We start from the raw sequence: 72,089 nt of genomic DNA on the forward strand, positions 1-72,089 counted from the left end.
AACACAGGCAGGTGTAGGCCCTTTTGTACAATTAACAGCTGCTTTTCTGAAATCCACACTGCTACTGTGCTTTGACAAATGCACAAGCTACCTTCATCTTCTTAGCCAGCTCTTCCTGACACCTCTTGCCACTTACCGTATCTCAGCGTTCTTCCTTCCAGCTTCAACATTTCAGGCCCAGCCTTGTTCAGCCCTATCTGTCTTCCAGGTGTCACTCACTGTCATATTTCCATCTTCTCCAGAAGGAAACTAATCCAATCCTACATACACTTTGCTCATCTTTAATTTTTACTGTTAGTTCTTCTGATTAATAAGTCTTTGCTTTCTGATTATATTAGGTCTGACAAGAGCCACAAGCCACGACTCGTAGCCCAGCATTTCCACAACATAAGTCCAAAGTACTCACAAGGCCAACTCCCCTCTCCTTCCACCACTCTGCCTGTAATCCCTGTCACCCACAATTCCATTTTTGTGTCCGATTGCTGTTTGAACTTTTTCCTCAGAAGACCCTAGGATCAGTAAGGAGTACCTATGCCGGGGTAGCAGGGGGGCTTTCCATTTTATTCCATAGGAAGAGAGAGATGACCAGCAAACAAGAATAAAAGATCAAGTTAAAACCCTCACCTGTGCCCCTCTTTCAGCCTTGCAAATGAAAGACCGCCTTACTCGCACTTACCATCACAACAGAATAGAAGCAAATCCAGGCTCCTCACAGCTCAGGGCTTCCCAAACCTGCCAGCTACGGCTGCAGCTGCAGGAACAGCCCGGCCCCCACGGCCTCCAGCTGCTGTCCTGTGCTCCCCTACTCCCGAGTTTACACCACAAGAGGGAGCATTTTGTTCAGTTTATTGGCAAAACCTGGTTTTCCCGGTATCCAGGCGAGAGAATAACCGCAGTTTCCCGTATGTAGAGATTTTCCCAAGCCCGTTTACCCCATAAGCACTTTCGTAATAATGGGGTTTTTTTTCTTTCACCATGCTATGCAAATTTTAAGCATTTCGTAAGATTATTGTTCATATAAAGTAAATTTTACAAAGAATATCTAAACTGTAGCTACAGTTTAATTCCTTGTTGATCTCTTGGTTATAGATTCATTTATTCTAGGGCAAATGCAAGATGTCAGTGTAAGACATATCTGGAAGTTTCTATTTGCAGTGGGTATAATTCTCCTCACCTATATAAATAACAGCTACATAAATTTCAAAAATTGGCTGCAATGGCATAGGCAGACATAAGGTATTATTTCATTTGCAGGCAAAGCGCATAAAATAAAGAGCTTTGATCAAATCCCAAAATAACAACTTCGATAAGTCACTACTGGAACACCTCAATCCAAATTTAAGTCCTGACATGAAGACAGATGCAAGCCTCTGATAACAGTTTAAATCTGGACAACCCAAAGTCATATGATACTAGGAATATCTGAGTCTAGTTTTACTAGACTGGTTCTTTTTATAGCAGAAGAAGTGGTGCTTCATGCCTATAGCCAGGTAGGGATATGTGGGTTGTGAACCCTGCTTTACCCCAACGCTCCTGGCTTCAGCTCAATCTATAACACAAAGCATATGTGCCTCCCAGGAGGTCCTGCACTAGCCATCGATTTTAAAAAGCTTCTCTACTCCCCTGAAGTCTGCATGCAAGTTTTTCCAAAGATGGATATATTTGCTGTTCTGACAGTACAATTATCTGGGTTATTTCTGTCTCTTACACCAGTTACCCTAAACTGTTAGAGTTACTTATGTACAAAAGAAGAAAATGTGCTCAACTACCATAAGCTTCCCTTATGACTTATGCATGCCAGGCTTCTCCATGACCATCTATAGGTTAGATCTCGGACTCTTTGCTCCATTTTCACTGGCAAGTTCCACTGAAGCAACAGCTGAATAAGGTATTCACTGTTCGGCTTTTATGGCCACAAAAATGTCTTTCACTTAACAGCTGGAGCGACCATATCAACATCTTGATAGTGAGCAGAATTGGCTTCTCTTGCAGTATTTTATTCTGTTCTCATTCAGCTACAAGAATGTCAGTAATGCAGGATCAAATGCACACCTGACTGGATGATCAAACTGATGTGACTATTGCAAGCTACCTAGGATGTACCTCCTAAAAGGCCACAGAAGCGAGTGCAAAGAAGAGTGTCTAGCCCTCAGAGAAGAAAAACATAATTCTTTGCTCCAGTGCTTGGTGTTCTGATCTCTGCAATGAAGGATGCTTATATACTTTACTTATTGTACTAAAAAATTATTCTGTCTGAAACACAAGTTTTTGGATTCCTACCTTGAGAGAGAGCTTCTGGTTGTGAACCCCTGAGGTTCACAACCCTGAGGGCACTGTTAGCCCTGACTGCCCCTGCTAAGTCTCCCCTGGGACTTCCCCCACCCCTGCCCATGACCCAGTACCCCATTCCACCTCAGCCCAAGCCAACAGTCCCTGTCCCAGCTACACCACCCTTTTCCTTGATCCCATCCCTGTCTCTGACCCAATCTTCTGACTGAAATTTCCGGATGGACCCTGGATCTGGTTTATCTCCTTATCTTGCCCCTCCCTCAGCTCCTGGCTCCTCCTCCCTTGTGGATTAGCCCTGTGCTTGCTGCTCTGCAATATTCAGTTTGTCACAGGGGCTGTGTAAAGACAGCACAATGTGCAGTTCCTTGGGGTAGCTCCAGCTTAAGCCATTTGGTTTACCTGGCACACTGCTCCTTGGTGAAGGCACTTGTGATATTGGTACTACAGCTCAGCTTTTGGATTCAAGCTGGGTCACATGGGACCACTTGAGGCTCACCTACATCTGTACTTTCGCAAACACAGTCTTAAAACTCTCCTAACAGTGCCAGTGTTACTCCAGAGTCAAAGCAGAGAAAGGACAAGGTAGACAAATTTTTATGACAGGGGCAAATATTCCTGAGACCTAGCTGTTGTTGCCACTGTTGGCACTACTCCCATCCTGGAAGCTGGCTGTGGGAAAGCCTGGGGACTCATTGCAGGAGATAAATTTACAGGATCATTTGGTTTTCTTTCTACTGTCTTTCTACTGTTTATAAACATACTTTTGTATACCTTGCCTGTCCTTTCCCACCCTCTCACAATGCAGGGTATCTCTAGATCAGGAACTGACTGAAATGAGGTGTTCTGAGGATCTATGGTGATTGAAGTGGGCTTGGAAAAGAGTTTAAATCTGCATGAATGACATGAGCCCTAGTCCTGTACCTATACAGCCACCTTTCTCAGTCCCCTTTATTCCTTCATCTTGGAGGCACTAGATTTAAAACTGTTTCTTTACTGCACTGTTTGTACTGAGAGCAAGCTGCAAATGACCTGTGAAGAGTCAAATTAAACAACTACAGTTGAGGAGACTAAAGCTAAAAATACTTGTAAATGCTGAGATTGAAGTGGCTCCCCCAGAAAAAGAGTCAGATTGTACTTATGCCTCAAACCCATTATTCCTCAACTAACAACGTCTGTAGAGCTGTTGAGAACACTCCTATGTGCAAAAACACTCCGCTGCTTCCAATCAAGAGCCAGTTCTGGAGATTTATCTGAAATCAAAATGTCAGCAGTAGATGGTCACACAAAAGACCCAGTGCTTCAGACTACCAAAGCAAGTGTGAGCAGCCCCATGGTAAGTTATGCACCTCACAGCTAGAGGATTTGTCTTTTCATGCCAGAGATGGGTAGATTCTTGCAGCATGGGCCATACATTCAGCCACAGGAGTCTCCACGTTGGAGCAAGACAGGCTGTCTGCTTCCTGAATGCTTCTTTGAAATGCTACACTACACTGATATTTTTATTTTCACATTTTTACGTGCCAAGTTTAGTTATAAGAGAGGATGGGTGAAAGTACTTGAGCTTTAAATAAGCCTTGTGCTGTGCACTACCAGCTGTTTGTAGCTGAATGACAGAGGGTCTGTAGCCAGGCTGTACCTTTTGCCTTTATTGGGTGAATCTTGTGGATGCTACAAATGAAAGAACATATGGGGATTCCTGACATATGGTAGGATCAAGGTTGTCACAGTACATAAATCTAACGCTTACTTACACACACAAAATGGTTCAAGCTTTACTGAAAAACTTCTGAAGGAAAAAGATAAAGGCCAGTGGGATCTGTGGAGATGCAGAAGCTGATAACTGACTGTACTGAGCACAGCAATATCAGACATTGCCTGCTTCATCAGCCACACTTCATTGACCAGTGTAACTGGACAACTTCATGTAGTAGAAGCAGATGCTGCTTTTGCTTCCCCAGCAGCTCCTTTTGTTTAGGGCCTGGTAACAGCCTTGGTGACAGGCACGGCTGCTGTTGCCACCACACTGCCATTCTGTCCTTCACTGAAGATCAGTTAAGTTCAGTAACAACCATTCAGACCATGCAAGCAGCATCTCCAGCTTCTACTTAGTGAGTTAAAAAGCTGATAACTTTCCAATGGAACAAGGAGGGCATCATCTTTTCTCATCAAAATCTCTAGAAGAGGCCTCACTGCTGGTAGATCTGACACAAAACTCAGACAACAAGCCACCTGTTGGAATGGAAAGTTTTAACTTTCTGCAAGTATTTTCCAAGTGTTGTTCCTGGAACACCATCATTTCCAAGATGACAGAAGTCCCAAGTGCCTTCCAGAAGAGCTGTGACCAGCAGTCCGTGTTGTGACCTTCCAGTCTAGACTTCCTCAACATAGGATTTTTGTGAAGATTAATACGGTTTTACTTCTGGTCAGTCAAGTTCACAGATGCTGGCTTGTATTGACCCCATCTGCTCTTTGGTCTCAAGCAAACTAGTGTGTTTTAATTCATCAGTCAGGATAACAAGGCTAGTCCCACACCTGGAGGTAAGTGCCAGTTTAGTAAATGTGTTCTGGGTTCCATGAGCTCCCTAAGCCTGAGGCTGAGCTGTTAATAAGAAAAGGTTACTGGTCAAATCATTTAAAGGGATTTTGCTCCAAATATGGTAGCCACTGCATTAGCAGGAAGTCTTTCAGGCAGCTATTTGTTTGAACTGAGAAAGTGAACTAGGAAATGAGAGAACAAAACAGTGGCCAGTGAACAATGAATTATTTAGAGATTAAGAGATGTTTTAGCTCTTCTTTGTACTCTCCCTCTCCACCCTCTCCCCTTCCTTCCCTTACAAACCAGCACTTTGGCTCCTTGGCAGAGGCAGGGGTTTATACCATTTTTCACCAATGCAAAGGGAATGTAAGGGAGCTACATGAACTCATAATGCAAGTAAAATCAAGTCAAAATTGACTGAAAATCAGGTCCCAGTAATCCTGCTTTTCAGTCTTCCATCTGCGCAGTCTGTCCTGTTGCAGTGTGGGGCCGTTTTCCCTGGTCATACACACCCGCGTGCTGCAGGTCCTAACCAAGGCCAGTCGAGCAGGAAGGCTGTGATGCTGGCTAGGCTGGTCTACGGTGTGAGGCTCATAAAAGCCTAAGCACGGGTTGTGGTGATGCGATGTTTTTATTGTGTTTTTATATGTTCTTCGTATATTCTTTGTACCCCAATGGTTCATCCCTACCTTCCCCACTTCTATTCCCACTTGGTTTGCCCCAGACCCAAGCTGCTCCTCCGGTGCTCCCAGTATGATTATCCCCTCCCCTTGTTCTGGCTCTTTCCCTATCAATCACCCAAACCCCTCCTGTTGGTCCCAAAAGTTCAGTGTCCATCACCTGAGCCCTCCCTAATTACCCTTATATGGTCCCCGTCAATCCCCCGAGACCCTGCCCCCTCGGATACCTCCCCTCTTGGAAATCCCCTAAACCTTGACGCCCCATTGGGGCATGTGATCCCTTTCCCTCCACCCCTCGAGGCTATTGGCCCATGTGAATGTCTATCCCTGTCCATATCCCTCCCCTAAAGATCCCTATTGGTTCCCTGTTAAGTCATCCCCATGGTAATGCCTCCTCTTATAAGGTGTTGCCCAGGGCTGCTTGGGTCTTGTTCTCTGGGGACACTGTCCAATAGACTTGGGTTACCTCCTGTGGCAAGCCTTCCCGCTGCTTTTTATCTTTCCCTTCCTCGAGGGCTGCTGGCTGCTGCAGTGCCTGGAGCCGGTGCTCCCCTGGGTAGAACAGAGGCTTCAGAAGAACAGCTTTAAAGCTCCGTGCCTCCGGCTGCTCCCCACTCCTGCCGCACACCGCTGGAGCCAGCCTGGGCAGTGGACAGCAGCGGTCACTGTGACAATGGGTGATACGCCTGTAGTGGGAATAAAAGAACCTAAGAGGCAGCAAGGCCAGATTTAGGGGGCTGTATCCCTCTGTTGTATTGGTAGCTAAAGGCGGTGATGTTGGCTCAGTCACCTCCTGCTGCTTGTCCCAACATAGCCAGATGACTGAAAGTATGCACCAGGGAGGAAATACTGTTGCCAGAACTGCACCTAGAGCAGATGATTTCCTCCTTGCAGAAGAGAAGAAGGGTATTGGAGGGGTTATCATATCAGTTCAGGAAGAAGCCAACCTACACGCAATTTTTGGTATGAAAGCCGCCAATACTAAGAATAAAAATGCTTACTGTTAACACGTAGAAAGAAAAGCTGACCAAGGCGTTTTGGGCCAGTCATATTCTGAGAGAATACTGGTTTTCTGGAACAGATGTAACAGGCTTACTTTTGAGGATTTCATGGTGAATTTGCAGTGATCTGTAAGGAATGCGTAGGCATGTGCATGGTCTGAAGCTCCAATCTTCTTCAGTCTACAATCTACATCTGGTTTTCTTGTTCTGCCTCTTCTACTCAATGTCTGTTTCTTTTTTTGCTGTAGTTGGTCACATAATTTAAAGCAAATCCTCTTGCCTTCTTTCTTTGCATATTATTTTCTTAAAATCCTGTTTTTAAGAAAAAGTATATTCTGGCCTGACTAATCAAGCCTCTGAGCACAGATGAAATTCAGTATTAGAGGACAAAATACAAGCTTTCCTATGTTGCTGTGTCCACTGCTTTCTTCTATCTATAGAAGCAAATACTTGCTAGCTTCTTCTATAGTATTTTGGACATTTTGAAATTATTTGCAAAAATTATCAGTTAGAGAGTAGGCCTTTCTTATGGAGGAACAAGCCTGTAGCCAGCAATTTATTTTACAGCCATGAAGCAGTTTAGTCACAAGAGCCGCAAGATGCCCCAACCAGGCAAAGAAATAGGAAGCTTGAAGGAAGGCTGTCTTCTCCTCCTGTTCCCTGTAACCACTGACATTTGTAAAGTTGCTTTCAGTTCAAAATGCAAAGGCACTTGAAGCTGGTACAGCTCATTCCCAATACCATGCAATGAATGAGAGATGTTGAAGGTTGGCCTCCACTTTCAGCCTTCTGCTGAAGACAGAACAAGATTTACTTTGGTTACTCAGTAAATAGCAGGAATGTTGCGCTCACCACAAGGTAGTTGGCCAGTAAGGATTCATGGGAAGAATATACTGCAAGCTCCTGCACTGTTATGATACAAAGGCTGAACCAGACCATTTTTACCACAGTATGCTAAAGTTAATTTTGTAATATTGTAAACAAAAATTACAGCAGTTTGACTACAGGTTGGTTTCCATTTGATTGCTTAATTATCAGTTTCTCGATTTATGTGCAATCCAATTTTGTTGATTACTGAGACCTTTCAAAATAAAGTGCCTGAATATAATATATCCTCTTCTCTCAACAAACAAACAACTCTAAAAAATACCTGCTTTGAGATAAAGGTGGGGGGAAAGCCATAAACTGAAATTACTTCCTTACCAAGAAGTTTTCCCTGATGATCTGAATTGTATATCATTCCCCGATACACAGCACAGGAGCAAAATAAACTCCTTGAAATGCCAGATTTCGAGACTACAGACACATCACAGCATATTACAGGAGCTGTTTTGAGGAGTTATATAATTCAGTTTTCTGCTTAAATCAGTGCAATCATTCATTAGGCCTGTCATGGCTTCATCTCTAAAGTTCAAGACTTTACAGCATCTCTCATAGCTTCTTCCAGTGCTGCATTACAATCTTGGTAAATAATGTTTTCCTAAAATCTTCTTTGAACCTCCCAAGTCACAAAATGTGTCCCTTACTCTTGTCTGCTTTGTGCTTGCTACTCTAAAAAGAACTCTGACTTTGTCGTCTTCATAACTTCACTTTGTGTAGTCATAGACTGTTCCATCTCCCTGTTGTCTCTTCCTTACAAGACTAAACAAGCCCAGCTCCTTAAGTTTTACTTCACAGCTTATGTGTTCTGTGTCCCTGGCCACCTTGGTAACTTTCTGCAAGACCATCTCCCTCTTGAAGTGTGTCCAACTGTGCCCTCCCAAGCAGCAGCTTAAAGCAAGGAATAACCCCCCTTGATCTGCTAGCCATGCTCCCCTAAGCTAATCCTTAGCCATTTGCTTTATTCATGATGGGAGCACACAAGGGCAATATGTTGTTGTCACATGTTCAGCCTGGCATCCACTGTCACACCAAGTAATGCCTGTAATCCCAGGTTTTTCCAGTGAGGCTGCTGTACTTCCAGGCAGTTCCCTGCTAGTACTGATACATTGTGTTGTTCTGCCCCAGGTGTACTTGTAGTTACTGAGTCCCATTTTCTCAGGTCACTGTGAACCTGTGAAGAACTGTAAAGTTCTGCCATTTGAGGTGCCAGTAGCTGCCCCCCTAATTTAGCATCATCCACAAATTTGTGGGGGGTGTGTGCATCATCAAGACTGTGGATGAAACGCTGGATAATATGGGTTCTCATGTTACCCTCTGAAGAACTGCATTAGTTAGCATTCAGACCTCAAGCCATTGATTTCTATCCTTTGAGCCCAAATTTCTACTCAAGTCCAAACTTCTTGAGCTGCTAGGTGACACTTGTAGGAGGTGATGTCGAATGCTTTACTAAAGTCAGATATATTGTACCCATCACTCTCCCCCTGCCTTCATAGTCAGTCATTTTGTCATTGAAGGTAATATGCTAGCAAAGGATGATTTGCTCTTTGGAACTGTTGACTAGCCCTCATTACCTTCTTGTCCTTGGGTTTGGAAATGTCCAGAGGACACAGTCCTCAGCTACCTCTCCTGATGGTCATTATTTTCCATGGACAGAGGCACCACAATCACATCATCTGTCTCTGTCAGCGTCCACCTCTTTCCACGAGCTGAATATTTCCTCTAATGCGTTGTGCCTCCCTACTTGCCACGTCTTTCCAAATATATGGAGTACACACAGGGCTCTGGGAACAGGTTTTGTCTGTCAAGCAAGAAGAATTTTATTACTTCAGTACTTCAGTCATTTTCATGTTTGTTACTAGACCATCTCCTCATTTATCTACTCATGTACCTTTTCTCTGAGCTTCCTTTTCCAGGTAATGTTCCTGTAACATTTCATGTTGCCCTTTCTGCCCATGGCTCCAGACATACCTTCTGTTTTGACCATCCTGATTTTGTCTCTATGACATTTGTCCTAATGCATTGCTCAGCAATATTATTACACACTTATTTCATTGCCTTTCTTTGTTCCTGCTTCTTGTGCACTCCTTTTTTGTGTGTTTTAGTTCATTGAGAAACTCCTGACTTAGCCAAACAGGCCTTCTGCCAGAATTCCCAATCTTCCTGTCCAACAGGATGGTTTGTTCCTGAGCTCTCAAGAAGTTTTCTTTAAAAATTAGCCAGCTTTCCTGGGCATCTTTCCTCTTCATGGCTGCTTCCCAGGGCACTCTGCCTAGCAATTCCCTAAAAATAAGCCCCAGTCTGCTCTCCTGAAATACAAAATCCTAACCCTGCTGCTTTCCTTCCCAGCTCTCCTTCAGATCCTGAGCTCAGTCATCCTGTGGCTACTGCAGCCCAAGCTGCCAACCATGACTGCATTTTCCACTAGCTCTAAACAGTCTGTGAGCAATAGGTCTGGTACGGCTCAACCTGTGGTTGAGCCTCTAACGCTTCTGTGTTGTGAAATTATCACCAATGGAATTTAGGGTTTTCCTGGAATGTTGCCATGTTGCTGGCATCTAGAGGGTCGGAAAACATGAGGATGAGAGCATAAAACCAAGAAGCCTTTACTAGTCATTTTAGAAAGATTCATCTGCTATGTCTCTTGGTCAGGTAGTTCTTACGGACTCAGCGTACCCTCCTCCTGGGCTCCTGACATAGGGTCATGCTCAGTGAGCGTGTCCTCCGGCTTTATGCTGAAACACTGGACAGTTTGACTCTAAATAAGCCTCCCTTCTCTTCTTCCTTGCTTGTCCCCTCTTTTCCCCTGCTCATCCTTCCAACAAGGTATGACTTTACTCCTGCCTGATCATGGCCTTCAGTTACTACTGTTCGGCAGTGATTTATGCTATACAAATGGAGAATATAGGATCCCCATTCAGGTTGTCTAGCCTTGAAGTGTGTTTCTACCTAGCTTATTGTTTACTTTCACAAGTTATGAAAAACCTGCTGTGTTACATTGTATTTTGGAGTGAATAGAAGTCTAGGACCTCTCCCTCTTACCCTTCTGCAGTCTGGGGTAGATGAAGTTGTGATCCAAAAGGGGACAACACAGTTCTTCCCTGTGACATGTCTCACAAGCTCAGACAAGGTGTGAAATGAGTCACCAGACAAGCCCCAGCACCCAGATTCAGTTTTCTACCCACACCTGCATTTGCACCCCTGAAAATGCAAGAATGGTTAAAATAACAATGACTTTGCTTACACTGTGATACTACAGTTATGCTGCACAGAAGAACATTCAGGCTGAGGAAGAGAAGAAAGAGAACATTGCTCTCAACTTCAAAGTAGTCAGCACATTCCTTTAACTCAGGAAACTCTCATAAAAATGTAAATATATCCTATTTCCTATTGTATTCAGTAGTGCCTATATACATACAGTGATACAGTTCACAGCAATCTTTTATAGAGCTCCAGCCAAGCTAAATGCTTTTGAAATGCTAATGAACACAGTGAAACAATTCTTTGTAACCCAAAACATTGCCATGTACTCAATAAAAGGAAAGCATCCTTAGGGGCTGTCTGTCCCCCTTCACATGGGAAACACTGTACAGGTTTGGTCTGTAGAACTTTTGAGTGAGAATCCAGAGCCACCTTCAAGTACCCATGTGGATTTTTTTATATGCCTGATTATTTATAAAGCAGCTATTTTTAACTGTGTTTCAGCTACAAATAAGGAGAATTATACTTGCAGTCCATGTAATAAGCTGTAAGTAAGACTGTATGTGGCTTGTATACGCCTCTTGAATTTGTGATGCCAAACAAATTTCCTTATCAATGGACATAGGAATGCAGCATCCTAATAGGAAAGGTACAAATACATGTGTGAATAAGGAGATACCCCCTGAAGCATTAAGAATCACTAATGTCAATGAAAAGGCGTTTCAGATTACTTTGGATTTGTTGTCTCAATCTTAGGGCGAATGCCAGTTGTGAAGAGTTCATGTTTTCTGCCTTTGCTATTTGCTGACAAGACAAAGAGCTTTCTGGACTCCAGGTTAGTGGACAGTGTTGACAGTGCCACTGTTGATGTTCTATACGAAAGAAGGTATGGTAAATAAAATGTTTGCAAACAAAATGAAAAATCTAAACTTCTTTACCCCCTCCCCTTCACAGCTTTGAACCTATCGGGCAGTTTTATCCAACAGTGACAACAGAGATCTCACATGAAAAGCTTGCATATGTTCATTTCTGGAGGGACTCCAGTTTTGCTCCACTTTAGGGAAAGGTTTTAATGTCAACTTGCACCTCAAGAACATCAGAAAGCATCCTGAATGCCTTGGGTTTAGGAAAAAGTTTGGACACTTCTTTAGACAGAGAATTGAGTCAGGAGGCAAAAAGTTATTAAAGGCACATTTAAAAACGTTTCTCTTAAGGCACATGTACATAGCAAGTCAGCATCTCATAAACGAGACCAGATGTGCTGTGCAGATGTTGGATGGTCTGATTTTACTGCACACGTGCTTTGCAGTTGCTGTGTGCACATGCAGCACAACATGTGTGTGTGTGTGGTAGACGCTGGACATCAGCCACAGGGATCTGGAAAACAATCTTCCACTTGTTACAGTAACTTCAATTGCCCACAGAGTTCCTTGTTGCCTTGCACAAAGATGTTTCTCTTGATACTTTAAATCTAGCAAGGCCAGCAGGAGGATCACTTCCTCCAAATGCTGTGAAGCTCCATAGTGCATAATTCTCATAGCTTCCCAATTGGCTCCTGCCTTTTTGAAGGGATCATAGAGCACCACAAACTTGTGTGCTACAAATATCACCCACTGCTGTCAAAGGAGTACAAGGCAATGTAGTTCTAAGTCCAGGATAGTGGGTGGTCTTCCTAGACTCTTGGCTTTCTGCAGTGTGTGAACACTCTCCAGTAGTGTCTTAAGCAAAATTAATTATTTGTCATGTGTCTGGTCTCTGCTTTGAAAAATCAGGCATAGCTTTCAGACTGCCTCCCTGGGAACAAGGGAGCACACTTTGGTGCACTAGGGTGTTCTGCTCCATTAGATACTGGAGATCTACCCAGCTGATTTAATGTTGGTGACAAGTACCCTTGGAGAGAGTAGATCAGCACCATTCTATGCAGCAGGCATTTCTAGAAGTGGAATTATCAGAAAGCTTCATGCTTCTGCACATTTATCAATCCAAAAATCAAGCAGAATCCCCTTAGGGCCAGTTTTGATCAGAGGGGAAAGACTCATTTCAACTATTCACAATTTGAATGAACTTTTGAAGGAATAGAATGTTTAATTTACCCTTCAGTTCTACAGAAACAGCAGATTTAATTAAAATCAGACTGTTGGAGCAAGAAATGGGCAATTTTTTAACAGTTAAAATTATTCAGTCTTTCCTAAAATGATTGCTGGCACTACTATTGGAAGTGCATTTTATGTTACAGGAACATGGTGTTCATAGTCAGTCCCTCAACATCATTATAATTTCAACCCAATTAATAGCCACCAGAACTAAACAAGATCTGAGCAAGGTCATAATAGTATTTCCATTAATAGTACATGAGTCTATTTGAGAAGTGTAAAATATCTGAGATTTCTCAATTGTATTTAAAAATTGGAACATAGAGTGTTATTTTTGTTGACACTTGTTGCACTTCTAGTGAACAAATGGGCTGGAAGGATACTAACAGGAAATTCTGCTCACAAGATAAGCAGATGCTAACCCCCAAAGCTTCAAAAGTTCATAAGAGCCAAAAAAATTTTCTTTCTGTGCCTGATTTAATGAATAGTCAGCATTCCACACCAGCCAAAGGAAATGCTTTGGGGACAGTTTTTACAGAGGCAATCAAATCTTGTGTTTGTGTGAAGAAGGACAGAGCTTGCCGTTTGTTTGTGAAATAAGTTTCAAAGGTTATGCTTTCACCACAAAAATCTTGAACTGTTGTTATTCCAAAATGTTTGAGAACCAGCCTATTCTGTAACTTATGTTTAGTTTCTGGAAACAGTCTTAGTGGAGAACGTCGTTGTTTTCATATTGGAAACCCTCATGATTTTAATGCACTTTTCTTGAAAAGTGTTTTGGTCTGGCTTATAATCATTCACAAAGCAGATAACAGAGAACTGCTTCAGTCTTTTGGTCTTCTGCTTGTAGACCACAGATGCTACAGCTTTCAAGTAAACCCATAAAGGAAAGGCTAAAAAAGTGCATGAGTAATAAATTGCATGATCCGTTAGTAAGGTCTTAAAATGGGTAAGGTCTTCAGCACATTTCTCAGGGCTGTGTAGTAAGACATCTTCAGCTGATGTAGATCACATAACCTCATTTATTGCTGCTCCGCTTATTTATGTCAGTCAAAGTTTCAGACCTCTTGAGTCACTGTTAACTCTGGGAAAATTCCATGTTTCTTTGGAAATATTTGCTCTTGGAAAAGTGGTGTTGGATTTTTATACATGAAATATGTTCAAGGACTGTCCTTGATAACAAAGAAGTGATAAATTTAACTTTAGACAGTATGATTTCGTATGAAATAATGAAATAAAGATGAAATGCAGCAAGTCAATGCAGGCCCTGTATGATCTATTTGTAGATGGGTGGTGACATTTTAGAACCCTGAATTCCTTCCAATGGAAAAAACGTGCTGCAAGGAGCTTGGCATTCATGAAATCTTAATCCAAAAGGTAGTAAGCCATGCTCATTGCAGGGAGATTGACATAATAACTTCAAACCTTTCACAAGCCCAATGACAGAAAACATGGTAGGCCTTCAGTCAAATTGCTCTTCAGTTCTTTTCAACATATAAGAAGATAAATTATAACATTTGTGTTCTGCTAAAATTTAGTAATCTGACAATGGGGTCTGACAGCCTAGACGATAAATAAATATGTACATAATGCAGCATTGATAGCTTTCACAAACACTATCATTGATAAACTGAGAATTTTCTCAAGGCTTATGGAACGAGGGAGCAGAGCCCCACACAGCTGCTCTGACCATGTTGCATTCAAGCTGCTTCTGGGCCATGGCCATTCCAAATTGACAGGCACTTAAGTATTCAGCTGGCTTGGACCAGAATGGATCTGGTAGGTCCAGCCATTTTCTCTGAAAGTAAGTAATAGATATTTTGAACCAAACCACTACACTTTCCTATCAGTAATGCAGCCTCAGACGGTGCAGGTGTAACTCATTTCGGAAATGACACTGTGAAACGGGAATAAGAAATTTTTCAGGACCATCTTGCTTTCAACATGACAAATTATACTTTTTTTTTCTCTGTATGTAACATTCTGTTTTCTTAATAATGCCCAAAGTGCACAGAAGTAGAAACGAGTTGAGACATTCATAGACATTTATTCCTGTCTGCACATTTGAAAATGTACTTTCTCTGGAAAAAGTTGAACATTTAGGTTTTATTTTCTTCTTCTCTGTTGCTTTTTTCTTTTTCTTAAATATAAAATGTTTTTTTCAAAACAGCAATAGATGTTTCAGTTTTGTTTGAGCTTGAAAGCTTGAATTTTATTGGAAGAGAGGATGTTCTTTGAATTTTGTTATGTTTATGTGCATATGCACTTCATTATTGTGTGTTTATATAGAAAAGCTTATATAAAATTTCACTAATTAAAATACACTGCATTGCTATAGAAATATATTTAAATGTCTAGTGTACAGGAAACTTGAATTTCACCTGAATCACATTTTAAATTAGTCATCTATATTTTTGAATAAGTACCCTTCAAGACTGAACCACTGCACTAGATCTTACCTCACCGAGCTTGGACAGAAATGACACCTTTTGCTTCATGCCTTGTTTCCCGACCTGGGATTTTGTGCTGCTTTCACTGCTTTCCTCAGAGTCAGTACTTGGGTAAACTGAAGTTCCTGCCTTCCCGTTGCTAAAAGCAGCCCTCTGGGTTTAGCTGAATGCTAGCGCACGGCACCTTCTTACAGCACTCTCACTGGATTTAGTCAGTAGGTGCTTGAGCTCTTATTTATAATGTCCTTTTCATTTGTGTCACTACATAAAACATGCTGAGGGGTTTTGTCTGTATTAGTGGAAAAGATGAACTTCCCAAAGGTTCCTGTGGAAGTGATAAGACTCCTGCTTTGTTCAATGGGAAAATCCAGTCTGGCCTCTCTGGGACCCAAACACAAAGCTGAGCATATCACACTTAGCCGAGGTTCTGTCTGAGGCTGCCTGTCAGTGCTGTTCCAGAAAATGCTCAAATTCAGCTTTCCAAGTTGCCCTTCAAATTCATCCAGACAACTGCCAAGAAGCTTTTTAAAGCAATGGCAAGTCTGAGATTTCCTGAGACAGAAGGGGAAGGCAGCTGGTTTTAGTCATCAGAGATCATTTGAATGTGACCAGGTTTTGCCTGCTAGGTATAGAGAGACAAACCATCACAGGAACAAGGAGCAGCAGCTTTCACAGAGACATTAGTGCTTGCTTTGCTGTCACTAGGCACAGTTACCTGTGTTCACGCCAACCTTCTTCACACAGGCAATCCAGAATATTTTGAAGTGGCATGCTTCAGCCTATGCTGAAATACTCAGAAAAAAGTTGGCTTTCCCTCCCACTTGGTCATTCCTTCTCAAAAATCCATATGGCATTTTGTAGGGTAAATTTTCACTTCAGTATGGCGTCATCCATGTCACTGTTCCACGGACAGTCACTGAGCTAACCCATGCCGTGCCAAATCCTCAACCCTTGTTCCTCAGCAGACTTGGTAAATACGGTTATCTAGAGCATACCACTTCCTCCAGCTCATGAATAAACTTTCTGCATATAAACTTTCTACATCCACTTGTTAAGTCAACCATGTCAAAAGATTTCTTTTTCTCCTTCCCTCCTCCTAAGTGATTGGTTGCACACAAGCAAAATGCTGTCCGATGTTTTGATGTTTCAGACTGCTTTCATTTGCGACTTTGAAAACTCCTTCCTATGTTACCTATACAAATATGTGGTGTCCATTCATGTGGAATTAGAACAGGAAAGCAGTTGTAGCTGTGAGGCTCTTTATGATGTAGTTAGAAATCCAGCTGCTCTCCTGCTTCCCTAAACCTTTTCCCATTGCTCATAATTCAAATTCCTTTTGGCTTCAATTTTCCACACTCAGCCTCAGCCCAAAAGTGATTACATTGGACATCTGAGTAAAATCTGTTGAGCTATTTTTGAATGATTCAAGTGTGAAAAACCTCTTCCAAACACTCTGACCAAATATAAATAGAGGGAAAATTTAGAGCCTTTTTTTAATAACTTGTAGAGGTCACTAAAGAAAGTTTCTCTAGCCTTTTCAGAAGGGGAAGTTTAGAATGGGAAATTTTGTCACCTTGTGTACAAAGCAGCAGCAGCTTCCTAACCCAGCCTCTTACCTCTTCTCCCCAGTTCTACAGCCACACAGCAACACTGTACCCATGAGTGCATATGGGCCTACAAGTAAAGGGCTTCATTCTATCTGTGCTGTCTGTGCTGACAGCAGCATAATTTAGGTTTCCTCTCTGCTTGATGGAAGTTTACCATTGTGCTAAAAAGGGAAACCCAAAGCAACATACTGCTTTGTGTTCCAACTGAACTTTGTTCATCCAAACAAAGTGTCTGAAGGGAACACAGGGCAAGGACACTACCTGGCAAAGCCTCCCTCTCAAGAACTATTTAGAGCTGTACCCCTGGAGATCAAGAGGAGATGCTTGATGTCTAAAGACAGGCAAAAGTCATATGTATCTTAAACACAAGAAAAGCCAAAAAGTCAACCCAAAGAACTACAGGCTAATCTGTCCCGCTTTCGTGGTCCCTGGGGGGATAATTAAGCATGGATTTTCTAAGTGTAAATTAGGTCTGGCCCACCTGATTGCCTGCTGTGATGAGGATCTCCATTTCTGGACGAAGGCAGAGCACTGCATGTCATTTATCTTGATTTCACCAAGGCTTTCAGCACAGTCTGGCATAATATTCTTGTATCCAAGTCAGAATGTTATGGTTTGGATGAATGGACAATCATCCATCTAAAAACTTATTCATGAGGCTCATAAGGGTAGGGGTCAGTGGGTCATGTTTTATCTGGAAGCCAGTAACAAATGGAGTACTCTGGGTCTTTTCTGGCAACCTGTCCCGCTTAACATCTTTATCAATGGCCTGACTGCACTTTCAGTCCAGAAATAACACCAAATTTGGGGGCAATTGTTGATACATTCAGGGTCTAGAATTTAGGGGTGTAATCCATAGGAACCTAGACAGGTTGGAGGAGTAGGACAGGAGGAACCAGCTGAATTTGTCAAGGACCAATACCAAGTGCTGCCCCTGGACAGGAAAGACAACCTGGTGCAAGGACACAGGGTGATGCCTGCCTGACTGCGAGCAGCTCTGCAAGAAGGGACCTGGGGCCTTAGCCGGCACAAGCTGGGTCTAAGCCAGCAGTGTGCCCTGGCTGCGTGGACAGCCAGCTTCCCCCTCGGCTGTGCCAAAGGCCAGGACATCGAGGGGAGGGTTTGTTCTTCTCTTCTCAGCATGGCTTAGAGTGCATCTCAAATACTGCACCCACTTTTGGCTTCCCAATACAAGAGCAACATTAACAAACTGGAGCAAGTTCAGCTGAGGACCCCAAGCTGCCCAGAGTCTTGCCTTGTGAGGGAAACTGAGGGTCCAGGGCTTGTTCAGCCTGGAGAAGAGATAGCTTTGGGGAAAAACCAGCAGTAGCCTGCCTGTACCTGCAAGGAGAGTATCAAGCAAGCTCTTCAAAGCAGAGTGTGAGAGGATACGGGCAATGAGCGTCATCTGAAACAAGAGATGTTCAGGATGAAAAAAGGAAAAAAGAACAGGACAAAGGATGAAAATTTTTTTTTTTCACTCTGAAGACAGTCAAGCACTGAAACAGGTTACCCAGAGAGGCTATACTGTCTCTGTTCATCCTTGGAGAATTTCAGGACCACACTGAATAAAGCCTTGTACAATTTGGTCTGATCTCACAGATGACCCTGCTTGTAACAGAAGATGGAAATATAGATCTCCTGAGATCCTCCCAGCCTGAATTATCCTATGATCCTGTGTTGCATTAAAGAGTAAATGTAGTCTGTTCTCCTAAGTCTGATGGTACAAATCTATTCTGCAGCCTGAGGGTACCAGTACTGTGGCCAATGTTGTGTCAGGAGGCAGAGAAAGAAACCATGAGAACACACTGTCTGCACTGTGGCATGTGCTGAACACCTGCCTTTGTCTTTAGTCCCTCCTACAATCCCACATGCAGGATTTGCAGCATTTTTCAATTTTATGTATGAAAATCATTAAAGAAAACTATTTTGTAATCTGCTAGCAAGCCCTGTTAATTCCATGTGTAGGAGTAAGATCCAGCTACTTGGAACTCGGGGTATACATATTGGTGTTTGTTTCAAGAAGAGTAATTTAAGTCAGAACTGCTTATTTCTAAGACCTCTTCCCCTCAAGATCAGGAGGCCCAAAGAAGATTAATCAAATTCTGTGATACCACTCTCCCTTTTTTTCCTGAAGTCAGCAGTAACTATGTTAGTCTAAGAATCAAAATGGGACTTCTAGGATATGAAACATTAAGTATCATACAACATGAGGGCCACTATTATTCTTATTTGAATAAAACAAATTTTAATATGTGAGCAAATGGTCATTTTCCAGACTCATTCAGAAGCTCAGTTAAGTAATTGGGTTTTCCCATCCACTGCCAGATGGTACTGAATCAAATGTGCAGTAGTGGAAGTAAGGCTGGTAGGTTTGAGTCATATTTCAGTCATGACAATAGGTCAGCTTGTATTAGAGAGAATTAGAGTGTATTAGAGAGAAGCAGTGGAAAGGTGAATTCCCAGGCATATAAAGTGGAAACATATAATGAAAGTGTAAAAATGAAGGGTTGTGAGAGAGTAAAAGCAAACTAAAGTTGCTGGAGGAGTGAGTGAATGCCATATCAGAGATAGTCGGAACCTAACGTGGATGAATGTCTGGAAACAGCAATGTAAGATGGAAAAGCTGTGATCACAAGGTAGCAGGACAAGATCTTTTCCAAGAACTTGAGTCCAAAACTGGAAACTAACTAAGAATTTAGGTGGCTAACCAGGAAGACTAAGTACTTCAGTATTTAAAAATAGTGTTGGATCAATAATGTCACCTTCAAAATGAGGTTTGCAAAACATTATTTCAGCAAGAGGTATATTTGCAAATAGAAGTAACAAAACTTTTGATGTAACACACTCAGCAGAAAGCCATATACATAAAGCATGCAGTAAGTTTTACTAGTTTCATGCAGTCCAAAACATTACTGCCTCATAATGGTGGTATGTGATGTAATGATTATGAGGTATTAGTCTCACCTACTTTTCCATAACTCAGAAGATCACAGGACAATTAATAGAGTGATAAAATCTCTGTGGCTGGGATAGCAGTTTGTTTTATCTTAGTTCTTTCTGAGTTATCCTGTATTTAAACATAAGACTTTTTTATTATAAAAACAAGAAAAGTGAAAAAAGAAATTATCCGAATGTACCAGCAAGTGAAATATATGCTTCATTTCTGCATCTGACTATTAAAAGAGGCTTACTCTTAAATGAACTTGCTTTGTCCTTTAGGTCCTCCTCATTATCAGTAGTCATGGTGTATTAACAATGAACACAAAGATATTACAAAATAGTACAACTGAGAGAGCAAAACCCTAACAGGTAATACTATCTTGCTTTGGAGTGTGTTCTTGCCAGACCTGTTTAAATACTTTTCAAGAAGGAATTTTGGCTTGGGAAGTGGGACCTACATGCATGATTTGAAGTCTGAAAACCATGACTAGGAATGAGAAGAGTAGATTCAGTCTGTTCAGTGAATTTAAGTCTACAGAACTTTATCACTGTCCTGTGATATATAAATGAACTCCTCCAGTGTAACAGGACTTGCAAACAAAATTGCAAGAAGAGTAATTGGATATGTTTTTCTTTGTGTCAGAATACATACTGATCATTTTCTGATGTTGTTCTTGACCCTGTTTTTGTTATGTTTTCTTCAGTTTTTTAGCAGGGGAATGAGGTTGAGCAAGGAAAAGCTGAACAGAAAATCAGTTTCACCCGAAATCAGCAAAAAACAGTCACTCAACTTGTCAATACATTAGCTTCAGGTACCCCAAAAGGGAACAAGAAGGGAATGAATGCTGCAGAGCTTCTGTACTTTATTGCTTAGCTTCATTTAAAGAATTTACTTATCACTCATATAACTGTGATATTAAAAGAAAGATGTTTTCTCCTGGGCATAAAGCCTTAAGGCATCTTACTGGCAAGGAGAACTAGAACTAAGCATATATTTTTGAAAGAAAAATGGCAAGTATTTGGGGAAAAAAAAAAGGAAAGACCTTGTGGACATTACTGGAAGTCATGCCACTCTATCTAGTTCATGTTAAGGCTAATACAGTAGGTATTGATAGATCCAGTGCATGAAAAGGTATGATTGATGGACAGAATTCCTTGTACAAATATTGTAAGGGAGAGGATGACAGTTCATCTCATCTGGATGGATGCGGCGTTCCCCAAAAGCTGAAGCATTCCTCTTTAAATTGCTTATGTCCCTTAGCTGTCCCTGCTTTTTTCTGCGTGGTGAAGTTGGTTTTGTCTCTAACACAGAAAGCTGAACTGCCTTGTTCACTAGGAAGGAAAAGTAGCTCACAGTTCTGACTGAGGAGAGTGGCCTACAGTATAGTCTGTGCAGAAAGTGGCTTCAGACAAGGATTTGAGCTTTCAGTTGCCCACAGGTTCTTCAGGAAAGTGATCTGTCAGTGTTTGAGACCCACAGTGATCTAACACAGTGCATTAGCAAGGTCGTTGGGATTGAGCTCATTCCTGTGCTCCTCACATCCTCTTACATCAGTTTGTTTCCAGATGCAGAGACAGAAGCACAGAGATGCTCAGCCAGGTAAATGTGGAGTTGTCTTAAGGCTAAAGCCATTTTATATGTGAAGGAGTAGGTATCTACGTCCTTATTCACATGGTTATTTACATGAGCAGTTTCTTCAAGTACAGACAAAAATAATGTAAACTTGACAGCAAGTAAGTATATAATTTTGAAGGCCATCAAATGAAAGGATAATTTATACTGAATAAGTGTTTTCCTAGAAAATATGTTTACTTGTCTAGAAGTGTTGTGGGTGCCAAAAACTCATTTTCAAAAGACAGATTACTTTGTAGGAAAGCAGAAGGACTGTGCAGGCCATGCACTTCCCTTAAGCTATTACAATGATTGACTCAAATGGTTTGTTAGTTTAAGAGACTTCTAGCAGGAACTGGAGCATGCTGTATACTGTTTATGTTTTAAGAAAACATGGACTATGTTGATTTACAGCTCTCTAGGTTTCTTTTTTAAGCAAAAATACAGACTGCAGATGAATTCCTCAGAAGGAAAAGAAAAAAAAAGAAACACAAAATAAAAGGACCCAGAAAAAATTCATCATTCTAGAGTTAGAGAACATTATACTCAGGCAAGTAGCAGCATTCAGTTTCCTAGTTTCACCATCTGCTTTTCAATTTCACTCCCTATGTGCAAAGCTAAAAGTTTTAGAAGGGCAGAGGGTCACCATTACTTCAAATAATTGGTATTTTAAATATGTCAGAAATACCATGAGGGCTGGCAGGAAGCCATTAGCTACAGACAAGGAAGCAAAATTTGTCTTCTCAGATTTATAATGAAAAGTCTCTGCATTACACTAAATCCCCACAAAGGAAGAATCTTTAGAGATCAATTCAATTCCTCAGAGTCTCACATTTTCATCAGACTATTCCTCTGCCTTGTGTATTTTAAAGAGCTGCTTGTGCAAAATAATTCATAACGTAGAGGAACAGAGCTCACACTGCATGAACTCTGGTTTCATGCTTCTGAGAACATGAACTTAAATCCCTGGTTTCAAATGGCAATTGCATTGGGTTTTCATTTTGTTTTTTCTTTAAATTGTGTTAATCTTGTCATTCTCCCAGTTAGTAGCACAAAAATTTCTTTAGGTTCATGAGCACAAAGGCTTCAATTTTGTTTCATTGTTAAGATACAATCTTAAAACCTTTAGCAACTGTATCAGAGTGTGACTAAGCCTCTGAAGTCGAATATGCCACACCAAGATACTTTTCCACAAAGAGCTTAGAATTCAAAGGGAAATCAAGCTAAGCCTTTCAGCATGCAGTGCAGCCCAAGAGAGTCCAGTTAAGGAGAGACATGCACAAGCAACCCAACAGCAGGTCTTGGCTGACAAACATATTTCTTCCCGTAGGCACTTCTGAGTGACAACTAGTATAGCTTGACTGAAGGAAATAGGAATTCCTGCACCCATTTAGTTTGAAGTGAAAATTCTGCACACATGAATGAGACTCATACCCTCTCCACCAAGTCACAAGTCAACGTCTATTTGTTTTACTCTGGGGAGATCCCACGAACTTTTTAAAATTCGACATGACTTCTACTAGTCATTTTTCATTCACTGCTTCTTTCATGAAAATGGTACTTATTAGGTAAAATTTCATTTACCCCATGCAATTAATTTGAACTAATAATGCTTGGACAGTTCTTAGAAATGTGATATTAGTGTTGGCAGAGTTTTCTCTATTGTCTGCCATGTTCTCTAAAATTATGCCAAGCCACAAGCTAGGTCATCACTGCTTATATAGAGTCAAGTAAAGCTAGCTAGCAATAGTATGCTTTTGGCAATTTTGGAGTTGCTATTTTAAAGCTCCTTTGCCTGGAGCTATCTAGTCTCAAGGGTTACAAAAGGAATCCTAGACTTTCCAACATAGCATCCCAGACAAGGATGTATCCTGACTTTTCAGTAATTGAAAATAGCCATAGGATTAGACCACCATTTGATACTGTGTTTGGATAAGACCCTCAGTTTAGATGTTATTCATATGAGATGTTTATTTTAAAGTGAGGCATATTTAGGGGTTTAGTAGCTCAAGCCAGATTCCACGTCAACTTTCTCCATGCTGTACATAGCCACCATCTGGCACAACTGCACCAGCACAATCCCCAAGGTTCCAAAGGGCAGCTCACTGTGACACCAGTAGAGCTTAGCACAGTTCCAGGCAGGTGCAAGTTCAACTAGAGCTGCACCTCAGCCTCTGCAGGACTAGCACTAGAGCAGATCAGAGGCTGCCAGTACCTGATGTGTGACACTGAGGCTTGCATTAGATGAAGCTCAGATATTTTTTCTCTGTTCACCTGAATTTGTCTAACTATGGACTGAAAAGCTTCAAATGGGCTACCATCTTACTTAAATGAGCCTGCTGGACCTTTTTTCTAACATCACAGTGCTGAGCCAGCTTACTCATGAGCCGGGACTTGCCCATCAGGTCTCTAGAGAAACAGCCTGGTGTGTATGAGAACTGTGTTACAAGAATCCAGATAAGGAGAACAAACTTCAGGTAGATGAAAATATTTCCTGGTCGGCAACTTAATCTGTATTCATTTTTTTTCACTACTGACATCTCAGATTGATTCAGTGTATTGGCTAAACCCTTTAGGTGAGGTTGTTGATACTTCAAAAGCTCCAACCTTCAGTTCTTAGTATCTTTAGACCACTCTTGAATACATCCAGCTGCAGCTCTGACGTGATACCAAATATCTTATGTAACCACTAAAGATTAACTGTATATGCAAAATACACAGCAGTCTGTGCAAATATGCTTGAACTATCATTATATTTCTTTGAAGAAGCCATGATGAACTGCCCTTAAAAAAGTATGCATAAACTGTTTCTATTTCACGCAGGGGAGCAACTTCTAGCCAAACTCCACAGAACGATGACTTAATTGGGCTGTTAGGTAGTCACCCCACATGACCATATTTACCACTTTTTCTTTCTCTGTTTGCAAGGATAACTAATTAGAAGCATCTCATCCAAACATATTAGGAAAGAGCTGAACACGACACCTGCTGTGCATAGTTTGTGTGCTGCATACACAAACAGCACAGAATTGCACCCTGGAGAAAGCCAACGTGTGGCTAATGAGTGACTCTGCCGCTGCAAGGCAACAAAGCTTTTGGCATTTCACATGTACTGAGGAAAGTGAAGGTTAAGGGTTTTCAAATTATCTATTTTATGGTAAAAGCTAAAACAGTAGCTTTCTTTTTGATTTGTGTTCTGCTCTGCATTGTGATACAAAACTGAAACGAAGGAATTAGAGTGGTAATCCTGTGTGATATCCTTAGAGAAATACTTCTAAGGGGCCAGGCTTCTGCCAGGGCAGAAGATGGTGTAAGAGCTCTGCAGGGTTATACCAAAGGTATGGCCAGCCTAACAGCTAATATCTGGAAAAGAGTGTGGCAGCGCACTCATGTTGTGATACATTCCCAGAATACTTTTCCATCCTCCAGCAATTTGCAGTTTGTTGGCTCCAGTGGCAGGTGTTGCAGGCTTTGTATGCAATGACCTTTGATGGATACTCTTCTGTGAATGCTTGGCTGCTTTCTGAATTTATGTACACCAGCAGTGTCCACACCACCCCTTGGCAAGGGATTTCTTGCAACCATTTAGCGTTACATTGGAGGAGAAGATACTTTATTTTCCTTTTATTTGAAGCCTTTCTATTTCTAATCTGGCATGCCGACCAATTCTTCTCTTGTGAGAACAGTCAAACAGCAAATACAACCTCACCATCTCCAGGGCACTCATGATTTTTAGGACTCAGTCTCTCTCCAGTTATCCCTTTTCCAAACTGAAGAGTCCTGGTCTTAGTGGGGAAGATCTTCCACACATTGATACCTTTCTTTAGACCTCTTCTAGTTTTGTTTCATCCTTTTTGAGTTGAAGGAGCAGAAGAGCACACCATGTCTATAAGGGGGCTGTGCCATGGAAGTATTCAGGGACACACTGATATAGTCTGTCTTCTACATCTTTGCTAGTAACTCTCAACATCATCCTTGCTTTCTGGTCACTACTAATGTATCCACACATTAATAGTAATTCTTATTTGTGAGTTATAATAGTTTGTTCAGAATCCATCAGCTAGTATTTAAATTTGGAGTGTGTATTTTCATGAACTCCACTTAATACTGAACTATAGTTGAATTTCAACCCTCATTTGAAGTTCCAGTCACTCAGTCCAATAAGGGCTACGTGCAATTCATTCTTCCTATCCTCTAAAAACTGACACAATTGGAGAATTTTCTCACCTTGCTGCTTGTGCCCTTCCAATTTCTTTATGACTGTGCTGAACAGCCTATCTCATCACGTCAGCCATACCACATTTCACCATAATGTGCTGCTGATGTCCCTCTCCATAACTACAACCAACCTTTCTCCTATCCTTTATATTAACTATTTAATTATCTATGGAGTTATCTTCCTTGTATGCAAAGGCTGCCTGCTTTCCTTAAGAGCTTTCTGGAATTCCAGGAAGACTAAATCAGACTGCACCTTCAAAAGTTACAAGAGATTTCTGAGATGTGACTTCCTTTACAAAAACATTGATCCTCTGAAGTGTGTCATTCATGCACGTGTTGGTTATATGAAGTAGCTCTGCGGCCACATCCAACTCACTGATCAAGTTTCCTGAACCTTCCCTGGAATTTCTTTTTGCAAAAGCATCAAGGAAGTTTATCCAGATTATTTTAACAGGTTAGGAAGAATCTCCATGCTAGCCCAAATATGAAGATATTTATAGGTTTCTTGTTGAATCCTCTACAGATTGTATCAGGAAAGTCATACACTAGCATGCAAAATCTTCTGCATTATGCTTCATTAACGCAGAGCAGTAGTATAAGCAGAAGGGGAGAATTAAGAAAAATCTGATGGAAAGGGGATAAAAGACTCTTAGAGCCCAATCTCAGGTTCAAGGGGGCCTATCTTTATCTATAGCAGTGATTACAGACACACATGTAATGTAGATATGTGTGTTCCTCCAGAATCAGTATATTCAAAAAGAGTGTATCAGTCAGAGACGAAAACTCCTATGTTACCTCACTTTCTCACTGTGAGAAAAAAAAAATCATTTTTGCTTGAGCCACATGGGTATCCTGTGATGCCCCAAGAGGGGATGCAAGGCACCAGAAAGTAGGAACTGAATGATAAAGCAGATATGTTTCATCTCATATTACAAGTTTAATATTAGAAAACAAAATATTGAGGACATATTTTCAGAGGTCACAAGATCCCACCACTCCTGATCAAGTGGTATTTCAGATGCTGCCAGTACCCTGTGAATTGGGTTTTGTTAACATTTGCAAAAATGCTGACCAAACACTGTAAGGTCTTTTCTGGGCACTGTGTTTTGAAAACAGAATTATTGAGTCTCTACATTTTTCTTAAAGCGCAGTGATTTGGACATTCTCCTTATTACTTAAATATTTCAATTAAGGTATTATTACTTGTTGTCACTGACAACAACTGGAAATAACTGCAACATAAAATGACACTTCATGTTATCTCAGACTTCGTGCAAACCCATAAAGTGTATTACAATTCGAAAAGAGAGTCATACATTTTGAAATTTGCATTCATCAGAATACTGCTGCAAAAGATGAATGTCAAGTGACTTCAGTGCTGCAGGGGTAGTTGATCAATGGGGCATAACTACATAAACTGTGGTGTGTAACTAATGTATAACTAACTTTCACCTTCCAGTAGGGATTACAGTGGGCAATGGAAGCTTTAATATTGGCAAGTTCTTTGCTATACTCCTCTGATACGTGGGAACAATGAATATCTGCCATGGCTCTTCTGGGAATTAATATGGTTAAGGACAAATGCCAAATGTAAAACAACTCCAGGCAATTTAAAGGTATCACCTCACCATTACTGTTACCCACCGGCTTCTTAAGCTCCTGACTGAAACAAACATATTCATCATGTACATATTCATCTTGCAAATTGCAGTGAAAATGTCAGTAACAAGAAGAAAAATAATTCTTCAATAGCAGTGATTTTCTAAAACAGGTTTAAAATCTTCCTGAAAAATCTGAAAGCATCTATGTAGTTACTGCCAAAGAGGCCTGGATGATAAACACACAGGGTTTACCGTGCATGTATGCAAAAGCGTCTCTTACTTTGTGTATGGGCACAGTTCAACTAATTCTGATAAAGCACCTCTTTGGACAAGGAAATGGAAAACAAATCCATCAAATTCCATTAAGTAAAAAGACACGTCTTCCTTCTCAGTGACTCTCTCAGCCACAAAATGCTGGAGGCTGGGAGAGCATTTAGAAGATGTGTCATTACATAATGGTCCCACTGTTGTATTTCCCCTGTGTCTGCTGTGGGTTATTGGTTTTCCCATAAGCCCAGGAAAAAGTCTCCCCAAAATACTAAAGGAGGGTAGAGAAACACCAAAAGGGAGAGGTAGAGGCAGCAAGCTCAGGAAAAAACACTAGTGAACTCACAGAAGATGAGTGTTAAAAGGATGGGGTAAAGGATTAAAGAATCAGAAATGCAAAATAGCCAGAGGCTGCTTAGCTGGTATCTCCAACAGTGCCCATTGCTCCATAAAATGTATGAGGAAGAAGTGGATTCTGCTCAGAGACACAAGAGACTAAGGGAACAGAAATAGGATCTACAGTTGCTGAGATCTCCCCTTGTCATGCTGCTTTTTATGACTGCAGTGGGTGGTCAGTTCAGTCTGGACAAGGGGAGCACGAATAGGGATGTCAGGTGCCGAAATGAAGGGGGACAAGTGCAGCCAGAACCTCAGCAACAGGGTTTGCATTCAAAGGAAAGACTATGGCCTGAGGCACTCGATAGACTCAATATACTCCCCTTTCCTAATTGGAGGCACAGCCGTTCCCATCACTCTACAGTTGAGTTTTCAGCTCCTCTGATTTGTAGGAAAACCTACATCAAATTTATGTCATTATTCTAGCACCCCAAATCACAAATCCAATAATGAGAAAGCTTTGGGTTATAACCTTGAAAAAATTGTCCTAGCTAATGTTCTTTACTATGTAGTGAACTTTCCAGTCACAGAAAAAAGAAGGAAGCTGTTCTGAAAGCTTGGTTACAGCACATTAAGAAATGCAGAGGGTATATTACTGGTGTGTAAGACATGACATTTGGGATATTTATGTCAGCTGTGAAGCTATCTTAAGGTTTCTGTGGCTAGGCACCCACTTAAAATAATTTAAGTTAAAATTCTTCCTGTAATGGTACTCCTGTGTCTCTCAGGAATGGTGACAGTTGTTTCATTACTATTTTTAGGGCACATCTGGACATCTTGATCAAAAAATTGAAATGATGGGTACTGTTTTATTCCAATTCTTTGTTATTGAATGTGACTATAATGCTACAAGACCTAAATATTTTTTACTATACTAGAGAGCTTTCTCTTTCTTATTTGAAAGTGGCAATACTACCATAATTTATTTTTAGAAACAAGACTGCATTTGTTTAATTTTTGTGTGTTTAGCCTCCTTTTTTCTGCCAACGTCTCCACTCTTCTTCCCCTTTTTGGTAAGTATGTGTCTGCATTTACACAGCAACACTGTAAGAAACAATAAAAAGTTGCGTCTTGGGAACTGCCATATATGGATGATATTTTAGCTGTGCCCTTGGATGCAAATGATAGAATTAACTGCTTCTTCAGCATATGGCTGAGAAATGCTTTCAGATAGTTGGTGGCTGAATATCAGTCTTAATTTAGGCCACTACATTTTAATTTAACATAACCTTTCTGATCGGCTGGAAAGAACAGCTAAAATAATATTGCCTCTCCAACATTACCAAAGGTATCATTGTCAGGAAATTACATCAAATTGAGAGGAATTAAAATTAGAACTGAATCTGAGTAGCTGCAAAGATTGCAAATGTTGAGCATTGAGAATCCAAACTCGGCATCATCACTTACGTTTGACCTGGAATGTATGAGTTGGCGTAAATGTGTTGGAGAACCACATCAATTCGAAAATCACCTCTCCTATTTCTCCTTTTGCCCAATCAAGACCTAGTGCCCGTTTCCTCTGCCTTCAAATGTGAATCCTGATGTCCATATTACCGCAGCTGTGGCATGTCTCTCACTTGGAAGCCTGGCCCCTGCAGTCCCTATATCCAGGGTGCAGAGGAGCAGATGTGTGAGATGGGAGCTGGACAGTCATTAGACCATATGATCATTCTCAGCCAGTGGCTCATATGAGCTCACTTTCCTTCTCTGCATGAATAAAGAGTGCTTTGTTTGTGCTGCAGAATCAAAGGCTACATGCAGGCAGTTCCCATGGTATAGTGGGGCTGCAGAAACTTGGCAGGAGGAGAATCCAGTGCCAAATACGCTGTGTGGCTCCAACCAGCCTGCACCCTGGTCTGCATCCCACAACCACCCACTATTGCAGACCAGGAAAACTAGTGAGAATTTTCTTTCAAAGCAAAAGACCATGGAAAAGAGCCCAAATTTACCTGTCTGCTCTGTGAGAACCTAATCAGCAGGAAAAAATCCAAACTGGAAAGGAGCCCAACATCCCAAGACAGCCAGCCTTCCTTCTCCAGGCTCTGCCATCCCACTGCTCTCCTCTGTCAGCCACATTGTCCTGCCTTCACATCTATCTTTTGTCTCCTAGGGTCACCACCATTTCTCTTCTCTAAGGCAGGGAATTAAAATCTCTCTTTCTGGCCAGTGTCTGACACGTGCTGCTGTTGCCAAGAGAGAGAAGCCCTTTTCAAACACTGCTCCTTCTTTTCTCTGTGCAAACACAGCACTTAATTGATTTTGCAAACAGTTCAGTCTGCTTTTCTGAGGGTTATAGCAAACTGTAAAGTTTGCACTTTGCACTAAAACTTAGTGGGGGAAATAAGAAAAAAATTGATCATTTTCAGGCCTTGAAGAGTTTCCACACTGGATGGCAAGAGCTGCCTGTGCTGACAGGAGCAAGCACTGCCAACTGTGTGTGTTGAAAGATGAGGAGTTGTCCCACGCCAAAGGGCAGGGAGTGCTTCTCTTCCCAAGGATGTACTTGTGTGTCAGTAAGTAGCAGCTTCTGTTAAAAGAAAACATATTACCAAAGTACATGATCCTAGCTGGGAGTAGGGACTGTTACCAATCATCCCTAAGTGCATAAACATTGCAAAGTGTTTGATATGAGCTGCCACATGTGGGTAGGACAAGACCATACAGTCTGAAATCATGGACCCATATTTAATGCAGAAGCTTGGGAGTTTTTGGGCTAATGAAATTTTTATAGCAATCCCTTGACAGAGGCTTTGGAGTCTGACTTTCTAAAGATGGAGACACTGGCAGTCATTTTTCAATTCAGAAATTAAAGGCAGGGTACATATTATTTTGAGAGCAGCTTGGATAGCCTAACCCAAACCCCTAGTTCATTTTTCTGCTTCTCCGCTCCAAATACAATTGTATTTCACTGCTGACTTCCACTTGGCTGCATGATGATTCCCACCCAGATTTGGATCCTCTGAGAAGAAGTACCTAATCTTGCCTTTAAATGAGAAATCAATAAAAAACTTTTGTTGCGCAGAGCTTGCATGGCTTATCTTAATCAGGTAAATTCAAAGTTTATAAGCCTTAAGAGGAATTAGAGAATCTTTTATACATATATTTTATTCCATTTTAGTGAATGTCTTAGTACTTTGGATTGCAGATAGGTATTTTGGTTTTTCTTCTAGATTATTTCATTAAAACTGAGTAAGCAGAGAAGGACAGCTGATAGCAAGTTTTCAGTACTAGAAGGCACTGAAGAAATGACATAAACTGCTTCCCTTTGATGAAAGCTTTAACATATGGCTGAAGTTTAAAGACATAAGAGACATTAGTGTTTACATTCTTTTCTTTCTATATTTGTCCCTAGTTGGGAATATTAACTGATGATACATTGAAGTGAAAACAAGCTTGGTTTACAGAAGACCTGTCCTTGCCCCTCATAACATGTCTTCTCCGTCATACATGTCTGGTGTATTTACAAAGTAGATAGTTTTAACAACAAGGGAAACCTTTGTCCAGAAGGCTTATAGCCAGGTTCCCCATCCTTTCCTCTTTGATTTGAATCTGTATTTCTTTGTGTATTAGAGACAACAGGATACTGCATCATTACCTTCCCTGAAAGCAGCTTGCTTTATTTTTTGGAAGCAGCCATAATTGCTACATCTCAGTAAACTGCTGCAACCAGCTCCTAATTGCCTTTCTTTAAAAATAAATATCACATACAATGTCTTTTTAACTTTTAAAGTTGACATAGCCACTGGACTTAACACCACACTATCTGTGTGAGGTTATGAAAATATGGTTAAGGAGATTTGGGTTTGTAAATCTCGGGCTTTTCTTTGTTTAAACTAGCAATGTACCATGCCCATTTTATGAATGGCAAAAAATGGAAATTAACATTGACCACACCAGTATGTTGTTCTTTCCAGCATGGTGCACATTCTGTTCTGGCTTTTGGAGGTCCCATCACAAGTGCTCCTGTACTGCATCAGTGATAGATCCCTACTTCCTCCAAACTTTATATCTTCACATAGATGAAAAAGAAAAGACACATTATATAGCATTTTCTTGGAACATATGTATAGGGAACCATTTCTTGGCAAATATTCCTAATAGGACCATAATTATAATCCCCAAAGGTTAATGCCAAAATCAATTATTAATTATATAAAGATCAAAATATAGAAATATTACATTTTTTTAATTAATTCTACTCCAGTATATTGTACCATGGTAACACAATCTATTTTTTAATGCTCTCCTACTGGGGATGTAATAATTAGTATTCAACTTGTCGTTTTTTAAAGTTGACAAGTCCATGATAGTCAGTGTGTGAGAATTACTAGAAACTAATTAAAATTACATCAAATTGCCTACTGTAGATGGATTCACTGTTTACTTGAAGAGGTAAGAGTTTGATGTCATGCCTGTGGCTGAAACCTCAGTGGCAGTTCTTAGGACAAGCAGTGACTAAATAAGCATTTGAGATGGGCACAAGTCCCTGCTAATGTACACGTGGGTTTGGCTGGGTGGGCCAGACCTGGTTTGCAGAAATGTTTGTGCTACAACTGCAAAATCTTAAAATTGGGCGCTCTGCTATTCATGTTTGAAACCAGAGATGGATAACATATTTCCTGTGCCCAAACAGGGTTAAAACCCGCAGGGTGAGTGAGTCTAGGTCAGTTTATAAAATACAGAAGAGTCAAAGCTATAATTCCCCCTTCCCTCCACTACTTGGCACAGCTGAGCACTAACAGTTCTGTCACAGCTCATATGGCACTTTTGCAGAGGATTTTCCTCTTCCATTCTTAAATCTCAGAGGTCACACAGCACCACCAAGAACCTCCTCCTGCAGGAGGTGAAGAATTGGTGAAGAATTACTACTGAGCATGACTGAAGAGCAGCATATAATATACAGCTTAGCAAGAGGGATAGTCACACAAAAGCTTAAGAGAAGAGCTTAGCTTTACTGGGGTGCCCAGAGGCAGCAGTTTTACTGAATGTGTATTTGGATGTTGCTGGTTGTCACTGCTGCTCTCTGCCCAGTAAGGCTGTGTTCATGTCCAGATCTCACTTACCTGTCCAAGGGGCCAGCTGGCTGAGACCTGGCAACTCAGTGCTCAGCAGGAACCTCTGGAAATCAGGTCTGTTTCCTCTTACTCCAGTGCAGCACGAGGAATATCCTTCTTTCCTCTGGGGTGTAAGCAAAGAACATCTAATTTAATTTTGTTTGATTGCCTTTTAGCTTATAGTTCTACATGGAATCACAGAACCGTAGAATATGCTGAGTTGGAAGGGACCCTCAGGATCACTGAGTCCAACTCTTGACCCTGTGCAGGGCAACCCAAGAATCACAGCATGTGCCTGAAAGTGTTGTCCAAACATATCTTGGACTCAGACAGGCTTGATGCTGTGAACACTTCCCCAGTGAGCCTGTTCCAGTGCCCAAACACCCACTGGATGAAAAGTCTTTTCCTGATATCCAAACTAAACCTCCCCTGAGTCCTGTCACTGGTCACCACAGAGAAGAAATCAGTGCCCCTCCCCTTCCCCTCATGAGGAAGTAGTTGACTGCAGAGAGGTCTCCCCTCAATCTCCTCCAGGCTGAACAGAGCAAGTGCCCTCAGCTGCTCCTCATACAGCTTCCCCTCAAGGCCCTTCACCATCCTCACTGCCCTCCTTTGGATGCTCTCTAGTATCTTTTTATATATATATTTTTTATAATATATATATTTAGATATTATTTATATTTTATATATCTATATATATGGTTTTTTGTATTGTGGCACCCAAAACTGCCCCCAGCACTCAAGGTGAGGCCGCCCCAGTGCAGAGCAGAGCAGGACAATCCCCTACCTTGCCCCGCTGGTGATGCTGTACCTGATGTCCCCCAGGACAGGGCTGGCCCTCCTGGCTGCCAGGGCACTGCTGACTCAGATTCAGCCACAGACCAGGACCCCCAGGTCCCTTTCCACAGTGCTGCTCTCCAGCAGCATTACCCAGTCTATACACTCAATGAGGCTTGCCCCATCCCACTTGCAGAATCCATCACTTTTCCTCTCTTTAACTTCATATGGTTGGTGGTTGCCCATCTCTCTAATTTGTTGAGGTCTCTCTGCAGGGCCTTTCTGCCCCTGAAGGAGTCAACAGATTCTCCCAATTTAGTGTCATTGGTAAACTTACTTAGTGTCCCTTCAAGTCCTGTTTCTAAGTGGTTGAAAATGTGGAAGAGAACTGGGCCAAGAACAGAGCCCTGTGGAACCCCACTAGCAAATGGATGCCAGCTGATGTCACCCCATTCACTATAACCCTTTGTGCCCAATCCACGATCCAGTTGCTCACCCATCACATGATGTGGTGTTTATCCAGCTGTGTGCTGGACATTTGGTCCAGAAGGATACTGTGAGAGACAGTATCAAAAGCTTTGCTGAAGTCCCAAAAGATTACATCTACTGGCTTCCCTTGATCAGCTAGGTGGGTTACCCTATTGTGGAAGGAAATTTTCTCCCTACAGTGGCCTCCATACTATTAGTCTTCAGAAATCCACTTTTCTGCATCTATAGTACACAGATAATTGAGGGAAAACACCCCCAAGAGATGCAAATATCTAACAAAAGTGACCAGGGAATTCTTAAAGCTAAAGCATTCCCTTTTCAAGTTGAAGAAAATGTTTTCTTCAATCTGAAATCACTCTTTTGGAAGAATTCTTGCAACTTCCAGATCTATCAAAAATGTTGCCCCTGAGCACCACAATGAAAAATCCACTGCTCAGAGCAAGATTAGGTAGCTGAAATGGAAGATACACTGAACCACTGTGATAATAAGCTGTACTAGTTTGAAAACAAACCAGTGGGAGGCACTAAGTCAGAATAACAATTTAATGGAAATTAAAGAAAAGGGGAAAAAAAAGGTAAAAGAAAACACTGTCAAACTGACAGAGTCAAGGTACAACCTGACACCCTGTTAGGCAGGGTGGTGGTAGCAGTCTGGTAGAATGGTGGCTGCAGTCCTCTGAAGCAGTGATCCTGTAGTAAAACAGTCTGCTCTTCCTCAGGAAGTCCAATGGTGGCTGTGTAGCTCCTGTCCTCTGGAAATCCAGTGGGAAGCCGGTGTCTCTGGTGTTCAGCCTCAGATTATATCCACGATGGGATGCTTGGTTCCTCCCTCTGGGCGGAGCATCTCACAATGGGGTAACGAGTCATGAGGCCAAGTGTTGATTAGGCTCATTAACAGGAGAATAGTCCGGAGGGAGTTATCTCTGAGTCAGGCGGCAGGACAATGATGGGCAATTAACAGAAAGATAGTCTGGGGGGAGGAGGCAAGGAAACACTGCCCCACCTGGTTTCAACGGCTCCTGAGGATGGTAATAGAATACACTGCAACCCAGGACATAAGCCAAAATGTCTTGTCTTCCTTCTACCCCAGGAACTATTAATATCATTAATTAGGAATTCCTCTGAAATGATGAGGGAAGTGATTAAACTGACAGTGAATTTGACAGTATACCTGAACAGCCAGCATGCAAGCAGAATAGATGCAAAAATAGCCATAGGTAGCGCTAGTTTACATTTTCTTACTTTGCTTCTATGTACTTATCTTTTGGTCTGACTGCACCAGAATGCACATGAAATGAGTTCCTAGCCACTGAAATGGAAGCTAAGTGGAACACTAAACACCTGTTTTCATCACTGCTCATCCACACAGAGAGGAGATGAATATTTTCCTAGAGAATGAAATAAAGCAATAAAGCAGAGCAAATCCCTGAAGCTCAGCATCACTTGCCACATCATAAATAACAGCATCGTTACAGATGATCCTGTTGTTACAGGTGTAAAGACTCTGCATGACATTGTAGCCATAAGAAAACCAAATTTGGGTGCACCAAAATGAACAAAGTGAGATGGAGAAATGGATTTCTTCTCCTTTTTTGATCAAGTCCCTCATCTGCTTGCTTTGCTGCTTCCAGGTCAGGAGAGATTCCCTGCCCTTTTCCTGCCAATTTAGCTGCTGCAGGGAAGCCTGCAGTGTTGTCCTGTTGCCTGTCTATCCCATGTGTGTTGCTCCAGAGAATGAGGGGCCACAGGAGAGCAGGAGGCCCACAACAGTTCCTATGGTATAAGTTCTCCAAGCAGTCCCTACCTCACCAAACAGCAATTTTAATTGCTTTGTACCATTCATCCATCATCCACAGCACAAGGAATGTATCATTCTTTTCTTGATGAGCAAGACTGGCACTAAAGCAGGTGAGCAGGCTTTACTGAAGGCCCTGGGGTAAGCTCAGCTGGTTAGACCACAGTGCTGATAATGCTGAGGTTGTGGGTTTGATCCCCATTCATTTAAGGGCTGGACTTGATGATCTCTATGGGTCCCTTCCAACTCAGAATATTCTGTGATTCTGTGACATCAGAGTAGGTGGGACTTAGTTTATCTTAATACAGACTGTGAAAATAGCTACTGACCATAAATGCAATAGTGGAGATAAAAGAATGTATAAACTGTTTAGTCTGAGAAAATGTGTGAGCTGGGGACTTCCAAGGTCTCTGAGGATGCAACTGTCAGGAAAAAAATTGCCAAACAACTTGAGTTCAAAGGTAGAATAACTCCTGCTTAACAGGATGACTCCTTACTGAGACTCAGGGGAGGCACAGCTGCCTCCCTTTGTACATCCCTGGGAGATGAGATGTTACACATTGGAGTGCTGTGAACAGCAGCTGCACAGAGCTAAAGGCTGATGGACTTGTTTACATGGAATGGAAAGGTGATGTTGAAATCAAGTTCAAATTTAAAAAAAAGTTTAAAAGTAATGAAGTATTGTGTTGGCCCTCATATTCAGGGTGGCTCAGGTGCTAGACTTGAAGTTCAGGGAGCAGCATCAGAGTTCTGTTTTCCAGCCCACACTTAATGGTTAGAAAGAAGAGTAAAAAGGTGAGTTTCACTGGAAATTTCTACACTGTGTTTGCCCTGTTACCTGGTCTTGTTCAGTGGAATAGGAGTTGTTTGATTTTCACCTGCTGTTCTCGTTGAAAGTGAGGTCATCCCACAATGTCTGATACCTTTATTAATATGTTGGGAATGTGTGGTCCAGCCATAACATTCCTCCAAGAGAATAAACAAGTTTCACAGGTATGAACAGAGCCAAACGATGGAAGGACCACTTCTTAGCCATGCTTGTGTGGGAAGAAAGTCATAGGAGAAGCGTAGACAAGCATTATTTCTCTAGTTATCATAAAAGTAAGTTGTGTTTGAGAGAGAATTTGACCTCATTCCAGTACATGGAAACTGGGGAGTTCAAGCAGGTCATAAATTGAATGTTTTGAGTACCTACTGTAGCTCTTGCAAGGGGAAGAAAGCAACCTACTTTTCAGAAGCTTTTTGTGTTGAATAAATCCTAGTGTTTGTCCATCAGTTCCTTTGGGTAATTGAGTTGGGCAAGGAATAGCCAATGACCCTGAACTGATTGTTGGCCTGAAATTTGCACTGGGAAATGTTGGGAAATGTTTGGAGACATTCTTCCCAGAACTGAACAGCTTTAGGGTTACACCAGGAAAGCCAGCCTTCCAGTATATATTCATTCATGAAGATTAATGTATAGAAACAGGTTCCAAAGTCTTTAATGAAAGGGATGAAAATATTTTACTCTTTAGTTAATAAGTCTCAAACCCTCAGATGTATAAAAGATATCCTTAGGCAGAATCAAGTCAGTGCTATGGCCCCAAAGGCACTACCAGTCCTGAATGACCCTGCCCAGCCTCTCCTGTGGTTACAGCCACACTACCCATAGCTCGGGACCTCATCTTAACCCTTCCTGAGGCACACAGACCTTGTTTGAGCTATGCCAGAGGAGTCCTGGTCTCCAGCCCTGCTTCATGGATGGAAGACCTATGCTGCAGCCTCATGTCCACCCCTGACTGTGTCTTTGTCCCTTTTTGCTCTCAAATGAACCTCCTGGATGGACCCTGAGTTGGCTCATCTGTTGCTTTGCTTGTGGCTGGCAATGGACCCTGACACCAGCCTGATGTGTTCAGACCCTGTGAGACAGGCATCGAGCAGCCCCACTTTCACTGCTTCCTGGCATTCTTGGATCATGTTTTGAGATTAAGCAGCTCTGAGTTTGTACAGAACAGCCCTTCAGCAATGTAATAACAGCAGGATGTACAAGTGAGCTTCACAGCACTAAGAGCTTTTTTTGCTAAACAGAAAATTACCTACCTTTTCAAAGCACTGTGTTGTGTTCTTTCATAAACAAATTCCTCATCTGAAGGCTTTTTCATAAGTCTTTCATTTTTAGTTACTTATTCCTGACTATGGGATTTTCCCGGTAAATTTATGCACATGCAACAATAACGTCCAAAGGTGGTATATCCCACCCTGTCACAACAAAATCATTCAGGATTAAGCTGTCTCTGTTCAACCCATACTTGACACTTCCTACTGTTGCTGGACCAAGCAAATAGCTGAGGTGTTCATGTGTGCAGTTCACATGCATTGTTCCATTTTTTCCTCTCTCTTGAAACTCGGTATTAAGTTCTCAGGTATGGCTTCTTAACAGAATAAATTTTTCCTATCAAGTTTTCAGGCAAGGATAAGGGAGAGACATTAATAATTCAAAGATTTCTGCTTTCAGAGTTTCAAAAGCCAGGTGTGTTGTCTCATATTTTCCAAAAGGTCAAAGGCATGTTTTTACTGCCAGTGAAAGATTCCGTATTTGGGTGTTATGACTGCACTTTACAGCAAGTGAGCAATAAAAATCTGACAGTCAATGCATGATTAGAAAGTTTGTGTCAACTTGAATGGTCCTCCTGCAGATGATTATTTCAGCTGTATATACTAATCATGTGGCCAAGGGAACTTTTTCTCCCAACTGTGAAACAGCTCAGGGAGAAGAGCAGCCTCAGGCCGACCTTTAGCAGTGTTTTCCAAGGACTTCTGCTACAAGAAAAAATATTCCAATACATTTTCAGAGTAGCTCTAAGGAAACATAGGTGGGCTTTTGTAGTATGATGGGAGTGTGGAGAATAAGAACCGGCGTTTAGTCTGCTGGTTTGTGTCCTACAAATTTATCTACCTCTAGCAACCATCCAAAAGACAGCCAACTAACTAAAAATTGTTTCTTCTATGGAGACACAGAATATTAGTTTTAAAAAAAATAAAAATGGAATTATTTCTTGCAATCTGTAGCATTTTCTCCATAGCACTAAATTACTGCAAATTGATCACATGCTCAATTTTTTAAAAGAGATGATGCAATTCAAAGATAAAATAATCTTTAATGTGGTATAACCATGATAGCCCATGCACCTAAGCATGTAACCTCAGCTCAAAGCCATGAATTTTGGATAATAACGTGGCAGACAACACAAAAATCTCTGCAGCTGTGGTTGCAGCTGGGTATTAAAAAAACCCCAATAAATTCTCTGCTTAGCAAAAACAGCGAAGAAAGTAAATCCCAACTGTAGGGTTGGGGTAGCTATAGGATGCTGACAAACTGTGGGAGTCAAGATCATTAAAAGTTGGTCTGTTGACTTTATCCAAGTCTAATTATGTTAGAAATCTTGAAAGATTTGGGTTTCTTGAAAGATATTCAGTAATATGTGATTTTTGGCTTGGGAGGAAATACCATGAGAACAGTCTTTTCTTGGATATTTAAGTAGTAAACTTTGGTTGGAGCCAACCACACAGAACATGATGAGGTGTTTTCCAAAAGGCAATTGGAAAAGTTTAAAAACTTCAAACATTTTAGGCAGAAAAGTAGTGATGAAATGTAAGCATCAGGGAAAATTCAAACTAGTTTGTATATTACCAAAGTAAGTTTCCTCTCCTCTTAAGGGGATGGCAAGGTTCCTGTTGTCTTTGTTGTGCTTTGAATTGTATCTTTAGCATTAGCATGGTTCCAGTACAGTTGTTTGTTATTAATACTTTCAGTGAAAATTTTGAGGAAAAATATATTCAACCCCTGCTTTTCTTCCATAACCCTTTTACATCTTCATCTCCACCTCATGCTTACTTTCTCTAGGGCTGTCTTGAGCATTTGATCACTCACTCATGAGCACAGCCATATCCTTAAGTCATTACCAGGCTTAGCTGCACAACTCTGCCAGAAAATATCATGGATCTACATCCTAGCTTAGAATGACAGTTTTTGAAGGGAACCGGTAATTCTTTGTAGGGTGGGGATGTGTTGATGACATGTCACAGTGAAGTTTCCCTGAGCTTCTAGCAAGGCCTCAGATGGACTACCTTTTCTACTATTATTCTTGTGTGTTAGAAATCTGCTGCTTTTTATATATGATGGGCAAAAAAAGTATTGCTTCCCAGATCTTACTGCTAATCAAAAGTATGAAGTGGCTAAACTAGGTCAACAGAAATAATGGTGCATGTAGGTTCCATCTTTTAGACAGCAGTCCATTTGGCTGAGAGAGCTGAGAATGCAAAACCATAGAACTCTAGGTACAGTTTGCAAATTGTCTTGCAAATAAAGTTATTTTCAGACAAACACTTTTTGTCTCTGTCACAACATACATACATGATAATCTCTGAAAAATGTTATTTATTATTTTGGCTAAATGAGGGTAACTGTACTTCAGAGTTGTTTGAAATTTTCTTGGAATAAATATCTAGACAGAAAATACTGTAATCTATATAAATTCACTTTATTTTGAACCATGCTGTTGAACTAAGGACCATCATTTGCTTCTGTCAGATTATATACATACTCACACCCAGCTTTGCTCTCCTGGGTTTGCTTATCCACTAAGGAAAAGACAGTACTTTTAACAGCAAGATGAGATATATTTCCATCCAACCTATTCAGTATAGAAAAAAGAGCATAAAATATAAATTACATCAAAACTGAATCCTTGGGAAAAATTTTTCTGGTTTAGAACAGTATTACAGAGTATCAGCCATGATCAGTTGTTTAAAGCACTGGGGAGATGGTATGTGTGCTTTCATATGGCCAAATAGTTTTCAGCTCCTTTTGTTATCTACTGATACCAGAAAATTTTAGATTTTGGCTTATTGTATGAAAATATTTTAAGTTTCAAAGTGCTTGGGGGAGGGAGAGCTCTTTTTTTTTTTTTTTTTTTTTTTTGGCTCATCTTCAGGAGTCTTTCTGTAGTTGTGGAAATCAGATAAAGGTAGGTAGTTGAAACCAAAAGATTGCCAGCATGACAAGTCACGAAGTATCATCCTGTGCTTTCTGTCATTCTATTGGCTCAGGCCTGCCATGACTGCTCAACTCAACACTGATAATGTATTTCCTCACCTCCTGAAAGGGTGTCCTGTTTGATTCCCTGAGAGACTAAGCCACAGGTCCTTACACTGTCTTCAGCCACTAGTGGTCCTATTCACCCTCCAAGTCTTTGAAATATTCCAATCAAATTTCCCACAGATGAAAACATCTACAGTAATTACTTTAAGCTTCATAAAAAAGAGTGGCTCAAGAGTTTCTACTTGGATAACTACTACAATTTCTCTTTTATTATTTCCTTACTAGGTGTCGGGAACCCCATGCAGAAGAAGTGCTCAGAGCTGAGAGAACTAGGAGCTCTCCTGTAGGAAATCAGACTCCATTAGTGCTCACTGCCCCACTGATTCCTAAGGTGCTCTGCAACAGCTAGCAGTGGATTTCCTCTTGGTTTTCTGGGTCATATATATCTCATTACTCCCATAAGGCAAGAAAACAAAGAAACAAGCAGGGGGCAATACCCATTCACTTCTTGAGTAAGATCAGAGCTAGCAAGGAATAAGCAATACAGCTGAGGGAAGTTTCTCGTCCTGCACAGGAGAACCACAGTCATCATTCTGTGCCCTCTTAAATCTATACATAATGTGTTAAAAGGTCTGGATTTTCATAAATTTACCATTTACTTCAAAATAACATCAGCAAAAAGGTGAATTGTACACTCTTCAAGAGTGTAAAATGTTTTCCCTCTCACCAAAACTATTTTCATTTTGTGAGAGGTTACTGGATATGTTAATTCACATAGCCAGAGAATTGTCAGGGCAGAAGACTCTGTCTTAACCTTTTCCTTCTTTTTTTTTCCGAAGTATGCAAGATTTCTAATTTTGGCTTTAGCAGAATAGCTTCCCCTAATGGCTTTGACACAATCCTAACACAAAAATAGTTTTCATCACTGTGCAGTCCAATATAAACAGCCCTAGAAAACACCTTCCAGATTTCCAGCAGCTACTTGATATCCTCTTTGGATAACTGTTTGGCTGCAGTAGGGGTAAAGAGAACACATGAATCTATCACTTACTTGTTTGGATTTTGCAATTGTACCTTCATCACTTCAAGTTATATTAGTCCTACTGCAAATGAGGTTAATGGTCTAAACACTACTTAAGCAAGCATGCTTTCCACTCCACTCCTTTCTTCTAGTGCTATGCAATTTTTACCTAGGGTATCCTAGATTTTTCCTTTTAGCTCTCTTAAACTAACTAACCCTTCACTGATATTACAATCCCAGGGTAAGCATAGATCCAAGCATTCTTGAACTGAGTGGGAATTCATACCCAAGTTTTGGTTTTGAACCAAACCAAAATCTTAGACAATAATCCAGTTCTCAGGAATAAAGTTAAAATTGGCTAGACATCAAGCTCACAGATCATTAGACTGCTTTGTATAAGCTTTGTATATGTTACATTGTAAATAGTTATTTTTTCCTTTTTTCCATCTATTGCCATTCTCATGATGCTTTTTGCAGTGTTGTAGCCCTAATGGCAGTTAATAAAAGGGAAATAAATATTAGTAAGAGAATCTGAAGTAAGTTCCATAGCTCTTAAATCAAATTAACTTCTGCAGTCATGAACTAATCAATTGCCTTTTTCTTTTGTATGATTCAAGCTGGAACTTGTGATTTAAGTTTTCTGTAATTTAGCTTTTTTTTGGTACAAAGCCTTTAGAAAGATATAAAATTAGCACATAATAAAATGAAGTGCTGAATTTATGCCATTGAGAAAAAGATCCATAACACACTCATACATCTCATGTCTTATGCTGAAGAGAAAAAAACCCCCAACTATTCATGTCTAATATTGTTTGTCCATTATTCTTTCCCTGTAAAAAATGAATGCTAAATACCATTATTTCATATAGTTACGTTAGAGGATTTGGACAAAGATGTTGGAGCTGTTACTATCCTTGGAGGCAAATTATGTTTTAACACAAAACCAGCAAGAAGTCATCACAGGTAAAAATGGTGATGTCTAATCTGGAAATTAGCTCTAATCTGGAAAAAGAGGATGGGCTTTTAATACATACCTTCTCTTGGGTGCTATGTTAAGAAATGCTGATCACCCTTTAGATCATAGGTCTGAAAGCTTATTAGCAAAATATTTCATAGCACATTTGGTGTTGGCACTGGGAGGGAGAACAAAAGAGAAAACTCAGTCAATGTGGAGTTATACTGGGGAAATAAATCACCTCCAGAACAGCAGTTGGACCAGTGGCTGAGACAGAAACTGCTACCCAGCTCCCATTAACTTGATGTCAGATTGCTGTAAGGTATGTTTAAATTCAAGAATCTGTCACCTGTCCTCAATTTAACAACTAACATTTCACCTGCTGAGATACTAAGAACAGTCTTTGGTGTTTTTAATTGTCATATCATTCCCAGCTAGCCAGGCATGCTGTCAGTGACTCCTAGCCCTTCTGTAACATAAAGCTTTTTTTTTTCTCCAATATGCACTAGGGAATGGTGGGAGAACAACCATCAAAATGTTGGTGTCAGGTTCTGGGGATATCTGAGAGAAGTTTTTTTGACTACCCTAGAACTGGCAGTTGTGCAAACCTGATGATCACAGTTTTATCTGATGGCCAGCAGACACAAGCACTGTCCTACAAAAACTTGAACTAACAAGAAACTTATATGAACACAGGTTCCAATCCTACATTTGAAAGAGTGGCTTGTCATGAACTTTGAAAAATAAAGGAATGTAACTACAAGTTACTAAGCTCCACAAGATGAGGCAGGCCTCATTTTCACTGGTGCTCTATTATACTCAGAATATTTCTGTTAAAGATGGCTGTATTTTAACCTTGGATGAACATTTATTTGTACCAGGAAGTCAAGCATGCTGCACTCTAAGGAGATCACATAAGTCCAATATTGTGGACTAGAAGACAGTCTCAGAGTGTCAGAATCTAGATGAATTCGGTTTTTTAACATCTGCATTTTTGTGTGTTTCAGGGAAAATGGTCAACAATGAGATATGGCAAGGTCTTAATTCTAGATGTCTGGTTTCATGCTGCCAAAACCGCAATGCAGAGGGCTCTTCTGTTTTGATGTGGCAGGTGAAGTTAATAGGGAGGTATTAGGCAAAATTGCCAACTGTTGGCAAGTACCTCCATGTAGGTTTGAATAAGGTGTATTAAAAAAAAATATAAGAATTACAAAATTTTCAATTTTGGTAATAACATATGTATTGACTTTGATATTCTCACATAGTAGCCCAAAAGAAAAAGTTATCATTCTTGACCTCATTAGTACAGGCAGCAGCCAAACATGGGCTCCAGTTCTTCCAGCGTTTTTTCTTCCTCGTACATTGAGATACACTCATCCTCCCAGAAATGCTTTGTGCCTGTGCTTCTGTGACTTAGAAAATTTTTCAGTGGAAAACAGGTCCTGTTCAATCGCATATGTTTTTTGGTCTAAATTATGCTCTTTTGTGTCACAGACCAACACAAATGTTTATGGCCAGAATCACTGGCACTGCTGCAAGTCCCTCAGTAGTATTTGGATGGCAAAATCAGTGACACCAAGTGTCATCCTGCAGGCCCTGGGCGGCCTGTCAACCACCGTAAGACAAACAAATTAAAATATTGGAGCTCTGCCAAACACAGTGCTTCAATAAGAATCTCAAATTCCTATGTTCTGGCATGGCATCACGGCAGTCACTCTCAAACTGTACAAGTCAAAAAAAAAAGTAGTGGAAAGGAATCCTCATCTAAGCTTTAAAGTATAGCACAAGGCAATTTAAGAGTGATCAACTACTATTTATACTGGCACTGGTGACGGCACACCTCGAATCCTGCATCCAGTTCTGGGCCCCTCAATTCAGGAAGGTCATTGAGGTGCTGGAGCATGTCCAGAGGAGGGCAACAGAGCTGGTGAAGGGTTTGGAGCACATGTCCTGTGAGGAGCAGAGGTTGTTTAGCCTTGAGAAGAGGATGCTATGGGGAGACCTTATAACTCTCTGCAACTCCCTGAAAGGAGGTTGTAGCCAGGTGAGGTTTGGCATCTTCTCCCAGGCAACAAGCAACAGGAGGAAAGGACATAGTCTTAAGATGCACCAGGGGAGTTTTAAGTTGGACGTCAGGAAGAAATTCTTCACAAAAGTGTGATTAGATGTTGGAATGGGCTTCCCAGAGAGGTGATGGAGTCCCTGGAGGTGTTTAAGGAAAGACTGGATGTGGCACTTAATGCCACGGTCTAGTTGATATGGTGGTGTTAGGTCATAGGTTGGATTCAATAATCTCAGAGGTCTTTTCCAACCTAATTGATTCTGTAGTTCTGTGATTCTCTGATCTCTTCGTGTAGCCAGTCTGCTACTCAATCTCCCTTTAGCCCTTCCTTTGCCAGACAGAAGAAAGAAGTACAACTCCCTCAGGTTTTCCTCAAAGCTCATGCAATTTATGTCCCTGGCCATCTTTGACAGATACTTCATAGACCCTCTCCAAATTTTAACATCTCTCTTGAATTGTGTGAGGGTTCCCAAAAGTGTGCACAGTAGACCAGCTATGCCCAGTTCCTCCAGCAGCATATTAAGCACAGAATAACCTCCCTTTATCTGCTATGTTCCTCCTAAGCTCTTAGTGGTTTTCTTTGCTCATGATGGGAGCACATGGTTGGCACATGTTCAGCCTGGCATCAACTTTACTGATTGTTTAAAGAGATGTGTTATATCTGAATGCTTAGAGTTGATCCTAAGCTCTGCTCCTGGTTTGCAATGTAAAATATCTCTCCTGAAGGGACTGGACCCTAGGTGAATAATGCTAAGAGAAGAAGGTGACATGTAATACTCACCAGATGGCTTCTTCCCACACTGTGTTTTTTAGAGGAGGGCTGCCCTGTGCTGCTTTCTTAAAAGCTGATCTACTTTAGCTGCTCAGAAAACAGCTGTGGTATTTCTTAAGAACTGTTTACTGATTGAAACCCTGTAATATTATTAGAAACATTTATAAGTATTGAAAACATAACAATGCTGAATGATCTAGCCTCTTCATGGAACAGCTGATATGCTGGTACCATTCTCTGAGATGTTTTACAGCTGTAAATTGTGATTAAAAGAGTGGGGGAAAATGAGCACAACAGTGGGAACTGTTCCAAGGGCGGTGATAAAGATCTCATTCCTTGTCTGGAATTGCCCTTTAAGCCCTAGACTCTTAATCAGCGGCAAAAGGAAGTAAAAGCTTCCTTCCCTGACTAGACCTGATTTCAACAAAAATGTGAGAGTGTCTTTCACAAAATGCTCCTGTCACAATCTGTGTAAGAGCTGCTTTAAAAATAAAAATTAGAATAGCTTGGTCTTTTGCTTCCTTCAGTTGTTAGACTAAATAATAAGAGACCAGCACCCTTTCTGATGGTCACTTTCATGAATACAAAGCTGCCCCTGTTCCACTGAGATAAAGCACTTCAGCACTGTGTGTTCTGCTTTGCCAGATACAGTTTATCTTGTTTAGATGATGACATTTATGTAAGTAGTCTACATCCAAAAAGTGAAATATAAACATCTTCATAGGAAAAAAGTATCTAAAGTTTGCTGGGAGATGATTGTATTCTTCAAATCTTCCCATCAGTAGAAAAGTTTTCCAATTCCAGATCTGACAGGGAATTAGGACTGTTGTCCTAAAGTGTATTTCATACCATGTCATGTAAAGAGCATAAATTTCTGTCTTACTAGGTCAGGGCAGGGAAGGAACACGGCACAGACTGAAAAGCAGAGGCACATCTGTACCTCATTACTATGAAAGAGCCTCTGGCCTTTCCAATGCTAACATAGCCCAAAGACACTGAAACCTAATGGAATAATGGTGACTAAGCCTGAAGAATGATGAACCCATATGGAAACAGGCTTCATGAAACGAGCAAAGACTGACAGGAACTGGGGTCAGAAATAGCAGCAAAAGGTAGTCAGCTGCTGAGGAAGAATACACTCTATGTTTTGAGTGTGTGGCTTGGCAGGTTGCTTGAATACTCTCCTTTTATTGAACAGAGAAATGGAAAATTTGATAAATGTTTGTATTTAAGTGCTTAAAGAGCATCCACATGTCAATATTGAAGGGAATTTTTATTCCAGACATGGATAAGAATTTGGGTACTTTCAGAAAGTCCCATTAACCAGTTCTGTAAATCCTTAAGTGACAAGTGTCGTAGTAAACCACTGGAGGAAGTCTTCCATTGTATACCCCAAGAGGAAAGCTGTTGTGTTTTTTACAGGATAATCATTACTCCAAATACAATGAGTCAGGCCGTAGATCTGTCATGGAGAGCTTTGAACTCATAGCAAAAAGCCATAATTCATAGCAGCTACAGTTTGGAATATTTACTTAGGACTGCACGTGGCCTTGCCTTTACGGAGAATAGGAAATGTCACTAAATTTGCTTAGTCAAACTGACTGTATTGTAATAAGTGCTGCTCCTGCACTTCTTTTCCTTTTTCCCACCAGTCTCTCAGCTCAGAACTAGAGCCCTGAATCTGCCTTTCCATAGAGGAAAAACATCTTTTCCCTTTGTTTGCCTATCCTTGTTACTTTTATGACCTCTGGCAGCTTCTGAAAACTGCCTCATAGAAGACAAAAGAGCTATAGTTTCTGGTGTATGACTGATGAAGTAGGCATGTAGGCATGTGTGTAAGAGTTGGGGAATGGAGCTGTAACATACTCCAAGTGCTTCTATCTAGGGCACAGTTGAATATTATGCTAAATTAGGTTTGCAGACAAGTACCTCAGACCAGTCTGTGAAACCTCTTTTCCTGTTCAGGTTTACTAGCTTTGATGTTCTTATCTGCAGTACTTTCAAAATGCAAAGGCTACCCAGAGAAGTTCAACCTCTGAAGTTAAGTGTGAATTTAAACCCGTATAAATACCTACTTTTTATTTGAACAGTTCCCGTCTTCTTCAGTATAGTTATTTTGATCTTGCAAATATTGGTGAAATTTGTGGATTTGTTTGCACAGTCTGCATTTTTGCTCCTGACAAGTTGTCTTAGTTTACAGCTGATATTCATGTTAAGTGCTGATGAAAACACTTTATTTAAATATTAATTGGAGAGAGTCCAAAAAATACGTTTCAACTAAAAAAAAGTTGACAGTTTAAAATCCTGACCCAATTAAAACTTTCAAATTAAGCATGTTGGTCAGTGTAATATGTTAATTTTCCCTGCCATGTTGTGTAAGATGCTTTAAGCAGGCTGTGCTGTTCAGCCTAGGCAGAGTGTAGACAGAGTATGCCCAACTCCAAGGAAACCTCTCCCATTTGTTTGTGGGGATTTTTTTTTTTTGCCCTGCAGTTCAGTTTTAAGCCGACTCCCAAATGACAGAAATGGGACATTTGACAGGCATTAGGAGTTTGTATGGAAAGAGCAGAGAAATAATGAGTGAGTGGGACTGTTTTCAGCTGAAAACTAGAAGGTGCAGGGTTTACAGGTGGCTGTGGGATATCCTTTGTTAGCGGTCTAGCAAATTGGATCGATAGGAAAGAGCTGATAGCGGGACTCCAAAGGGCAATGTGTTTCGGTGAGTACAGGAACAGGGATGACAGTGATGCTTCCTTACACAAGGGTAGTGCTTTTGCTGCGGGTTTTAATCTGAGTTAGATGCATGAATACAGATGTCACTAGGAAAGAATTTGAAATGTTCAGGTTGCCAGAGGTTGTGAAAGAAATTAACAAGGGGTGATAATGTGATTGGTCACATGTTTGTTCTCAAAGTATTTTTTCCCAAGAAAGCTTTAGCCTGGGTCATTAATGCTGCATAGGGTGGAGGGTGCCCATGATGATTTTGACTACCCAATGTTCAATATCATGCAGTGCTCAGTTCAGAGTAATAGTCATGAATTATGGAGTTTCTTATCATGTATCCAATTACCATTCATTAGCTTTGGGTTTGGGAAGGGGTTTATATGAAAATAGAAGCATATAAAAGAGAATGTGTGCCTCCAGGGTGCCACAGTTTGTCCTTGCCTTTTGAAACTTTCAGAAAAATATGAAATTACTACTTTGTCCACAGAAGCTGATGCATTGCACAGCCACCACTGGGTAAAGGCAGAGCCAGGCTGCAGATATGGAAATGAAGGGGAGGGTTAGCTCCTAGATTTAATTTTTAATTATTGGATTCCAAGCTAAATTTAGAGGGCCTTCTTTATTACAGGCTCTTCTGACACTGTCAAAGGGTCAGTCAACTGCTACGGACAGCTTGGTAGCCAGGGTTTTATCTAAGCTCCTGTTTACCAAATGCTTGTATTTGTCAAATGCAATTGAGATTGAGCTTCCTTGGGGTATTTGCCTAAGGAGAAGTGGATTTTGAGCACCAACTTAAATGCTGAAGTTGTTTCTGTGACCAGTACCACAGAAAAAGACATAGTTCTGTTGATAGAAATTAAGTAAATTGGAGAAGAATAAGGGGACAAGAATAAAGAGGATAGTATGGGGTATCAACAGGGATCAGAGCAGGGAGAGAGGATAGTAAAGAAAAGGACAAGGAGTGGTGAGGATGTGGACAGACAGAAACAGAAAAGGTCTACAGAAGCAGGATAAAAGAAAAGATACAACTATCTGAAAAGGCTCAGCAAAAGCCACATGTGTCTACTCCAGTGATTTGCCTGAGCAGAGAGGAGCAGTCTGCTGTGATTACTGTTGCCTCAAATGATAGAGCTCTGTGCCATGATATTAAAAATCCAGCTCTGTTGATAGGCATTGCTAGAATTGTCTTTTATAAGATCTGGAAAAGGGCCTGAAAATTACTGCCTGTGAAAAATATTAAGACTGTAAAATCAAACTCTTGTCAACCATGCCAGAAATAGTTACCTGTACTGTTTAAGTTGATTGTCTGTAACTTGCATTTTCATACTTTCTAAATAGAGAATAGTATGAATTTTTTCCCCCCTCAGAGTCTTCATGGTTTTGGCTTACATTAATTATGTCACCTTTCATGACTCTCAGGGGTTTGTTCAATACATTGAGAAGTGTTAATAGTACGTTTTGGAGGCACTGCAAGTATTTTTAGAGGGCTACTGATGTCTTATACTGTAACACAAATCTGAGCCAAATTTCTTTACTGAATAATGTCTTGAATTGAACCACAAGAAGATGTTATCTGTTTGAAATAAACTGGAATTTCTGTGTTTTTCTGAGAGGATTCAGCTTTAAAAAAGGCAAGTCATTCATAAAAAAAAGTAAATGTATCTCATGATAATGACTCTTTCAAAAGTTAATTTGGTGTTTTCAAACTACCATGTTCTGCAGGCGTATCAAAAGAGCTAGAGAGCTTGTAGGGATTTAGTAAAGTACCAGCTTAAAAACGAGCTAAAGAATGCTTACTGTCTCTGCTTTCTCACTGATTAATGTGTATTTTTAGTGGCTCCTTGTCTTTTAACTAATTAAAACAATGTATTAAAGCTGTGTATGGTTGACATACACCAAATAACACATGTAACATATTAAAGTTAATAAAAGGGGACTTGCTGATGAAGAGTTTATAAATGACAAAAGGACACTGCTCTCAGTTATATAAATTATTCTTTAACTTGAAGGCTGCTAATGTTGCTAATATAGCCCATTGTTGAATGCCTGCTACGAAGTTTTTAGTACCTCTTTCATTATTAGTACAAAATCCTTGAGTGGTTCTTAATCACGTTGCCAATTTTTAAGCAGCTTTGAGACACCAATAGAAATTACTCCTTTTAAACCCAGTAAGTCCTGATGTGTAGTTCTTAACCTATCCCTTCTTAGACATAAGCAGTGTTTAGTGTTTGATGGGTGTGCATGCAAGTTCTAAATTCAGTATCGCTACCGAGAATGGTTTCATCCCCCACCATCAGTCTCACCCCCCGCCATCACTACCCCAGAGGTTCACAATTTCAAAAAGGGTAAATATGTGAAAGTTAGGTATTTGTTAAATTGAACCTAAAGTGAGTAAATCCTTGCAGGCTGCAAGAAGGTTAGTGCAGGACTGCATACTGGAAACCCAGCAATGCACCACCTGTTAAGAAGGCTTGAATAAGGGTGAAAAGGAAGCAAGCATGTCTAATCAAAACAATAACCAGATTATTAGAATAAGAAGACATCTTTCAAAAAGATGGAATTGTATCTAAAAAAAGAAAAGACAAAGGATTTTAAACCCTGGCAGATTAATTGTATAAATGCAATAGTGCATGTCAAAATGGAGATCAAGGAACAATGAGCTAAAAGGATCAAATGAATATTAAATTTTCGTGCAGACATGTGAAGAGCAGGAAGCACACTAGAGAGGCTGCAGAGCCAAATGGTGCTCATGGAATTGAAGGAGCACTGAGAGGGCAAGATCACTGCTGAGAAGCCAAATACATTCTTTGCTTCAGTTTTCATTGTGAACTAAATTGGAGATCCATGTTAGATCCCTTTGGAGAGACAAGATGTTCCTCAGAGAGTATGTCTGACACTTAAGTGGCTAGAAAAGGTCATGGAAACGTTGACGATGGAAATACTAACTAATGATGGACAGTGGTTATCCATGGGCTTTAAAGAAGTCAAGGATTAAATTGTTGAATTGATAATGATAATGTGTAGCCACTTCATTTAAAACTATTTTGGTGCATGATGACTGGAACGATGGCAGATATTATACCAGTCTTTAAACCAGGTACCAGGGAGAAAGAAGGAAACTACACATCTGTAGCATAAGATTTAAACCAAACAAGTTAGCAAAACTCTGAGAAATCATTTACTAGATGGATGTGTGAACATATGGGATTTGTGTGGGAAGATGGCTGGTTCATAATAATTAGTCAAGTCAGTTTCCTTCAAAAGCTCTTGGGAATCCAAAGATCCATGGTGTAAGACATGGTTCAGCTATGAGATGGAATGCAAGAGATGAAGGAAAATGTTAATTACAGCCTTTCAGAAAAGTCAGCAAAGTCTGTGGGGGTCCATGCTCAAATCCGTTCTACCTAAGTGACAGGGGAGGAAGAAGACAAGGAAGACATTGAGTAGGAAGTGAAAGGATTTAGAGAGGATTTGTGTTCTTTCGGATAGTAAGGATAAGGAAGAAGAATAGTAGAACTTTTTGAAACTAGTGACTGGACAATAGAATGTTAGAAGAAATTCAACGCAGGTAAGGTGGAAAAATTCCTTTTTGCATGGATAATGGATTCTGCACTGACCAGTGACATTCAGGAGGGAAGCCTTTGGATTATGAACAGCAATTCAATGGAAAATGTCAATTCAACGTCTATTCAATAGAGTTCAAAAAAAGGCAAAAATTAAGTTAGGCATGATTTAGAAAGGAACGAAGGGCCAATAAATAGCACTATTTTGCATGCATAAATGCATTGTTTGCCCTCAGCATTCATACTGCATGCAGTTCTGCTTCTCTTATCATAAAAAAAAACCAACAACAAACAACCAAAAAAAACCCCAACATGAAATCATAGAACATGCTGAGTTGGAAGTGACCCATCAGGATAATTAAGTCCAACTCCTGTCCCTCTGCAGGACACCACAAGAATCCCACTGTGTGCCCAAGAGCATTGTCCAAATGCTTCTTGAACTCTGTCAGGCTTGGTGCCGTGACCACTTTTCTGGGGAACCTGTTCCAGTGCCCAAACACCCTCTGGGTGGAAAACCTCTTCTTAATATGTAACCTAATCCTCCCTTGACTTAGCTTCATGCTTTTTCTTCAAGTCTGTCACTGGTCATGAGAGTAAAGAAATTGGTGCCTGCTCCTCCTCTTCCCCACAGGAAGTTGCAAACAGCAATGAGATGCCTCCTCAGTCTCATCCAGGCTCAACAGACCAAGCGACCTCAGTCATTCCTCATATGGCTTCCCCTTAAGGCCCTTCACCATCTCCATTGCCCTCCTTAAGATGCAGTCTTAAGAGCTCAATATCTTTTTTATATTGTGGTGCTCAAAACCTTATACTGTACTCAGGGTAGGCTGCAAAAAAAAAAAGGTTGACTAAAACTGGAAAATCTTATCAAAGACGACAAACAAGGATGACTGAATACATGCCATAGCCAGTGTAGGATTTCCCAATTTGAAAAATAAAGTGTTTATAAGGAAATGTGATAGAGGTTTCCAGAATCATGCATTGTGGAAACATAATGGTAAAGATGACAAACTCGCTGTCTCTTGCAGTCTACAACAGGCTTCTAGTAGGAACTGAATGCAAAGGAAATTGAAGAAGGCGGGTTTTGGCACAGTAGGTGGCAGACTTGAAGAACTCCTTTACAAAGAATGTTGTGGATACTTAAAATTTGTGTGAATTGAAAAGGACAGCCACTTGGAAAAAAGATCAGTTTAGGATTTTTAAATGGACAAATCATGTCAGGCCTAGGCTGTGTCGATCTGAAAATATGTGGTGGTTAGGATAATATTTGAGATAAGTCTTGTGCCCTATACTTACTCTTCATTGCCATCTGTTCATTGTCATTGTTGAAAAGAGGTTATGAAAAAGGATATTTGGTCTGTATTGGATTCTCAATGAGCATGCCTCACTGTAGGCTTTCCACTGGGGTTATTCTAGGGGGATAAAATATATCATTGTGATAAACCTCACTTGTTGGGAGACTTGAATGAATGATCTGTGCTGAAACAAATTTAATCTGTGGTTTATGAAGGATAGTCTTAAAATTAGAGAATCATTCAGGCAAAATGAGTTATTGGGGTCAAGGCTGCCTAGGGTTTGAAAGAGTTAGATGTGCTTAGTACTCCAAAATATAAATGGTACTCATTATTTAACCCTTGCACAATGCCTACTGTTGCCAAAACAACCGTCATTCTCCAACCACAGGTGAAATTGGATCAACTACATGGTGACAGACAGCTTTATTTGATTCAGGATTTGATTGAGAACATAAGGAGAAACAACATTGATTGATACTAAATGTCCATCTAATATCTTGCCTATGACAGAGGCCAATAGTGAAAGAAGATAATAAAGCATAAGGGATACCTTCCTTAAATATCTAGGTCTGCCCTTAGGCAACTTTCTCTATGGAAACTGCTGCATGTGTATTCCCTTCTCTACACCTGTTTCAGGTCTCCTGCATATATTTTGAACAATAATGGATCTATATGAAGTATTTTAACTGTATGGGTACATTTAGCAGGAGTATTTAAACATAGGGTTTTATATAGTGGCATGATATCTTCTGCCTTGTTCGCCATTCCATACTTAGAATTTCCTAATATGTGGTTGGTTTTGTGCTTGTTATTGGACACAGAGTCAAAGTTTTCAGGGAAGTATAACCCCTACGTCATGCTACTGCATGGAAACATTGATTTCAGATCCTGTAGTAATGGGTATATAAATTTAGGATTGCTCTAAATTTATCTGAATTTCATCTGCTATTTTGCAACCTAGTAAACCTCATAACATCTTTCAGCTAGACATTTGTCTTCATTGTCCTCAACAAATTACCTCATAATGCAATTTTCTTGTCTTATCCTCTGTGTGTCCCTTCACAGTGACCTGCAATGAAAGGTACCTCCAAAGAGAATACATGTTTAGTGTCCTGCTTTATTTAATTTAGCCCTGGCTTTGCTGTTAATCCCATGCTTTTATAGTGGACTCTGTCAGAGGTATTTCCTCTTTGGACATTATGCTATGAAACAATAGGCACACATGTAATGTAAAACAATGCCATTTATCATTGGTTTCATGCTATGCTTTTCTGCAGCAGACCAGAAAATGCTCTGAAATAGTTTATTTGTGGGAACTCAAGGGCTATATTACTTAGAGTTATTAAGATTGTGACTGCTATATTAAGGAAGGAAAAGCTTCAATGGAAGCCTGTGGCATTTTCTACAAAGGGTAAATACATTTTATAACAGCATTGTTGGGCAAATCCCTTCAGGATCACAATACAATCAAAAGTAACTGGGTGCTGCTCGATACTGTGTTTCTCACTGCACGATAACATGCCATTGTAGTGAACTATGAGAAGAAAACAGTATTTAATGTGTTTGTGACTCTCCTCCATAAACTTTTATGATAAATGGCATTTGACACCATCAGAGGAAAATAAGTGCTGGTGCAAAGCAGAATCAAATGGGAATCAGAAGCTAAGACGGTACACAGTTGAAACACTGTCCCATATGGTTGGCGTATTAGCCACAGCCTCAAGGCAGCCCAAATTTATTGAAACGAGCACTGCTACAATCCCCTACAGCCCCCCCATCGACAATATTGATTAGGTGACTTCTTGGTGAAAGGATTGTAGGGCATGAAACACCAACCTGGTAAAAAACTTCAAAATTTATTCTCTTTTTACAATGGGCTTTTTACTGGCAGACCAAACTGGAATAAGTTTGTGTAGGAAGGGGGCTGGCAACATGTGGCTGGAGAAGGGGGCACCCATAGCAGCTGACATCTCTAAGTTCTCTCTATATATGCACTTTCTTTTCTCTACATATTCTTGACATATACTTCATGATTGCAGAAGTATTTTCACTTAGGTACTTCTCTTCCTTCTGCCAATAATTTGAAACCAGCAGGACATAATTTCTTATTTTGTGAATAGATAACAGCACTAAGTCTACTAAATTCATTTCTCTGACAAAGGAGTTTTTCAAATTTGCATGTTAACAAGGGGAAAATACTGTACTTTTCCACTTGTAAATGTTAAAGAACTTCATAAGCCTTGATGTATTTTCCTTTTTGCTACTCACTTTTTGTAAGCAATATATAATATGAATTTTAGAGAATAGTAATTACCAGCAGCCTAGCAGTCCCATTTTGATGGTTTTGCATTGCAGAGGTATCACTTGCAAGTAACAGGAGAGAAATTTCACTTGTGAAACTGCATTCTCAGATCAGTGATGATGTATAAGAAAGAAAAGGACAGGTCTACCTTGGTTAAAAGCCCAGTTTAACTGTAGCCAGAGCTGAAACACAATGTCATCTGTTTGTTTCACTCTTCCTGTTGTTGAACTTTTTGAATTTGTCATAAATACCTGCAAAAAACATAGGCAAAAATTAATTTAGATGATTCATTATATGGTCACACTGTTTAGCCTCTTTTTTTCCAGGGCTATAGAACTTTGCTTCTCTGTACCTGCTGCCTGGGCTTACATCCTGAGATCATAGGCATTGTGAAATTGTAAAATGGAAGTTTTTCATTAAAGGTGACTGTTTAACTGTTGTGTCATGAGCATTTAAGTAACCCAGGAATAAGATTTGTGTATTAGCTGTGCTGTGAGAAGTTCTGATAGCAAGTATAGTAAAGACTGGCTTCTTTCATCAATCCCTGAAAGACAAATGTAATCCCTATTAAAAAATAATTATAGGCTTGACATCAAAAAGAAAAACTAAAGAAAGTATAGTTTCACAATATAAATATAGTTTCACAGTGAGGGAATTGGAATTTCTATTTGTCTTCTGCTTCTGCCAATGGTTTTTGGTCTCACATTGGATGAATGGCTCACCGTACAGAGAAGCTATACACGATAGTGGGACAATGATAGAATCGGAAAATGGTTTGGGTTGGTCAGGGCCCTAAAGATCATTTAGTTCCAACCCCACCACCATGGACCTGCACATCTGCTGCACCAAATTGCTCAAAGCCTCATCCAGCCTGGATAGTCTTAGTCTCATGTGTTTCTTTACCCTCATTCTTTTCACTTGTTGCTCCGTTTTCCCTCTCCTTTAGGTTAGTCTTCAGGTCTTGCTTTGAAAAGTATCTCTTGATCCTTATCCTTGTCCTCATGCTCTCCATACCCCAAGCAACACTGCCCCAGCCTCCCAGTGTGGCTTCAGCAGCACTCCCTCAGGACTGCCCACCTTGCTTTCACCCACAGGAGGAAGTTCCTATGTTGAACTCATTTGTTAAGTACTGGAATGTACTTGCTGATGAACAAAACATACCTGAGGCAAGCTGTGTTTCACTGACCTGTCTAAAATAAGTTTTCCATAAAGAGCAGAGTCATTTCAAAAGGACCCCCATGTTCCCTATATCTCACTGATAACAGTGTCCTGGTTTTCTGGACAGAGATCCCTAGAGTGCACCAGGTAGGACGCACTGTGGCCAGCCTGGAACTGCAAAGCTGCTCTCCTGCTTGAAGCTGTCCAGCTGGCAGGAGGGTCAGCCTCAGCTTCTCTCCCTGGGGACCCTATTTTCAATCAGTTGAAAGGCTTGAGGAAAGAAAACATTTATAGAAATCTGTCCACAGATACTGTTTTAAAATGTTATTTTTTTAAAAAAATGTTATTTATTTAAAATGTTATTTTTTAAGTTTTCCCTCTTAAAACTCACACACATAAAAGTAAAATTGCTTACTGAAAAAAAATGTATTTTGGTTCTCTTTTGCCATGTGAGAGTGAATAAGTCTTGGGACTTACTACCTATATCATTCTAGAAGAAATTAAAGATTTTAATTTTCTTCCTATAAAGGATGGTTGATTTCCTACATCATAGGAATGGTGCTAATTACATGGTTTGCAGTGGGGGTGCCACTGTACCAGACATTTTGAACAGAGCCCCTTTTCAGAACTGCTGCCCATCTGATAGGTGCAAAATGAAATGAGGGAAATTATCTCTCCCCCAAGGAGTCTGTGTAGCCTCCTGACTTGGTATCTGAAAATTTCTCATTTGCCATATGTAGTTTTATAGAGGTGAATGTAAGGAATGGGAAGGGACTCAAACAGGCCTGTATGGATTAAACCTGGTAAGCAAGACAGGACTTTGCCTAGTCAGGATTTACTGTCTTCTGTATTCTCTGTTCAGCAGAGGCCACGCAACTTCCTCACCAAGCAATTTCCATCCAGCATGGTAAGTTATGTAAACTGTAACATACTATAAAACATCGCATTCTGAAAGGAAAACAATGTCTCTGTGTAAACATTGCGAACAGCCAAACTTACTCTAAAGTTTGTATCTAATTTGTGGTGTGAACTTTGCCTCTGTGAACTTCAGTTCTGGCCACTGAATCTTGGAACTTCTTTCTTTCATGAGCTCTCTATCAAATCTTTACCACAGCATTTTTGACTCTTAACCTTGCTGTAAATAAGCAAACACAGAGATCATCATTTTATCACTCTGGCCTCTACTTGTTTGTTTGACCCCTCTTTTTTCATCCTTAGCAGCTTCTTCCAGATCTTATGACTTTTGTGTCATCATTCTTAATTTAGCTCATAAACTCCAATCAGGAACCTTTTTTACCTGTTGCCATGTATTAACACTGCTGTCTAAAATTAGAATAAATTGTGTTGCATAATCCAACAATAATTCTAATACTAGGGTTCTGTTATTAGCCTAAATAAAAATTCTGAGTGGTTTTTCCAAGCTTGCCACAACAGTTTAGGCTTTTTTTTTTAGCAGTCGTCTTCTCTGATTTTTAGTCCTGAAGTGCAGGTCTTTTCTATGAACTTTCATAATGCTAAATTAAATATGTATATGAACTTTATCTCCAAACCTGAAGTCAATGAGGTCGAGGAATACATTTATTTACTTAATACCCAGGAAGTGAAAGAAGGACCAGTGCTTTCCTATAGTTGTGCCTCTGTATGACTTGGACCTTTCCAAAACTGATAAATCATATTTGCTCAAGTTTCGTATTGGAACTACTGATGATGGCAAATTTTTCAGTCTTTCCATTGAAGCCTTTTAGAGGTCAAAGTACATCATCACCTGAGGGTGAGGGAAGTGTGTTCTTAACCATGTATTTTGTAAAATGGTAAAATTGTGTGAAGTTTCTATAAACTGCAATTTGTGCTTGCATTAGGAAGTTAAGGTTAAAATTACTGATTAGAGCACTTGTTTTACTAAAACTGACAAGAAGTATTTTAGATATGGCATTACTTTTGACAATGTTAACAGCAGAGTATAATCCAGCATTTTTTCTCACCTAGTTACTGGATACAGATCCTATAAATCATTTACCAGCTGTTGATAGCATAGGTGAGTTCTTTTTGATAGGAAAGTTAACTCAAATGTCATTAATATCAGAGAATTATTGGGAAGCCACTAACTTCAGATGCTGAGCATGTGCCTACATCTAGGTCTATAAAAGTTTATGAGAATTTTTTCCTCCAGTCCTGTTCGTGTAGTGTTCTTACTCAAATTTTGAATGATAGAAGGAAAAATACACATCATTTATGCCTTCTTAGGGCTCCTTTGTGACAGGCTGTCTGTGTTGAAACCAGTTCTGTGGAGACAGTATGATGTAGACCTGACTGAACCACCTATAAACTGGTTAGTATGGCACGTGCGTAGCACAGCAGTGTAGAACTGCACTAGGCAGAAAACACATTAAATGTTCCATTACTTGGATAGCTTTACAAGTGCATGTTTCAACACGGGTCAAATCTTATAGTTCCTCTTGACCAGGCTAGCATAGAAGGTTGCAGCAGTATTCCCAGTGAAGATGGGAATCTTCTTCAATTATTGAGTTGAGCAATTCCAAGTCTAAAACTTTTGTGTGTTAAGCCCACTGGTACTGAACACAGGACTAATGTCATCATCAGGCACTGAAGTATGGTGCAAGGAGCCCGAAAAAAACTTGGGCAGACTGGTGTATCCACACAATGCAGTGAAGCATTGTGGAAGCAATGTAACTCCTCTGGAATGGCACTGACAGGAAGAAAAGCAAACCTGCCTCTTGAACATGAAGCCCCTTGGACTTCAAGCACGGAAGTGCTCTGACCCATAAGCACTGCTTCCTTTTCTGGAGACTACTTCTAGGATACGCATGCCCTACTCCATCACGCACTTGCACGCCCTAGGAGAGCTTCTGTACAAAATTCCAGTCCCCTCAGTCCATGCCTTGCATTAGCTTAAAGGCATAAAAATCACAAATATAAATTTCCTGCAGATCCTTGTCAAGTATAATAGAAGAACATCTTAACGGACATTTCCCATTTCCCATAGTAAAGGAAATCGGATACAATATGAACCTCTTATCTACCTTCTGCAAAACTTCATTATAAATACTTTTTGTCATGTTGCCCTAATAGTCTTAAATAGTATTAACTTTCATTCCTAGAAGTGTTTTTCAGCCTTCCAGTTGTGTAGCAGTCTTTTTGAGAGAGGATTACCATGTGAGGCTGCATCCCCAGTTTAAGGAGAGCTGTGTCTCTCTGGCTCTATTTGCCCTGTCCCTTGTCTATCTGACTGCTCTGCCAATAGCTTTGCATCACTGGTCTGTCATCACGGGCTGTCATCGTGGTGTCCTTGAAGTACAAGTGGCAGCCAGCTCCCTTTCCTGAAATGATTTACAAAGCTGGAGGCAGGAGTCTGGCTGTGGAAGTTGCACAGGATAGGGACCAGGGCAGTCTCCTGCCCTGCAGGACAGAGATAGCTGGGTTTCAGCTTGAACCTTAGAGAGGGAAAGCGCTTGTTTCCCAAAACTAGCTCAGGCAGTGGTTTCTGGGGGAAGGGGGGCTGTGGCAGCATCAGGGAGCAAAGCATGCCCTATGAAGTGCTTGAATGATTATTCTTGTGTATCTTGCCCTTGCAGAACCCATAAGGCAGGTGTGACTAGTGTAAACTTTGCCTACCAGTCAGTGCTAAAATTAATTTCTCAGCATTCACTTACTGATGCCATCCCAAATTTTCTCACATCTCTTTTCATGACTTTCACATTACTTGAAAAATGCTGCTATCCTTTCCTTGTTTTCTCCTCTCTGCTTACACAGTGATACTAAGCACTGGAACAGACTGCCCAGGGAAATGGTGGAGTCACCATCCCTGAAGGCATTTAAAAGATGTGTAGATGTGGCACTTGGGCACATGGTTTAGTGGTGGGCTTGGCAGTGCTGGGTTAACAGTTGCGCTGGCTGATCTTAAAGGTCCTTTCCAACCTAAATAATTCTATGATTCATGACAGACCTCTATTGCAAAATGGCCACATACAGGAGTCAGAAACAGGGCCAGACTACAAAAGAGGGCTTTAGAAATATTGGCCAGACATGCAGAGGTAGGGTTAAGAAAGCCAAAGCTCAGCTTGAACTGGCAAGGCCATCAAGGGCAAAACAAAGAACTTCAGCCTCTGCATGAGCAAAAAAAGGCCAAACAAGGAGATGTGGGCTCACTGCTAAGCAGAGTTCTTGATTTCATGGCCGCAAACATGGAAATTTACGAATTTCTTCTATATCCTGAATTATAAAAACAAATCTTAACCCATTAAATCTCAATAATATACAGAGGTGAAGAAGTCCTTTAGGACTGGATAGCTGTATGTTCACTTGCTGACATTCGGCACACATGTTTTCAGCACATGACTCTTTCCTGACTGGAACTTAAATTCTTAAGGTCACACAGCTTATAGTACTAACATTTGGTTAATCCTGTTTTATTATCAAGGATAGGCAAAGTAATAGGTGTTTTTTAAAGACAACGCTAGAAATGAAAGAATATAATATGTTTTCAAATTAAGTATTGCATGTCTTTGTTGCTACAGAAAAAACACTTGAAAAAACTTTAAAAAAAAGTGACAAGTAGGAGGCTGAAAGAAAAAAGAGTCCAAATTATTACTCAATTCTTGAAAGGTAAGCTCATCACCTGGATTTTGAGGATCAAACAAATATTTTTGATTAATGCTGTGAATTGCCTGATACAAAGCTGGATTATATCAATGGACAAGCTCTCATTAGTTGTTGGGACATCTGCTGCCAAAGGAAAATTACAAAGTAAAAGTATCTTTGCTAGGGCACCATTAAGAATGTTCTGTTGAAATGTTTTCTGATTCCCTTTTGGTATTGGGCAACATGTCATATTTGTGGTTATGACTTCAACATATTGAAATATAAAATATCTGCATGTGTGGCAACAAATAGCATAATTTCTTTCTTCATAATGAAGTAGAACTGACAGTTATTGTGAGATGTATGGAAGCTTTAGTTCCTTTTAAATACAAAATAACTGTTTCATGGCACTGTGTCCCAAGGCAAGGTCAGACATGAATTCAACAGTATTACGGGGAGTGGAAGATAGACCACTGGACCCCCAGTTCTGCATCATAATGACAGTAATCCCTTCTGGGTTGCTTAAAAAAAATAGGAGAGTGCTTTGACATTTATAAAGTTGATGTTAGAAGAGTTGATGATCTAAAAAAAGTTATCAGAGATTTATTGCCACAGTTCTGTGAAGCGATGAATTTGTAATGTGTTGGTTAATGAGAAAGACAGACTTAACCATCCTCTCATCTCCAGCCAGTGTTGCAGGAGGTTAACATCCCCCACCCTTTGATGGTTTACAGCAGCAGTTCATGCAGAATTGGGTGACTAACAGCACGGAGCAGATCCAGACTCAATGGACATGATGCATATTTCCTTCAGCCGCTGCAGCTCTTTGCCAGTACACTTCAATTATGATTTACATCCTCACTGCAAGCCCTGCCTTTCATGTTTCCTGAATAAAAACAGTCATTGTTTGACGCGTGTACAAAGGGCTGGAAACAAGGCCCCTAATATTATTTTTGATACTGTTCTGTTGAGAACGAGAGTAGCCTTGTTTATTCAGTAAGAGATTTGATTTTCAAAACAAGACTGAAACCTTTCTTCTGACTCACCTGTTTTGTGCTGTGTATCTCCCATCTTAAGTGCTTCCTTCGAGTTCCCTTTACAAATACCATCTGTTCTAAATAAAAAATAAGTCAGGATGCTGTGTTTATATTCAAGTTCTTGAGTGCATGTAGATACTACCATATGGTTTTATTTAATTTCTAAAAGGAAATTCCTTCAAGGTCCACCTGTGCAACAGCTGAATAGGAAACCTGCAGAGCTATTACAGTTCCCAAATAAGTTACTTCCTGCCCAGATTTCCACATAGAAGTCTTCCAAACCTGCAGAGAGGGTGTGCTTTTGACCAGTTGCTGATTTTCCACTGTCTCCCAGCTTATCCACTTAAAAAAAAACCAAAAACAAACAAGCCAAAACCAAACCCCAAAACATAAATGAAGTCATAAGTACTGGTAGATGTACATGAAGGATGAAGTTCTTCAGACTGGGACCTTCTTTTCATGGCATCATTGGCTAGGACAGCAGGACTGTACCTGACATCAGAGCTCCTGGGCATTACTCCTATACAAATGCAGTAGTGGGCGAAAAAAAACAGTATCAAACGTATAGTTTAAACATTCCCTGAACAGTTTCTTCTGCAGATGCAGAAGAGAACTTACAAAGGGTTAGAACCAATTTATAGTAATCTCCACACAGGAAAAGGTTTTAATCTAACTTTATGTTTGCCCAGGTTCAGAGGCCTGGCAGCCAGATGAGCTTTTGGTGCAACTCCATGTAGCCACAGGGCTAGAACTGGGTGGGAATGTTTTACCTATACCACACTAATTTGTGTGTTAAAAACTGTTTCAAATCCACCAAGATGATGAAGGAAGTTGTCTCAGAATAGCTAATGTTTCTGGGTGATCCTCTAGTTACTCAGGGTAACTCCTTGCTCTGGCGCCTTCATTTATACTGAAATAAGTTACCCCTCGCAGGGTGACTGTTCTTGGAAAGAGGAGAATTGGGCAGGATATTTCCATTTCTCTCTTTGAAGCTTTTCTGTGTTAATCATTAAATATTTTGGCAAGCCCAGCCATGAGGACTGTACCTTGTGTTAGTGGAAACTAAGGTTCCTTGGTCCACAGAACATGATGAAATCCATGAGAAGTGGGCCATTCCAACAGCAGAGACAGGGAAATCTGCTTGGCGTTCACCTGTAGTCTGGTGTCTGTGTTGTGGAGCTGAATCAGAGCAAGGAGTAATTTAAACCATAGCCTGGCTTATTGGCTATTTTAATGTATATAAGTGAGATCAGGAGTCTCCCCAAATGAAATTTCCATTGACATTAACACATTCTCACAACCTTTTCTTATTCATTGGTATCTTCTGTCAGTTTGGTCGGAGAATTCCCCATCATCTTTACTGGATGTTGACTATGGCGTGGTATAAAAATAGCCAAAGATTCACAGGACCAGCTAAGATTCAGAAGAGCTTGAGGAAAAGAGATGTGCTAGTCCTGGACCTGCTGACAGGGAGAACTAGCAGAGGATCACACTGGTAGCTTTCCATCTCTTACAGTATCCCTTTCCTGTAAGGTGAACTCAGCACAAGGAAACACAGGAAATACCATAGTATAAACTTAAAAGAAGGATATGATGGTATGGAGATCAGAAAATGATAGTGTGATAACAACTGGGTTTATGTGAAAAGTAATTGTAGGACAGCTATGTTCAGAATAATTTCACTTATGCCAACAGATAATAAAATATCTAGAAAGTCACTGCCAAAGAGAATGGATAAATAGAGAGGTTTTTCCAGAGGGAGAAGTCAGAGCTATTTTAATTGTTAATGTATTCAGAATGCATATCAGTGATGTTTATTTACCTTATCAGAATATTTTGTGTGGCTCAGGATAGTTTTACATTATTAATAACACATTAAAAGAAGAGATACCTTCCTAGACATTGCTAATCTGTATTTTGACCTGCTGCTGCCTTCAAATCTTGTTTGAAAAACAGACTCTGAATTTACATAAGAAAATCTTTCCTATTTTATAGAATGGGTTTGCTACTTCTTTTGTTTAATTATGTTCTAGTTTTTGAGTGAACTTTCTGTTCACTCAATTACTAAACTTACACGTGTAGCATTGCTGTAAATCTCTATTAGTATAAATCTCTCACGATACATCATTTTGTATTATTTTTTATCTGATGTGCTTATTTGAAAATTTTACTTATCTTTTAAAAAATATATATTGTTATGACAGCTTAATTTTTGGGAGAGGGCTTCACTGAACTCACGAAACATTTGTGGGTTTTAGTTTTATTTATTGTTCATCTGTTCACTCTTAACAAAAGAAAATTTTTTTTTGTGAATAGCAAAATATTGGTGGGTGATGTGTATACTCTCCTTCATACGGTATCACAATCTGGACACTTTTACAAGTATTAGAAACTATAGCCATTTTACAGGTCTTACTGGAATATTAAATCTCTCATTTCATAATCCCATTAATTAGATAATTTTAACAGGGCAGGCTGACTACCTAATCCCAATAGAATTTTTCTCTGACTAAGGCATGAGTCCAGGATGTCTGGGTTACATGTCCCTTTTTGCCAGATTACTCAGCCTCTTTGTGTGTCACTGTTTCCTTAAAGTGGAAATAGCATGTGGAGTATTTAAGCACATTTAATATTAGAAAGGGCCTTGAGATGCTTGCATAAAAGATGCCATAGAAAATTATAAGCATTAGACTCCATAGGTTCTTATCCATGAGGACTTTATTTCCAAAACTGATATAAAGTTGCAGTTAACTGTGCATATGAAAGGGTTTCAGTATGTTCTACAAACTGAAATTAAAAATTCTAAATCTCCTCGAACATATTGGCTTTAGCCAAGCTTATGCCAAATTTGGTTTTGGATTAAAAGGGTTTTGAATTAAAATTATTTTGAATTAAAGGGATTTTTTTTCCCAGATATATGGCTAGAGATGTAGAGATAAGTGAACTGATGTCAGGCACTGGGAAGTCCATGTAAATTAGCCCAGACAAAGAGCCCCAGGGATGAGCTCACACAGTTTCCCACAGCTCAGAGTGCATTCTTGCAGTGTGCACAGGCAGGTATTTGGTGAGCTGCTCACAGAGGTGATCTCGCTGGGTCACCACTGGCATTTAATTCCTGTTGTTGCCAGAGGGGCTTTTGGAAATGGGGATGAGTGCTGGCTCTTTCAGTTCCTGCCTTCAAGCCATTGTGTTACACTTAATTTAAAATCCTAGCTGATTTTAGGGGGGATTTGTATCAAAGCTGTTCTGAAAAATGCTGAGATATGTACATCATACCACTGAAAATCACCTTATTTTTACAAGCAGTACTCCAGTATGTTAGTTGTAAACCAATAAAAGTGCCTTATATTACCATTATGCTTTAATTTAAATTTGGACAATTCTTTAGGGAATAGAAGAGGTATGAAAACAACAATAAGCAACTGTAACACCAAGGATAATGGAGACTACAAAATGTTGATGACTTCAACTGCTGACCTAGAGAACAAGCTCAGATCAAGAAACTGAAAGAGCAGAGGAGATGGCCCTATCAAAACCATTTATCAAAATACATTAATGATATAATGCATAAAATATCTAAACTATTGCTACAGTTTTATTTCCCCACGGGCCAAATCCCATTGCTATTTTCACAATAAAGAAAGAAAAAAATGTGTTTTTACCTGAATGGGAATAGTAGGATTACTGCATTCTCATGGGGAAATTAGAAGAATGCAGAAACACAAATGCTGGTTATGCTTATGGATGTAAATTTGATGGTGAGTATAACTCACTTTCCCATGTTCTTCTTTGCCATTTGGTATCTGGTGAATATTATTCAAGCCCTTATAGCCCTAGAAAAATGTGGGCAGAATTATTAATTGTCAGGAAATAATTTCTCATGGTTTTGAATTGATCTATTTCCAAGCAGGTCAAATCCAAAGTTGGTTACCTAATATAAATGTAGATTATCCCCCCCAAACCATCTTTTTTTTTCTAGTCTTTTTTATTAACATTATGCACTATAAATAATTCAGACCATTTGCAAGAACATGAAGTGAATTTTGACCTCCCAAGAGTGAATTTAAATTTGCTCCTGGCATGAATAAGAAAACAATTAAATTAATAGCAAGAAAATCACATTCCCTAACTTCAAGTGGGATCTGGACTTTATTATCCCACACAGCAGATGAGCTGCCTTAACCACCAAACTGTTCATTCTTCTGGCATGACTTCCTCATTTCCAGCAATACTTTATTCTGGACTGAAAATACAATTAAATACCTTACACTTTTTCCTTTAGTGAATATTTTAGAATAAACAATTTGTCCAAACAAAATTTTTAAAGCCTCTTGCACGTTTCTAATCTGCTGAATAGAACTATTGAAGTGAATCTCTATTTTAAACCTTTTGGTTACAACATGCCTGGCTTGTGCCTTTGTCCCAAATGCGCGTTTCTTTTCACAGTCACTGCTGCTCACCAGTGCCTGGGAGAAAAGCTGGGGGCGTGGAGTAGAAGATGCACAACTTTCCCTGACTTCATTCTGCTCCTGGACATGGATTGAGTCAGCTGGATCCAACTATCTGCATCTTCCTGAGCAGACCTCAGAAGTAGGGTAGCTGAGGTTTTGGGTGACTTTGGGTACAATCTGATGGTTGCTTGATTTTTTGTGTTTAATGCCAGTTCTCTAGCACTTCTTTGCACTTAACAAGAAGTGCCAGAAGTACCAGCAGGCATGCCAAGCCTGAGGAGAAAAGGTGGGCATCTGCAACAGCCCCACTCCTGACACTGTAGGGCAGGAGAAACACTACGAGCAGTGCCAGACCCACCCTGGGGAAACTTGACCAGAAGCTTTTTCCACTCCCTTCCCATCTATGAGTCCCTCATATCATCCCCCCAAGTCAACCCATAGCATAATAGCTAAGGAGAAAAAGTAAAAGCAGAGAGTTGAGAAAGACCTCCATCCTCCCTGTGTTACTGGAAAACTTAGAAACCAACACCACAAAACCAACACTGCAGCCCCCGTTCCATTGTTTTTATTACATGGATGGAATATCTTTGGACTGGACTGATGTTTTCACCTGATTTTAAACTCCACACAGAAATTCTTATTTCAAAGCAGCAATATTATATGTGCCCTTGGGTACAAAAGCCTTTGGGTCCTGTTGAAATGGAAGAAAAACTAGGAAATAGGGATTGTCATAAATACTTCTCAAATTCTGATTACTAACCTGATTTTCATTTTGAGGCCAGCATGCTACATTTTAAGGAGATCTCTTGCAAGGGATAAGAGACACCAGAAGAAACAAGAGGGATTATTAACGGATGCTCGTGATCTGCTTGCCTCGTTCTTCAGAGGAATTTTCCAGGTGTTGCAGTAGCTGCACATCAGCTTGCAAGGTTCTTAAATTAATTTCATGCTGATTTATTACTACTTCATCTTTTCATTTTTGCTTATTACTGTTGTTTGTGTACTTTTATATTTTCTTTCTGCAGAGGATACCCTAGACTCATTTTTCAAATGCAATCCTTTTGCTTGCTTCAACAGTAACAGATCATTTGCCTTTGAGATAAACACTAATTTCTGCTTTAGAACTTTGGTCCATCTATAACTGAAAAATAGTGAATCTGACTCTAGAGCCCTTGTATTCACAAATAAATAATAGGGTGTTTTATTACTCAGCCAGTATCCAGTAAATGCTGCAATTTAAGCAATATGGGTAGTCTGTTTTTTAACTCTGTACCATCTCTATTTCTGTAATTTAATGTGGAAGTATTTATAGTGGATAAATTAATAGCCAATTGGATCTTTCCTACCTAATATTTCATAAATGTTAATGCAGATATTTCTCAATTGTCCTAGAAGCTCTTCTTAGTCTGATTACTAGCTCCACTAGCTAGAGAGAAGAGGATTATTATTTATGGTTTTAGTACAGGGGGAAACTCCAGTTGCCAATCTCCTCAACACAAAATCCTAGCATAGCTAATCCAGTGGGGGTGGGGATAACAATCTTACTGCATTTCCAGCTGGGATATCTCTATAAAATTGCAAAATCAGCAACTGTGTTTGCTATAAACAGCCACTATATAAGCAGTGTAACAGTTACTGCTCCTCTTTTGCCTTCACATTTGTGAGAGTTCCAGGGAAAGCTTTGCCCAAAAGGGACTTTATGAGAATTTGGATCTTTCAAAATGTTTTATATTGAAAAATATTTTACGGTGTGTTGAAAAATAATTTTTTAATATAATGATATTTTTTCCCATTTATGTAAACAAATGTTTGTTTGAAAAATAAATTTGATGGCTAGGAAACCTTGAGAAACAGCTTGGTAGTGATCCAAATTGAACTTCTAGCAACATATCTGCCTTTAGAGGTACTGAAGGATTAGATAAACTCTCATCAATATCCTAGAAGTATCATTTCTATGTAAGATGGACTTTTCATGCAGTTTTTTGTACTTCCTTTCCCTCAGTTTTCCCCACTTGTCATACAAGAGAAAACAGAATACATAGAGACTACAGGGGTTTTGTCTGAGCTGAAAGATCCGCACATTTCCATGTGGCTTTACCACTGGTTTTTTGTTATTTTTCCAGCACAAACCATCTAGATATCTTAAACTTGGTGGTTGCTGGTGCTGCTCTAAACATCTGGCAGAGAAGTCTGCTGAAGGAGAATTGTTACCGTGTGATGACAAAATTAAAGACTGCACAAATGGAGAAAATTAAGGTTGCCGGGGTTACCTTAAGGCATTTCCTGTCTGCTCCGTGCTTCACCATGCAGGATCATTGTTTGCTCATTTTGATATGGCATCTGTATGTAAGTAAGCTCCAGGACTTTAAAATTGCAAACAGAACTATGTCCTAAAGTGAAAGGTCCCAAAGATAATTCTCCTGCTCTTTTTCCATGCAACAGTTCCCCAGCTGTTCTCAGCACGGGTGAGGGGCCGGTGCTGCAGAAAACAGCTGCCTGGGGAAACTTGCTCTGTCAAGAAGATTCAAAAAAGGATTAGGGCCTGTTGGTGAAAGAAGTTGCTTTTCTCTGCCTTTCATTGTTTAGGATGAGCTGAAGGAATAGAGTATCTGCTAAAATTTTAGGTCTTATGCTTTTGTCAGAGATACCTTTTCATATAAGGCAATCTTTCCTTTGAGGATCCAGCTATGGAAATGAATGCAGGGACACGGCATTGAAGGCCTAATCCTTCCACAAGTTTACAAAGTCCCACGGGAGTCAAGTGTGCCTGGCAGTGGGCCAGTAGACCTTTCTAGTGAGTTGCCCAAGGTCAAGAGGAAAATCACTGACAAACTCACACGCAGAATTCAGGTGTACATATCCCACATCAGGTAGGCACATTTCATTTTACTGATGTGGATACACTGTTAGGGTTAGGCAGTTCAAAAAGCACAGCAGGTCTCTGATCTTGATAAAAATACATGCATTATGTTCAATTAGGCATGTTGTAAATTATATTAGAACAATGTATAACATTGAACACAGGCATAAATCTCTGCAGTGTCATAGAAAACTGAAGATTTTAACTGCACACAATTAACAACTAAAATACCTTTCAATACAAATTTTTATCATGACCTGAAGATCACTTTTGCTATTCATGTATATTTTTAGACATCTTTGCAATGTTTGAAGTCACTAAGTGAGAAGAAGGCTTAAAGATTATTTTCCCAACATGCACATTTTAAAATGTTACCATAATTTGCATTTAGCAGAGTGCCCTGGCACACTGGCCACTCAAATGGGTTTTGTCTTGTCTGTGCCAGTGCGTGATTCTTTTTGATAGATGCAGTTTCCACATTTTTTTCTCAATTTCTTTCTCTTGAAGAGATAGGATTAGTATTGTATTAGTACTAAAGAAAAAACAAAGTCCCTTTAACAACAACCATTTTGGTAGAAGCTGTATTACTGCATTATCTGATTTGATTTTAGGTGGTTTCTTTAATAACAAGTTAGTCTAGGTTTTGTATATCAGACATCAACAATATCCTTTTAAAAAATCTGAATCTTCAAAATCTCTGAATCTTACAAAAAATAACATTTTTCCTCATCGTTGCAAATGCTCAACAAAAATTGGACCATGATTCATTTTTAAATTTTCTATTGGCATAAATGGTATTGTTCATGTGTTTACCACCAAATCTGAAAAATCAAAGATTAAAAATTGATATGGCTTTTTTTGTATTGATTTATTTTCCCCTGACCAATTACACTTCAAAGGAACTAATACACTGAAATTAGGTTGTACCCTCCTGCCAGTTTATGTTCTTTCTCCTAAAAAATCATCTGCAGATAAGCTGGTGGTGAAAAGGTGCTCTATCAGTATGGGGAAATTATCTGAGCTTTGTTAATCCACTTTGACCAAGGTGCTACATCCAACAAGCCATTTGTTTTATGGATGTTTATAGTCTCAATAAGTGCTTACTATGAAAGGTTAAAATCAGGTCAATCTAGCTTCCATTTTAAAATGGAAGCCTGCAGGTTTTTTTAAATACTTTTCCACATCAGACTTCAAAATGGGGTCCCAGATCTTCTGGTCTGCAGAGACTTTCCCCACTGCCTAATTACAGCTAATGACACCAAAACATAGCAGTGCCATGAGCATTATTTCACTCTGTGAAATCCTGGACTTGCAAGCACAGACTTTGATGATGTGCAGTGTCCCTGCACTAATTGCAAGGGAATTTCAAGAACAATTTTAATTCGGTCCTTGGCTATGCTCATACACAGCTGTCATATTTCTGCACCTGTACAATCTGCTTTCTATTGCCAAATTCTGCAAGTCCTGGCTTTTTGCAGCTCTGAATTCCAGGTTTTATTTGCTAGCTATTAGGCTTCTTTAACCCTTGCTAGCTATTAGATTTTCTTAACCTTTTCAATATCACCTGATCTGCAATGTTTCCAGAAAGCTAGAACACCTTAAACTGTGAGTACTGGAGAAGACAAGGTGAGGTGTAGCTCTTCGAGGTGTAAATTATGCAAACCATATCTTTTTATTTTTTAACATTTCAATAAGGCATGGGCAGGTGTTGGGTGACATGACTGAGTCCCAGTGACAAGGGCTTGGTGCTGCATTGTGCTTTGAAACCATTCGGTGGCTGGCCCTGTGCGTCCTGGAGCCCTGGTGACTCCCTGGCCTCACCTACCAGTGGACTGGCTGGGGACATGGAAGAGGTTCTTCCTCTGGTTTCCAAGTCCCCTGACTCTACATAAATAAAAAAGGCAGTATATGAAATATCTTTTCTTTCACTGTTAGAACTGGAATGAACCACATGTCTGTATCTGTCAAACACAAGCAACTGAGTCGTGGACAGACTGGATGTCACAGCCATAATGCAGGTGAACCTGCCAGACTGATACATCCTCACAGAGGTAAAATTCCCTTCTGTTCTGTGCCACACATTACAAACTGGGCAGGAAAATGCAAACTGGATCATCAAAAGACCGACATTTAGGAATGACTTGGCTTGCCTGCTCCTTTAAAGAAGGTGGAAATCCTTACACCCTGGGATGTGCTGAACAAGGTGGGACAGACTGACAGTGTGTTCCAGACATCTGTGTCAATGTAAGTATCAGGACAGGGGTTATACCACACCCCAGGTACACCATTTCTCCACCAGGAAGGTAGCACAGACACTTTCAC

This window comes from Corvus kubaryi, unplaced genomic scaffold (genome assembly GCF_017639235.1).
Source record: "Corvus kubaryi isolate FWS band 111438036 unplaced genomic scaffold, C.kubaryi_AGA036_p1.0 68, whole genome shotgun sequence".
In the NCBI taxonomy this organism is placed as follows: Eukaryota; Metazoa; Chordata; class Aves; order Passeriformes; family Corvidae; genus Corvus; species Corvus kubaryi.